Source organism: Diprion similis, chromosome 1 (genome assembly GCF_021155765.1).
Source record: "Diprion similis isolate iyDipSimi1 chromosome 1, iyDipSimi1.1, whole genome shotgun sequence".
Lineage (NCBI taxonomy): Eukaryota > Metazoa > Arthropoda > Insecta > Hymenoptera > Diprionidae > Diprion > Diprion similis.
Window position 1 is genome coordinate 3,498,588 of NC_060105.1, and position 68,522 is coordinate 3,567,109.

General features: G+C 45.8%; 1 protein-coding gene across 1 annotated transcript; it reads left to right on the forward strand.

Moving 5' to 3' along the window:
* Window positions 1-13,123: 13,123 nt before the first annotated feature.
* LOC124406396 (homeotic protein proboscipedia) lies at window positions 13,124-42,350 on the forward strand. Its single transcript, XM_046881807.1, has 3 exons — window positions 13,124-14,523; window positions 38,768-38,910; window positions 39,015-42,350. Exons 1-3 carry the CDS (start codon window positions 13,980-13,982, stop codon window positions 40,923-40,925), a joined length of 2,598 nt encoding a protein of 865 aa, XP_046737763.1. The 5' UTR covers window positions 13,124-13,979; the 3' UTR covers window positions 40,926-42,350.
* Window positions 42,351-68,522: the final 26,172 nt, after the last annotated feature.

Genomic DNA, 68,522 nt, shown 5'->3' on the forward strand with positions numbered 1-68,522 from the left:
GTGTGAAAAATAATCGTGACAACGCGAGGGAAGCCGAGTGACCGACTATCATGGCGCCCGGTACACGCGAGGACGTATTTAGCATCACGAATTGATATAAGGCCGGGGATCACGTGACCCCTCGAGACATCAAAGGCCCTGGAGTGCACGATACCAGGGCGGGCCCTCAGGTGCCCGTTGGCTACCACTTGCTACCTCCGATCGGCGGACTGTGTCACGAGGCACGCCTACGAGTCACGCGAGACATCTTCCACCCCGAAGTGTATCGGGCGTTGCAGGATTCCAAGGAATTTCCTGCAGCACCAAAATTTCGTTTTTCGCCAATCCATTTTGCCGAGCGTTTGTGCCGAGGCTTTCGAAAAGGGTGAAACAAAATCTTGGACATCGACAACAGGCGATTGACTTTCGTCGTAGCCAATTTAAGGGGCCGCAGATCGGGGTGGATTTTGTAAGCCGCTGTAGCGGTCGTCCTGAGTGACCAATACGCGCTTTGCTCGAGGTTGCGGGAGTGGTGGGGATATCGGGCTTACATCTCCATGGCACCGAACCGCTATCTTGTTGTAATCTCCAGCCTTCTCCAGGGGTAAATTACTCAAATAATATGCCAGAATTATTTCCGCAGGCTGCGCGATGTCCCGAAGATATGTATACACTGCAGGGCCGGTTTGCTCGCGTTATTGTGCCCCGGAGTCCACTGTAATGATATCCGTCATTATATCCGTCCGACTGTGAACGCTTTTTGTTTTTTGTTATTGTTTTTGGTATTTTTTTTCTTTTACCTTTCAGTCTTTCTCCTTGTCGAGATCGTACGAGATACACGAGCCGGACGAATTACACGGGGCCCTTCGCCGATTTTCGAGAGTTGATGAAGAATTTGGGCATATTTCGAGTGGAAACATGGCGGTATGGTACCTTCATGATTCGTTTCACCGCACTTCAGGCCCACTAATGCATTTTATAAAAGCGCGGCTTATCAGACGCGAGTCTTCGGCTTCTAATAGAGACCGTCGCGCGTCGTGTGTGGGTGTTCGGGTGATTTTTTTCTTCTCCTTCTTTGCAGTTCTACTCGGGGGTGGGCGAGGGTTTTTCGGCCGAGGGTAAAAGCGGCAGCAGCGGTACGACCAGCACACTCTCATCCGAGTCTCCAGCTCCCGCGTAGCGGCATTCGAATTGCAAATACCAGAATGTTTGCATGTTGTTGTCACCGCATCGGTGCCCGCTGGTGGGACGGGGGTTGGGGGTTGGGGTGAGGCGGTTACGGGAGGAGAACTCCTCGGGAGGAAATGGAGAGGAACCGACTCAAGTCTCAGATAAAGACGAATAAAAATAGGCGAGCGGACGAAGAGATAGGGGGTGCGCAAGAGAGACGGCGTTTCCTGCCCGGGGAACATTAGCGCCCTCGATACCCCCGCCCCACGCTCTTCTTATTCTTCCTCCCTTATTCTGCCTCTTCTTCTTCTTCTTCTTCGTCTTCTTTGCCCTCGTTCAACCCGCGCCGAGTTCGCGTCGCGACGCCGTGCTGGCATAGCAGCCGAAATCAGCCATCTCTCGTGTCCGATTCATCCCTTGGCTCGAAGCGACGCGTCGTACATCCGTTCACCCAACTTCTTTGTACACCGAGAAACGCGTTACGTTCAGGTGTATGATAACTCAAGCCACGCGATTTGAATGGATGCTCAGTCAAGGGTTCACGAAAATCGCGCGTTGATACCGAGATTACGTTTCCCGCATCCCGGAGTTGAAGCGGGTTGCAGCAGCGGGAGAGACGGAAAATTATTTTTGAAAAAGCGCGTCCTTATCTTCCCTACAACCGTGCATGCGTGCCGAAGTCTTCTGCACCTGTAGGTCTACGGGTTCTTATTATACATATACCTAAAGGAAGAACTTTTGCGAGCCCGATTACGATAATACTGGCTAATAATAGTGCGCTGGGGAGTCGCGCAGGGATTGGTTGCCTTGGGCCTGCGGCCCCGTAATTGCACCTGAGTGATGGTTATTGGCGGTGGATGGCCGATCACGATCGAGGAGTCGTCCCGGGGACCCCGAGGAGAACAAGAATAAGAAGAAGAAGAAGAACAAGCAGGCTCCAACCCTGAACGCACCAATTACGCTCGAAATGCGACTTTGATGATTGGGTGCAGGCCAAGGCGGCCATGGGGCCCATCGGACCGATGAGAGGGGGGGCCTACCGCGTTACCAGCTTTCTCAACATCTCGGTGTGCCGGATGAACGCGTCGAGCAAAGCCAGCTGCGGCCGCAATGCGAGACGCAATAATTATACGCGAATGCAGCCCGTCTGCGAGCGGAGAAAACGGCATTTGCCCTCTTCGTTTTTATCACCTTTTGCGCAACGATCGCGTAATGAGGTCTCGGAGCTATTGGCGGGTAATCAGAAGCGCACTTTTGCCTGAAATTCGAACAAGCCTGTCTGGAGTCCTGCAGGACAAGAAGGCCGAGGAATCGCGAGAATAAGCGTTGACGCAGGAGGGTTCGTCCCGGGATCTGCCCGTCAGGCATCGGGGCTCATCAATACGCCTCCGTCGACGTCTCGATGGGGTGACTGAGGACCCGGGAGGGAGAAGAAAGGATGCTGATGAGTGAGCCCCACACGCACCAATCCGTCTCCCTCTGGCTGGTGAGAATCGTCACGTGTTCAACAGCCCTCGAACCAGACGAACGCCGTTCGCTTATCGCTCGATGTTTCCGTATGCTTCAACGTCAAGTAGGTGTGGGTACCTACTTCACCAGGTGAAATCCACAAGTGTTAAGATTCGTCCTTCCTTCTTATTTCGTGGAGGACAGGTGCGGCAAGATAATTCCGTGCATCCGCCCGCCCGAAAAACCGCGTTCTTCTCGAAAATTATATTATTCGAAATAAACGCTTCGCGGCGTTTCAGGGAGCGAAAAATGCGCCTTATAAGAACCTTTCGCCCCGCACCGAGCTGCGGAGAACCACTTACATATGCCACGACCGTCTGCTCCTATTTCACCTCGGACTTTCCGCCTAGCACGTATGCTTGGTGCAGCGTCACCGGCGGACCCGGGGTGTAATTAATTTCAATTATAAAAATATCATTGTCCTTTATGGCCGCCGGCAGGTGTTGCGGGGTCAGAGTGCAACGGCATGCTCAGTTTCGATCCTCGTTCACGGTAATTCTACCCCCCCCCCCCCCTCACCCCAAGAAAAAAGAAAAATTAACGCAATTAGCTTATTCGAGACGTTCGAATTATATTATATTCTATCGTCGAGAAAATATCACTCAAAATTAACCCCGCGGTGAGGTGAAGGGGGGGAAGAGGAGAAAGCCGGAAGCGGTTCCCTTTCGCTCCGGCTCGGGATCATCTTCCCCCGGTGCCCTCCAGGCCGCCTTGACTCCGATCCGCGAACGCGGTGTGAAACGGTTTGCGCTCTCTTCGCGCCCGACAAAAGAGCGGTTAATTATGATTCTTTTATGAATTGATTTAGCCGATCTCCGTGGACCGGTAGCTCGCTGCGAACGTGAGCCTCTGTATAAATACGGGGCACATTGTGTGGGAATTAGCCGACTATTAGGCGTCGGACAATGGAATTCTCTTCTTTCTTTCAGGAGAACCGGCTCACGCCTCTCGCTTCCCTTCATCGCTGTCAGGGGGTTGCAGCGAACGAATAAGCGGTTGAAAGCGCCCTGCTTTCCGCTCAAAGTTCCGGAATTGGCCCCGATATGTATCGGCATTTGCTTTATTTTTCATTATCGAAATAAGTCAGCGGTACCCCGTTATCTCGCAACCCTTTTATAATTAAACGCGCTTCCCCTAAACGATCGTTTCTCCCGGGGGTGGGATAGACGCGGGGCTTCCCTTGAATCCATTGAACCGCGGGACGGGAGGAACGGTACACAAGCGGTTTTACTTTTAAATTTAGTACACGAACGGTCTTCTCCCCCCCCCCCCCCCCCCGACCACCTCCTTCGCCCTTTCGTCGCGGTTATTTACCTTGCCGTTTGCTAAGTAAAATAGAGATTTAGTTCTTTCGGGGTTTATTTTAAAGGCGTTCCTGCGCGGGGGCTTTCGATAAATCACCGTTCGGTTTCTGTTCCTGATTCCGATTTCCCGTACACCCTTATCCTAGAGCGCAACTTACAGCTTTGAGAGATATTCTGAAAAGCACATTGCATGGCTCTTTTCGAAATATTTTTTTTCTTTTCAAAAGTCAAAACAGACCTAAAAATCCATCAGCGACGAATGTTGCACGTGCCTATTCATCCCGAGGTTCAATATAAGCAGAGAGTGAAACAGGGAAAAACTAAAACTGAGGGCGACACTCCGCAGGACCCTCCTAGATTGCTCTGACACAAATTACCTCTTTAACGGGGGTTAGTTGGTCCAGTCGCCTCGTCGAGATCCAGTCCAGGGTGGAAAGATGTAGTGGTCCCTGGAGGACCGACCCGGAAAGAAAGAGTCTCTGGGCGTCCAACTGCCCGGCAGAGGCCAGCGTCAAGACGTCCAGTCGCGGCGTCCCGGTGACAAATAGACACGGAATTCCCTCCCCAGAATCGTCAGAACGAAATAGTGCTTCCGGAGCGAATCTCGAGGATTCAGTCACCAGCGATTCTGCGCTTCGACTCGATCGTTTTCAAATATTCCGATCGTTCTTTGATGGTCGGTCGATTTCAAACCGATCGATCGCGAGGCCGCGACGTGGAACGTGGAACTCTAATTAGCATGAGTGTTTTTAATTTTCGGAAGAAGGGCGGAGGGCCTGCCGTCTTCGACCTCGGTTTCAAAGCCTCCGTGGCCACCCCGTGATAAGTTTGAGACTCCGCCTGCACCCTCTTCGTCTCCGGCTTCCGGCACTCCTCATATCTTTCCCCGCGCCTCCCAAACCCACTCTCATTATCCCGAGGAAATTAAATATGTCATCTGATTCTTAAAGTTAATTGGAAGTTCGGCCCACTTTAAAAGCTCGCTCAATTTCTAATTCATTAGGATAATGTATTGATGAGCTCGTGCAGGGGACGTCCCCAAATTTAATCCCTCCGAACCGACGCTGACGATGAACCTTGCATTCGGTCAAGTTTTAGTTATTATCACTTACGGCGAGAATCGGAACACCGCGAAGAATTCGATGATTGTTCCCAGAAAAAACCGCTTCTGGCCAAGTTAGGGTTAATTCGCCTGGATCTGGTCAAGGGACGACTGTATAATTAATAATTTCATTTCATCGCGTGACCCTTGATCCGAAACGTCTTCCTCGTATGCACACAGACGGACAATTCGTGCAGGTACGTCAAGGCGATTCTCGTGTTAATATTTTCTCACAGAACCGTTCGAGCGCTCGTTCGAGGAAAGCTTTGATTAAACTATGGGGTTCGTGATTGCCGCAGCCGCGCTTTGTCTGTGTACCAGTGATGATGACTATAATTATTATAAATTTATCAATGCGGCGGTGTCTAGACTTAATCGAGGATATAATCGGATGCAGTGATGGAAGTTGTTCGCATAACTGACTCGACGAGCCCGAAAATGATCTTTGACACGATCCTGCGGCCTGGCGCCCCTTACATCTCCGCAATTGCGTAAGAATTTTGGCTCACACGATCGCTGAAGCCTTCTCGGTTCTATTATTGGGTTAATTTTTTTTATACACACCATGAGCTCGTTCATCATGATCACCGATCACTCGTCGCTTCGCTTTGTTCGACAGCGGGACGAGGGACGGACCGAGCATGTGCTTCACCGAAGTTTTTTTCTTCCACGGACAATCCGTAGCACCGAATTCGACTCTCGCAGTCAGGATGCTCGGAGAATTTTCCGAACGATGCGTGGACGACCTGCAGGATATCCACTACTCTCCACCCCAGCTCTGAGCTGCACGATTAGTTCGTCCGTAGACAGCGTCATCCTCGTAACTATTTAGCAGTGTCAGGGTGATCTCGTTTCAGGGACAGATAAATGGAAGCGCAGGAATAGGGAAGAGGGGGGGACATGTGGAGAGACGCTCTCCTCTCCCCGAACACGCGGAATATCCATCCGGATTGGCGGTCTGGTGGTTCGTGGCGGCCGACTGGCTAGTCACCGTTGCAAGTCATTCGCTTCCCGGAGTAGAGCCGAGCCGACCCGCGATGAGATGACTATACCCTGAAAACTACAGGCTCGTGCGGATAAGTTGATATAAACGTGATACGCAGGATGACTCGCGCTTCCAGGGATCAATAGCCGATCTATTGCTTTCGCTGCGGGTGTAAGCGGTAGGCGCGGCTTAAGACAGGTAATACCTGCAGGCAATGCATCGCATACATGACCGTTCAAAAGTTTAACACCTTCGATTGCTCGCGGTGTTACTATAACAGCGTCCGGAAAACGAGCGAACACACTTCTTCGCCGCTTCTGGTTCGAGCTTTGACGAATGTGGTCTTTTCGCCTGGGAAAGATGAGAACCTGAATTTTCCGAGGACAAGATAAACCACACGGTGTGCAGGTACGAAAGGAGACTGGATAACGGTTATCCTTGAGCATCGTGGCGTGCATGTAATCCTTAAATGTTTCATCTCCTCCGTTTGCAGGACGTAGAGAAGACGAGCGTCGTGTGGATGGAATGAGATCCGTTGCGCAACCCTCGGATATCTCGCGTTTATTAGAAGCCAGGGGAGGGGGGGGAGGGGGTAAGAGGATCGCGCGGTAATAAACATCCAGTAACTCATGCTGCCGGAGAAATACCAACCCGAGGAACATTCGATTAGCTAATATCAAAACCGCAGGCCGGGAATTCGCGCGGTTGTAAGTGTGTGTACAAACTTGTGCGCACACAAGTGCCTGGAATCGTTGCAGCGACTTGACAACCTACGAGGGCAATTATCAGATTACAGTTTCGTACCGCAGCTGCAGCGAGCTAATGTCACTCCCGTAAACCACACTTTGTGCATACCTGCAACAGTAAAATTTCACGTTTCACTGCAGCGTGTGAAACGGCCAAGAATCTTGACCGCTAACTGTCGGACGATTTGGAGACGGGGTAAAGCAAAGGGGTAATGAAGCTCGTACAACGAATAGCCACACGAGTAGTGCCCTTTGACAGATTAAGCGTACGTGTCTCAACATCCGCATTGCTTTGTCATAATCAATCACACGCTGTTTTCCTTCTATTATTCATTCAATTTGCAGACTGCAATTAGCAAAGGTCGAAGGTGGTTTCTCAGCGGGATGTATAATGAGTGCGCGCCTTTGTCGATTCACCTGCAAAAATCCGCGCGTCTTTTCTGCGGAGACAAGACTAGTACGCGTAAAATTTTCGCCAAATTTTACGAAACCTTACTCAAGGATTTGGAAAAAGTCGAGCCCCTCACGTGACACGCGTTGATATCCAGTTATTTTTCATTAAACGGGTGCAGCATGCCCACTTAATCGCTGGTAATCTATTTAATCAAACAAAGAAGGGAAAGTCCTTTGGATCTCGCATTCCAGAGTTGGCATGGTATTTGCATTACCAACCATCGTCGGCGAGGACTGCCCTTAGCTCTGTTCACAGAAGGTAGCCTATGTTGTACTCAAGCCATGTACACCCACATACACATCGTCGTATCTACAGCTCAACCAATACACAACCACTGGTTACGGTTACCGCGGGATGTTTGGTGTGTGGGAGAGCAAGGGATGCTGTGCCGGCACTGGGGGTGAGTCGGAGAAACGGGAGGAAGAACGAGAAACGCGGCCGCAACACACGCGGCGGCTGGGCCGAGGCAAACCAAACCAAAGATTAATGCACTACACTTACGAAGGTAATTTGCGCCAAGTGTCGGCTGGCCAGTGTCGCTCCTCGAGCCAGCGCTGCGTGGTGTCCAAACGATCCTGCAGGAGGTGCCGCTGGATTTGGTGAATAGTTTCAGAGACGCCAGAGTGCACCCCCTGAACCGAACACCTTGCAATTATTCTTCCTGGAGTGCCGCTTTTCGTGCTAAAATCGCGGTGGGAATGAATTTCGCACGTGGAACACGCTGGAAAGGGATCTTAGACTCTCTGACACCTCGCAGCGTGCAGTGGAATGAGATGCAGCAAATTAAACCTGCATAATTAAACCAAGATCGGCGCCCAGCCTTCCTCGTCTCTCCAGCTGGTCTAGGACTCGAGCGAAAGGAAATTGGCCGCAAGTCAAGCCGCGACGTATAGTCGGCATGTATATATCGCTAGCTAAACCAACAAGGATCAGGGTTTATTCCTGGCTGAGGCAGAGAGACGCTGCGGTAGCGCAGCAACATCTGGTCGCTATGAAGTATAAAGAGGCCCGCGATATCATCCACAGCGAATGCTTAATTAAAACCTCAGCCTCTATCCCCCGCCTCCCCCCCCCCCCCCCATCTCCCTACCTTGCACCCCCGCTCCCAACAGCCACGCCGTTCGAACGGCGCTTCGCAAGAAGCGACCGCCGCGCTTCACTTGTATACGTTTCGTTGAGCTGTTCTTAGGGGTCTACGGGGATCCGGAGATGCAAGGGATGGGGATGGGGATGGGGATGGAGAAAAGAGGAGGAAAGGCGCGCATCCTCAATACCATTCATTGTTGCTGGCTGACAAAGCAGGAAACCCCGACCAGCGGGGGATTACTGCGTAAAAATCGTTCGCTTGCGCAAAGTTTTATTCATTCATTCATTCATTCATTCATTCATTCATTCATTCATTCGTTAGTTCATTCGTTCATTCGTTCATTTATTTATTCGTTTACGATCGGGTTGACTTTATAGCTCTTCGCATGCTTAATGAAATATCGTTCGGATAACCTGCTCTGATTTTCTTTGATTCTCAACTAGGCCGTAATAACTCATTTACTATATATTTACATAAATGTAGCGATTATCGTAGAAAGTCTTGTCTGACGACTGGCACATTTTCTCAGCCTTTCGAACGTTGTTGACACCTTGCAATTTCCTGATTCACAATAATTAACTGTTGTACAGATGCAGTTTATTCGTCCCGTAGCCTCGATACGCTGTCACGCGGACTTTAAACAGAAAATTGCATGCAGCGAGTGCTAGAAAATGTGGAAATCTGCAGGTTTTTCGGTTTTAAAAGTGGAAACGGATCATTCTGCAACGTTGATGAAACAAGAGTGGAACGAATTTCGCGACTTTCATACCTATTGCATATTTATTCGGTAAAAAAAAAAAAGGAGAAAAAACGCGTAGAAAAAGTTTGGTGTTCACTCAAGTATTACGCAATGGAAAGAAAACGGAATTTTTGGTCCTGGGTTTGTAATGAGTTTTTCCCGGATGTCCCCGCACAGATGCGGCGGTCGGCGGTGAAAAAAGGGAAAGTTTCGAAGTCGGGAGTTGGAAGTAGGCTGAGTCCCCGAACCTCCCCCCCCCCCCTAAGTTTTCCGTCCCTCGGTTTCTCTACCGCACAGCAGCAGCACCGCACTTATATTTCCCCTTCGGAAACTAGACTCGGAGCTCGTACCCAGTGATCCGGTGATTGACAGTTGAGCCCCGCTCGACAACCGCCGCCTGCCAGGCTAAAATGGCTCCGAAAGATGGTTTAATTTTAATGGCGGAAGCATAACACCGACGCACCGTTCGGGTACCTGCCCTGAACACACTTTTTCCATTAATGTTTGCCCGCGATATTGATAACGCTAATCACGCAAGGTCTCATTGTAACCTTTGAATACCTCCACTGCCTTGACACTCAGTCCTACGTCCCGTAATTCTTGTGTCTAATCTTCAACATTCGAGAAAAAGTACTTATACACAAAAAAATGGTGGACCAAAAAACGATACTCGTTGTTTAATTCGTGCGAGGGGAGTTATTTTAATGGAATTTGATTTCAACTATTGCTTCATGACATATATATACATGGGAGACATGAATGACCAGTTACTGACAATTCTAGAAACATTTCATTGTTTTGTTACACAATCATTTATTAAAATTTATTTTTTGCTTTGTACAAATAAAATTTAAAAAATGCCATTTATAAAAACATTATTAGTTATGATAAGTAATGAACTGACTATGTGTTGGAACAAACTTGGTTTCAATTAGCAGTATAAGGGTTTAAGTGAAGGGTTGATACCGAGTAAAAGTCGCGAGGCGTATTAGGTAAAAAGTGTGATCTATTTGTACCAGGCGCGTATAGTTTTGACGATACATTATACAACCTTCTAAGAGAGCCGGCGATGTCAATATATATGCAAACGCCGACATAACGATCTATCGGCACATAAAATATATACAGGGTGAAAGGGGAGGAGGAGGATGGAGGGCGACGATGGTGGCCTGGGGAAACGATGGCAGCTAGGGGCTCCGTACTGCTGCGGGTTGGCGGGGGAGGCGGCTGAGAGAAAACTCCAAGCTTAATATAAAACTTCATTTCGCAATCGGTGGCAGGCACGAGCAGAAGAGAGGACTGCCTGCAGATAGAAATGCCAGTGACGTACAACGTCGGGGTGAGAGAGGAAGGGAGGAAGGGAGGGGGGGGGAGGACGACCCTCGATTAATTCGCGTCCACAGCTTCTAGCGCAAATTATTATCATCGCCATCATCCTCGGGTCTAATTTCACCCTCTCGTCGAGAAAACGTCGCAAAACTTCGCTCGTGATTTAAAAATGAGATTGGTGTATAAAAATTTTATGCCAGCAGACAAACGGAGTTCATTACTTGACGTTTGTTGCTATGCACATGTGGACGTTGCACGCTTTCCACGATTCCTAAGATTTTTTCTCATGCAGATCAGTTGAAATCGGCTCAGGAAAGTCTCGAGGGTGCAGGTTGCGAAAGTGCCGAAGCTTTTGGAGCTGGTGAAGCGCCAGCACCACCCTGGCACCACCCCCACACAGAACGGTGCGCGCCTGCCACATCTGCCGCCAGATTTAACTATACATTACAGACACACGATATGTCAAAGTCCTATACTTCATATCGACTCTGCCATTTATTAAAAGTTTCATCGCGCAACGCTACTGGCTGTGCCTCCGAAATCCATCCTTCTCCATTCCCTGATACTTCGACGAAGAATGCCGTATGGGGAAAGTATATTTTTTGTTTTTGAAACTGAAAAATTTGCTGCAAGCTTGATGAATTGATTTCTGAAAAACAGAAACAGAGGCAAATTTTTTATCCGTACCGTGGTGCTTGTTTAACTAACCGTCATACCGTCGAATGAAAATGCAGATGCACTGGAGTGAATTGTTAAAATTGCGGATGAAGAAATACGTCGGAAGAATGACATGATGGCATGACACTTGGAGACAATTGAGGATTTAGTCTTGTCAGAATTTTCGGGTCTGTCTCAATGAAGAATCACTCGTCTGGCTCATATTCAAAAAATTCGAAACACCGGTGGGCGATTAGTCGAAAATCGTGTGACAAGGCGCTGTCGATCAGCGTCAGCTTCGCGAACTTCAACGTCCACCCACAGGCCACAGTACACCTACTCACAATGCTTACCGTATTTCATATAGCTGACGTCTTAGTTAAGTTAAAAAGTTAATCGTTAATGAGTGACCATAGAAAAAATGCAAGAGGTTTGCGAACAGTGTGACCTTGTAGGTGGAACGAGACGCGTTATGATTGAATCGGAGAAATTGAATGCTCATCCGTGCAAGATGGTAGACTATGTCTGTCACCTTCACCTGACCCTGTCTGGGAGGTTGGTAACCATTTCTTACTTCACGCCAATCCAGCATCACGTTTATTTTCAATATGGATGACCGAATAACAGCTATGACCAAACTCTCATCGCGAGGTATGTAACGATTCCATTTTGGTTTGGCACAAACAACGGTTGACTCGATGTATTGAAGGAGCGTAAATAGTGTGTTGACTAATCTCACGGACTGCTTTTGTGTACTTTAACTTTTTTCAACGCGCAACATTCGTCCCCTCTCCATCAACCGATCGGATCATGCATCGTGTGAAAAAACGCGTCCCGTTCTAACGGCACAAGTAGACTTCTAGAGTCCAAGGGGTGTTCCTACCTACGTATAACGCTTTTTGTCGAATACAGTTTTTTAACACCGTTCAACTTCTCGATCAAACCGCCTGTCCAAATGAGAGCTTCTCCACAATGCGGATCGGGGTAATCTGTCATCGAGACTGACCCAATGTGTCTCGATGACGCCAGCCGGCACCCTGCACGGTGCAGTATGGGCAACTAGTCGAACCGTTGGAACCATCGTGGGTTAACCTTAACCCAATGCGCAACTATGTGTATAACCCCGTACAAGCCTCGGTTCCTGTGAACTCCACATCAAACCTATATATCTGCCAATGGACAGTCTCTTCCTGATTTGAAACATTGAATAATCATGACGCGTAATCATTATGATTGAAGCGATCACTTCCCGCATTACCCTAAATCTTGGAATCCAACTCACGATGAATTGTCGGGTTAAAAATTGCGCATCCGATGGTATCTTAAACAGAGTTGAGTCAAGGGTATCGAGCATAAGGCTAATGGAAGTGGTGGGGCTAATGGGACCACGGTGCTGAAGCGAGCTCAGCTGATCTCCTCAGTTCAGCTTGGGAAGTTGCACTGGCTGCATTTCTAAAAATTGTTGCACCCTCCACTCACGGAATTATTCAGTGCACGACTTACTTTCGCAATAAGATTTAGCAATTAGGTTGTTCGTAATAAAAATTTAGAAGAAAACAACCACTCTCAGAAAGTTCGATGATTGTTCAGGCCGTGATCAAAAGCGGTTATCAAATATTCACCAGAAAGGAAAGCGACGTTAGTGGATTAGAAAAAATTAAACTCGTGAAAGGGTTATACAACCTGGAGAATAATTGTTCAAAACTGACCGATGACTGGCCGACGGTGAAGTTTATACTTATTTTCACAACACTGCTTGAGGAACGGGACGTCGCCCGACCATTTTCCATTGACATGCGGTTGAACGAGTCACTATCGGAAGTGCAATTCAATGACCACACGGTGTTCCTCGAGGTAGAGGTGTAGCTGGAGGACCAGCGGACCGCGTGGTCGAGCACGTGACGACGCCCCCACCAAATTCCTGGCGTCCCGACGCCGCGCCAGCGCGGCCCGCCCACGCCGTGCGCCCGACGTCGCCGCCGCCCCAGCCGCCCTCGTGTACGACGACGACCTCTCCGGCGCACAGAGTCGCTCGCTCGCACTCACGCCGACCGCACCGAAGACTCAAGCCGGTCCTCCGAGGACCTCCGAAGCCTCGCGCGAAGGCCTCTCTCTACACAGCCCACCAGCCCGCCTACGAAGAGAGGGTTGAGCTCTCCGGGCACCGCGGCCGCCCCGCCATTGGTCCGCCGGTTAGCTCACGTGATCCTCACGGACGATTGCGGAGTGCGGAGAACGGCGAACGGAGTGCGGAGAGCGGTGAGCGGAGAGCGGCCTCGTAGGTTACCGAAGAAAAGAGACAGCAGTAACAACACCGACTCGTTACCAACAACATTCGTTGAGTGAAAAGGTACCAGCGCGGACTGGCTCACATCGCCGACCTCCATTTCGTGCGCGTTCCTGAGAGCAAGCCAGTCGGATTAGTAGGCTTGTGTCGCGGCTGTGTTTCCGTGCTATGAAATCCAACCGATTTCATACTCGACCTAGTGACAGTGTTTATTTTATTCTATTGTAGTTTTGAGAAACCATATATTTCTGGGTTTTTCATTCTCCGTCAATAGCCTCCAAAATTAGTTCCAATTCGTCTGGGTCAATACCTAGACGCATCTTCGCCAGGGTTATAATCATCCGTAAGGGGGCTAGTGAATGGGAATACACAGTGAGCGCGTTGCGCCGATCAGTTTCGTTCTACTCAAGTGATCTCAACATCCCAAATGTGATATCCGCCGATAGTACTCTCTCGACAATTTTCCCCCATTTCGTTAAAAAGATGCGCCACTCGGCGGTGAACGCCGTCGTTCGCGATCGGCAGGTTCCGCTAAGGTATGTGATATGATTTGGGGCGAAAGTTGAGGCCCAAGCGTTCAGTGAAACAGTGAATACGACCAGTGTGTTTGCGGTGGATCCGCGCTCCCTGCATGCGCGATAAGCAGGGGCCCGCCGTGCATCCTCAGGAGGCACACCGTCAGTCGCTGCACCATCAGCAGCAGGGCCTGCTTCAGGCCCACCTTCAGGGACTGACGGTCGACGACAAGGAGCTGGTAGCCGTGAAGACGCGGCCGTCAACCCCAGTCCTGGCGAACGACGGCTGCGGTGGTACCGCCGCCGGTGGAGGTGGTGGTTTCTGGTTGGCGTCGGTTGCGGCCGGGGCCGGGGCTGGCACCGGGCTGTCACCGCACGGGGCCCACCCGGCCATGGACCCAACCTGCGGCCCCGCCGAAACTGGCTTCATAAACAGCCAGCCGTCGATGGCGGAGTTCATGACCGCCCTGCCCCAGCTCGCCGGCGATGGACCGCTGCAGCACTCGCCCGTAGCCGGGGGGCCCCTCAGTCCGGGGGCCCACCACCCTGGCTATCACGCGATGATGGACCCCCACGGAGTGCCCGATCCCTCCGGCGTCAACGTGCCCGAGTACCCGTGGATGAAGGAGAAGAAGACGACGAGGAAAAACAATCAGCAAGGTAAGACGGTCGTAGGATTATCCTCGCCTGAGAGGCTTGCTGGCCCTGAACATGAGGGTACCTGTTTTGGATAATGAGTGGAAACAGTGGGAACCAGGGAACAAACGTGTCTGGAAATTATATCGCGAATCACGACGATCTGATGATAGGGTCCCACTAAGGAGAAACGAATACTCGGAGAGAAATCCTAATGATATAAAAATCGGTTTCAACGTGAAACGATTTTCGAGTTTTTGCCGGGTCACCCGACGGATTTCGGTCTTGTGCCGACGTGTCTGTATCTGCAGAAACACGTTAATAATTACCCCGTGTAAGCAGTACCGGGTACCGGACGATCCTAGTAACGTGTAATCAGCCTACGCGGAAGTCGCGATTTGGCGCCCTTGAAGAATGCGCCGTATAATGATTGGATCTGCGACTGTCTAAAGGACGTTTTGACCCAGGTATTAAATTCTAATTCTCTACCACGTACGCGGTATATTCCAATTTGCGTCTTGCTCAAGGGTACCTGACGTAACTTTTCGAGCGGTTGTTGTTCTTCACTCGAAACGCAAGAAATTAACTCCAGCTGCATCCAGCCCAGTAATTATCTTCCAATTTTCCAATCTTTCTTAGCCCAGACCAGCATTCAGTTAACTTTGTTTTCGAACCATGTGCGGGAATCTGCGACGGACTTCAAGACTCGTCTCTCTGAATTACCAACGCACAGGAGTGGTTAACGAGTAATCCTTCGTCCGTCTTGACTTCTATTATTGGCATACACTCATTGACAATATAACTTTGAAGTCTGCTCATTTCTCGGCTCAACACAACGGGGTGCCGAAGTACCGTCGGCTAATGACACTCGGAGATACTTCTTCTCGACCGCAGATCCTCTCGACATCTGGATAACATAACGCAGCTAAAACCACACGGTTTTCAACCATTTGCAAACATTTGCCACCAAATTACGGTGTATCATTACTTCTGCCTTGCTGTATTCCTATACTCAGGTATACCACCAGTCACGCGGTTACTCAGAATTATCCACGCTTTGGTGGTCACCATATGACCAACCGTGCGGAACCCTTTGACTTTGGTACATTTGGTCAGGGTGGCGAGTGAAGCGTGCGTTTCGAAATGAGAAAGCTTTGGCATGTAATTTTCCCAGCAAGAATGTAATATTCTTAGAAATCCCCAGCGTGCTCGCAATGTGTAGTTCTCCAAAAATTGAAACTCCTAGTGAGAAGTACCGTAATCTTGTACTAATTTTCTTGTACCAACGTAGTTGAGGATGACGTTAAGCATGGATCTCGTTGCGTAGCGATGAAATTAAACATTGCGTCAAGCGGTAATAACGATTTGCAAAACCAGTCAATTATTATTTAACGAGGACACTTTGGGTCAATTTGCAAAACGTGCGGTAAATTCTAAATCGCAAGAGTTAGAGATCCGAGAGCACGGAGGGAGGGAGTTTGATCGGGTCCCCGAGCACCCCTAAGGGACGCGGGTATCAGAGAGTCGTTTTCCGCTAACTTGTTGACTATTGTTGGCCCATCGAGGACCAATAAATCTGCGAAGCGGTCCAGGCCCGCGTCGGATGGAGTAGAGAAGGCGGAAAGGGCGAGACGCACGGTGTTTCGCGTTGAGAGCATATAGCGTCGGGGCGCGAGCCGTCGCCGTCGCAGTTTTGGAAGGGGTTTTATGGCCCCGTCGAGGACGGGAGAGGGTCGCCGTTTAACGACGAGCGGTTTCGCGTTGCGGTGACAATTTAACGACAGACGATGCTTCCGCGGGCTGCAGGGAAGATTAAGTATTTGGCAGGAAGGTTAACCGGGCGCCGGCCGGCGGTAACACGCGGAATCATCTGTAAATTGAGCGTCGCGTCGGGACGGCCATAACTCACCCGTGGGAGAGCCACAGAAACGGGGAAAACGAGAAGGGACCGCCGCTCGGCGTGTCCTTATCACCGTCATTCGCTGACCGGCAGGACCCGCTGGCTTCGCGAAAGGGTCGCCGGACGGCGTCGCGACGCCTTGCAGTTCCCCCGCGTGATTTGCGGCCTATCTCCTAACATTTCCCCACCTTATCACCCAGCAATTGATCTATTAAACCAAGCAGACGTCTCTTAACGCGTGCCATTTTACCACCGAGTTCTGATTTTTCAAGGGATATCGTACTTCAAGGATAATCTCTTTTCTCCAACTCTGCGTTATATTATTAAATACAGGTTGTGTAGTTGTACAGTGTTTTTCTTCGTTGCACATTGTGTGTACGAACAGTGGACAGTGATGGATTTCAAATGCCGTTATATTGCCGTGATAATGTATACCGTATACGCCGCGTCTCAAGTAGCCCGTAATGTTGGTGAAAAAAAATAAAAAAATCATTTTCATAGTTTTAATAACTCTTGTGGAATAGCGAGTGGTTTTCTTTTTTTTCTTTTTCTTTCTTTTTTTCTTTATTTTCACTCAAGTTTCGCTGCGGCATGGCACTGATAAACTGCTCTCGTAATAATTCAGTCTTGGATTTTAAACTACCGTTATGTACGTTTTTAATGCATTAGATTAAATTAACAGCGTCCTGTCGTTGATGAATACTCGTCGATTCCACGCTCTTGCACCCGGTTCGTATGTCGGTATCAGGTGCGGTGATTTTTTCGTTCTGCTGCCGGAAGGTGGTATTTCGAAATCTAGAAATTCAGGCATAATTGATCGTCTCACACTTACAGTGGAAAAGGCTCATCGACTATGCGATCGGTGAATATGTTGGAACTAGCAATTAGACAGCTGTAAATATGAAAAATGCAGGGAGCAATGGAAGTTTTATTCTTCTTTACTCCTAATTAACCGAACACATTGAGAAACGCCGCTAAGCCGCCTTGCCCCCACGGAATGACGCATTTTAAAAGTTTCTGTCTACTATCCCATTTGTCAAAACTTTATAATCTTTATAGATAACGGTAAAGCTTGCAGAAATTACACACCGCGGACTGTTCGCGAAATTGCAAGAAGAAAATTCAAGCGCGTTCCGCGCGGGGATAAGAATTATCCTCGTGACGCATATTGTGAAATGTAAATTACTGTATAATATCCGTAATTTTAAATCCTGCATTTGCAAATTTTTTCGAATTGCAAATTGAATATGCAATTTGTGCTCGTCTTGCGCGACAAAATTCAACGTATCGTTTATGTCTTGTGAAAATTATACACAACCGTTTCGGTAAGACCTTAAAATGATCTTCGAAAAATAATCTCTGGGGCTTGACGCGTAATTGTGACGCCACGAAACTTCTCGGCTAATTAGATACGGCATTGACGTTGTCTGGTTGTTATTGCGGAGGTATCATAACGCGGCGATAATCTGTTACATCGCATCATGTCCTCGTTCTCGATTGAGACCGAATAATTTTTCAATACCGTACTTGCGTGAGAAGATTTCCCAAAGGTGGCGACTAATGGAGTATTTTGCATCGGGTAGTTCGCAGGGTATCCAGATCCTCCTTTTTCTTATGCCAAAATTCTTGAGTCGAAGTATGGAGGCGGGCAGCAGCTGGAACAATGGCCGAAGATATAATATTCAAAGTCCGTGGGTTGAAACACACGCGATGTTTTACCGGGCGAAAACTTCTCGATTAATTAATTATGTCCTTGGTGTTGTCTGCCTGCGAGGTATCAAATTCCAATCTGTTATATCGAGCCTTGTCATCCTTGTTCTCGCGGCAGTCAGAGGACAGAGGTTTAGCGGATCTGAGCGGCCGTATAGAATGGGCTAGAGGGGAAGCAGCCCTGATTAGCCGAGTTATTTGCCAAGAGGCTTCGCAACTGATGTCTATACTTGACGGTAATTCTTGGCGTTAGCGACAAAAAGCTGATTCCTTGGGTGTTTTTGCGACGCCTTGTTCCGGGCGTCTCATCAGTCACCGCGGCAGCCGAGGCGTCGGCGTCGGCGTCGATCCAGCCTAGCCCTAGACTCCCTAAGACACCGATGTGTCAATTAATCCCCGCATCCCGAGGGATCAAGCCGGGCGAAGGCGGCCGCTGTCCTTCCTAGGCACCTCCTCCCCATCCGAATCGCAATTCGGTCCAGCAAGCAGGATCAGGATCTGTATCGCGGCCGCATCGACGTCTCCGAATTCCATTTCAGACGCCAATTTTTACGGTGATTCAAAATTTTTCCGCAGAGAGCGAAACGCGAGGTCGCCTGATTTCGACTGAGCTGATCCTCCTCGATAAGGGTGATCGAGATTTGCCGCGCTGCTGTCTGCAGCAGATAAAGAATAAAAAAGGAACTGTGATCAGCTCGGCTTGAATCCCGCAAGAGAGAGCATCTAATTTCAAGATTCATCGCCGAGTAAATCCTTGGCAAATTAGAGATCGCTCTGCCGAGATCAAATTCTTTCTGCGGCTGCGGCTTCGCGGTCCCGGGAAAATATCCTCCGAATCTGCCGTCGACCTGCCCGCAACCGTCTACTTCTACCCTGCATTCGACCGCGAACTGACTTTGCCACAGAGGAGAGAAGCGGAGAGGAGAGGATGGCGGACCGAGGGTCGGAGAAACCGGGCGACTATCTTGTTCCCCCGTTTCGCAAACGTCCGATAATTTAGGCAAGCCAAGCGACAGCGTGGCGGATCTCGGCCCAACCAACCAGGAACTTGATAGCTTGATTCTCTAACGTCGACCTACATAAACCTCCGTATCACCTCATCTCGAAATCCCCGCTAGGATGAACCTCGAAAGTTCTACCTCTCAAATTTGAATCCTCGACTCGCTGAGTGACAAGGATCTCATTCGGTTTTGGCACAATTTTCCACCCCAACTTGGGGTAGTTTTACGTTGACGTATATTTTTCTAGCTGAAAACGCATCGTCGTTTCGAGGAATTTTTCTTCCTTCCACATCGATGCAGATCGAAGGAAAGAAACGACCTCACATCCACCCTCCGCGAAGCGGCGACTCGTTCTTGAGCGAAGAAACCTGCGCGCAAACCCTGAACGGCATCATGCAAATAGAGCCCGCCTTCCCCGCCGCGAAATAATAAACATGGAATAACAAATTGATAATCCAGTCCCCCATAACCATACGCATATTTTCAACTAAATCTCTGGCTCGATGCTGAAAGAAGTTTCCTCGCCCGTTGTCGCGCCAAATGGGACGCTATAAAAGTGTAGGCTGCCCCTTTGCCGCCCGGTATTCACCCCCGTTCATTCCTCTCACCCTCTATCTCTCTCTCCCTCTCTCTAGCTTCTTGGAATCAGAAAGGGAGCGAAAGCTTCTTGTGCAGTCCTTTGCAGGCTTTGCGACGATTGGTCGAAAAAAATGTGCAACTTGTATCTTAACCCTGAAAGGCGTTTTTGCAAGCTCGACGAAATTCGAAAATGTAAAGTGAAAGAACGGAAAGGGAGAAGAACTCCTGGCGAGAGGGGGCGCACAACCACCCGCTGCTTTTCTCCTTGATGATAATAATTTTATGTAAATGTTTTCGGTGAACGGCCTGGTGTAAGCGGAAGATCAGCGGGTAGGAAGGAGTGCAGCTCAACGCCTCGCGCGGCTCCGGATTTTTCACCCGCGTTTGGCACCGGATGATGCTGTGTGTGTAGCGACGAGGGGGAGCGGTCCTGTTTTTGGATGGGTTCCTATATCTGTTACTTTAGTCACTCGTAAAAGGGAAGTAGGTGTAAAAATTTGCAGGGAGTCTGCTGAGTAATAGCATATGCAGGGGGATTTCGCGGCTGCGATATAACTGTATACAGGGTGGATCGTAACGGTTTGTTACTCGAATAAACTGAACCTAAAATTCGGTGAACCAGAAGGAGAGTCAGGAGGCTAGAAAATCTCCGCCAGTTGTACGAACGCTGCGATATATCAATAAGTGTTTTTTCATCCCTTCGTTTCTGCCTCACCATGCCTATACGGTGTGATTTTCCAAGTCGTGAAGTACTTGTTCGGTTTCTTCAAGATTCGGGGTGAAAAGTTTATTCAGAGAATATAATCCTCGGTGTAAATTTTATTGGATTAATACTACGCCCTCATTTGCACGTGTTTCACCTCAAGCTTGAGAACGCTCTGAGTGGTCTGAGTGATGATGATAGAATATTTAAAATCTCTAGTGTCACCTTCTCTCAATTACTGCAGTTAGATGTAACGTGATTTTCTACTTTCTCAGAGTTTCACCGGCTCGCTTACCGCTCGGAGATCCTATCTGGGCGTCCGTAAAATTTCTATTCTTCACCCAACGAGCAAGGACAATTCTGTAGATTCAAGAAGAGGTATCATGCGGTCTCACGTTTCATTCGTTTATTCCACGTCGCACATACACGACGGTATTTTATTGTCTCGGCATAAATTACTCATAATTTGCCCTCCCCCTATTGTACAACAATATACACGCTCTTGCGAAACTGTACAATTTCTCGTTTCAAGCGGGGACCGTGGCTGGTCGCCATTGTACAAGTAGGCAAGGTACATCTATTTTTGAGGAGACAGCTAAGCTAATGGCCAACTTCCATTCAATTATTCTTCCCGAACTCAATACGGTTCCTGTCTTTTAAATGTCTGTGTATCTATCTGCTCGTCAAACATCACGTGAAAACCATCAATTGTATAACTTCGTGAGTCGCGTTAAGTGTACACACACGAAACATTTCACCGAACTAATTGTGTGCCCAGTAAAAACACACGCTGCGGTTTGATACTGGAGTGAAAATTGTTAAACGACTGGACGTCGAGAAAAAATTACTCCTGGAAACGGTTATTCCAATAAAAATATTCATCCAACCACGCTCTATGTACACCCTAAAGCGAGGACAATTTTTCTTTCCCGTAAAATTGCTCAAAAGTATTAGTATGGTATTAATTTTCACTTTCATGTGTATTATACCTGTTACTCACTTAGCCGATAATAATTCGATGATAAATTTCTTCGCTATCAGCCTCGAGCGAACCTTGGTGTCAATGTCTACATGTGCTGAGTAACAGCAAAAGATACATAAAAACTAGGTTTAACAGGAGAGGAAATTTATCCTGACAATCATGTACGCCGGACGTTGGGCATTCCTTTGGTTTGCCGTCGTTTTCGTTATCCGTGAGTAATCTTGGTTGATGTCAAGTGTGATACAGACCAGGAAAAAAATCGAGAACAATATTTACTGTGATTCAGTTTTTTTATTTGCTTTTGCCGATTCGGAATCAGCTTATCTCCCAGAAAACGAAAAAGGAAAAAAAATCTCTGTAGTTGTTCCCGCATTCCTCTTACTTCGTTTTTCTGCGACACTTTCAACTTGTGGAAGTTGATTCGCAGGATTGGAAGAAACTCCGAATGACCCAGCTAATGAATTACCAGACTGGGACTGTTTATAAACCGTTTAAGCGTTGGCAGGAACGTGTTTCGAGGTGGTCTCTTGTGCGGCTCGAACTTGCGGAGGTGGAAGGCAATGTTTATGGCCTAGCGAAGCAAGGAGACCAGGGAGTGAAGGAGAGGAGAGGAGAGGAGAGGAGTGGGCAGGAGAGGGCTGGCCGAGGGAGGCAGTGATGGATGGAGTTGGACAGGTCGCGGAACTCTGCACCCTCGCAGACCAGACCTACAATTATATATTATTTATGAATATTATTAACATACATCAGGCAATGGGAAAAGTCGATCCACGTTTCTCATTCGTCGAGATTTCGTCGTGCAACCTTAGCTACGACACGTGTGTCGGTCGATTCGTCGAACTAATCTCATCACTGACTTGGAGACCAATAAAACCCGGAATACTAAAGTGATAAAGAAATTCTCCAGCTACGCTTTTCTCAAAGGGTGATTCTGTATCTCCTGTGCACGCTACACTGTTGGAGGTAACACGCGTGTAAACCTGTCCACAATAACGAGCCCAACGCCACCAGCTTTGGTTGCGGGATTACCGAGCCGCTGGTGACTCTGCAAGATCATTTCACAATCGTGGTTGGGGGGAATCGGTTGTTGGTACAGCGGCAAGAGCGCGAGATTGGAGGGACTACCAGAGTGTTGATTGCGGTCTTTGATAGTGGCTCAGGTTCTCCTCTTCTTGCAGCCAGTTCCGCGTACCGATCGTCGCCGATTTTTATTTTCAGTTCAAATCCAGAGGGTAGCCGAACCTCGCACAACGGCGATGATGAATTCACCTGGAACACCTGGTGACTAGGCATTTGGCAATAAAAAAACTTCTCACCACAACGCACAACGTACGTACATACAACGAAAGCTGATAAATTCTCCACAGAACGTATAATCACTGCACGTATATATATATATATATATATATATATATATATATATACGACGTGTTTGTTTTTTCGCGTAGCTAAAGCCACGGTTTTTCTCGCGGGTCTTCGTAAATCTCTTGACTTCAGCAACCGGCTAGTCGTATCGCCGTATTCTTTTTGCCTGAGTCCTGCAGCACCGACCCCGCCAACCCTCCCCTTTTATATTAAAAATGAACTGTCGCTTCCACTGACGACGTCGACGGGTATTTGACTGTACTACCGCTTTTATTTGATAAATCGCAGAACGACCTCCTCTTTTGGTCATCTGAATTTCTAATGCATTATTTTCCCCAGGTCGTACCATCCGCCCGGCAACGTCGAACGCCGAGGGTGAGGGTGCAGGCTTCCCGGAACGGGGGTGGGGCTTTCTGTCCCTCTTTCTCTTTCTCCCCCTTCCCGCCCCCCTCGCTCTCTCTCACTCTCTCTCTTATTTTCTCCCGTCCTCTTCGTCGTCGAGTTGCGGGCTCCTTCAACCTCAGGCTCATCTCCATAATTTGTCATTATGATATTATTACAGCGAGACGATGTTTGCTTCCTTGATGTCGTTGTCGTATGAGCCACTCAAGTTGTTAATATTAATACCGAACACGTCTACAGGAGTTAGTATTTATTATGTCTATCAAAAAATGCTACATGCAGCGGTGCAGTGGTCACAGCCTGATACTCCTCCCCCCCCCCCCCCCCTCGCCCCTTCCATCAACGTGCTCGTCGACGTAATTAAAGGAATAATTAACCAATTAACCATCCAGCATTCTCGACTCAATTTTTATCCCCTGCCGCCGCGGCCATGCTTTGAATACAACAAAACCCGTTGTCTACCATATACAACCTGACCATGGAGATTATAGTCTGCAACTAAAGGGCATTATTCGTGTGAGATGCAGCAACCGCAGCAGCCAAGGCACAAACCGATATTTCATCAACGCCAACTGTTTAAGCTTTGTAACACCCGAAGACGCCAGTCATTCTGTATCAAAGTGTACCGCGCGCGTCACGTTCTCTCCGATCCAATGTAAGACGTTTTCCGCGCTGCATTGCATATTCACTCGCATCTTTTGTGATTCGATTTTTTCCTCAGTCTTATTCCAGCTTGCTTCACACTCGTCGCTAAGAGTTTATTGCGCTATTAACAAAGGGAATTATCAGGGCTACGAAAAATCATCTTATTGTTAGAATCTTTCAAAGTCGCGTTACTACGTACCTTAGAAAACCTGAGGGTTGCGGACTTCGTAGCAAAAATTGAATGCCTTGTAATAAGCTCAGAAATAGAGTTACTAAGTCACTTTGAGCATTGTATGAAAACCAGTTACTTCCGAAGCAACTGAAAGTCGTTTTCTACGCCATGGTCTTGAATTTTTATTTAATTTTCAGTCATTTACTGAATAAGAATATGAAACAGCGATTCGGGTCTCTGTTTTTCAGGGAAGCTCGGAAGGGAGAATTGTCGACTAAAAAATAGCAAGAGTGAATATCGACTGATTAAAGTCAACCTTCACCCTCTCACTGACTTAAAGAATTTACCCAGTCCAGTAGCCCGGCATCCACATCCGGTCTTCACCGAGCATTTCACTTTTAAGGGACATTAGGTAGGGGTAATCCCCGCTAGCCCACTGTGGCATTCACTCCCTCCTTCCTCTTTCCTCCTCCCCCGATGATCCCCGGATCTTCTTTCTCCTTGGGAGCCCTCGTTCCCTCATCCTCGAATAAGGACTCGGTGGGGTTGTCCTGGGGGTAATTAGCCGGGAGCCAAGACCGTCTCGCGTTGAAAGATTTCCTGCCCGGCAAACCGTGCATACGGTGAGCTCGAGCTCAAACTCGAGGACCTGCGGAGGCAAAGACTTGCCGAGGCTCTGTTTAGAAAATGTCAGGCCGCCAATAAAAAGTCATGCAACATCAAACAGCAGCCGAGGAGCGACGGAACGAGAGGGACGAACGCCGAGGATGGGGTCGTGGCTCCAGCGAGTGCGAGAAGGAAGTGACGCCAGGGGGGGGGGGGGGGGGGGGCGAATTTCACAGCTTCATTATCAAGCCGTGCAATTACCTTTCTGCCGGGACGAAAGACGCCACCTCATCCCAGAGCCGAGTCCAATGACTCCGCTGCCCCATGTGACACTTTCAAAAAAGGTTACCTTCTTCCCGAAGGACGCATTAAGCCCGCGTATAATCGTACTTTCAGACAGTATATGAAGTATGCGTCTGCAGTCTGACAACGTGACGTGAGGCGTATATACGTATGACTGGAAGTACTCTGTCAAAAACTGGAACGCTTGAGGCGTGTTGCAATTTGCAGATAATTCTTTGAGGGAACCAAGAATCGTGTACAAATACCGAAGGATGAAACTATGCATTGGAAGGTCGAACTACCGGGGAACTACTAGAAACTGTCTCGATCTCGGGGCGCAGAGCAAAATCCGCGGTATGGGAGTGGAAGGGGGATCACCGTGACTCGGAGATCTGTACCGTCGGATACACGGACACCCGGGTCACTGTGCACGCTGGCCGACCCACGGCTGGACGGCTGACTGCCTTTCTGATTGATGACCGCTACCGGACTCCATGCCGCCATGCCATGCTATGCCATGCAAAGCGCCCATTCCCCCGAGTCCTGAGTCCTGAGTCCTGCTCCGGGCCGCCTGGGTTCGTTCGACCGTTCGTTGAACACAGCCGATTCATTCCAGACTTCGCACCTTCACCCCAATCCCTTCAGCACGATTCAAATAACACCTTGTTTTCATGCGACCCCATAAAAATTAATTATTGCTCCCAGATGATCGACGTTCAGAGGTCTGGATGCAGGTGGTGGTGTGATTGTCAAACTACAGAGGCTTTTTCAGTCTCTTTGCGTGCTTCTGCACGAGTCTATTCCACAGGACAGGTGCTTGAGGATCATGCGAGAGAAGGTCTAATGCTTATCGATTCGTCGTGTGCAGGCTGCAATCGTTATCTGATGGGCTCGATAACTGGGAGATAACCGGAAGACGGGATTGGAACAAGCCGATGGTGTTAGGCGATGAAGGAGGGTGATGCCGAGTGATGAAAAGTGACTTGGCAAAAGCGGCCCCTGCCCAGGACCCCCGCTAGGACGAACCTTGCTCCCGGAATCTTCACTCCCAGGCTCCCCACCATAGCACAGAAGCGATATTCTCCCCGCAGTTGTAACACCGGCGGTCCCTTGAAGTTCTTTCGTTCTTCGATCATGCGTGTTCTGAGACCAACGTTCGATTTTCGGAGCCGAAGAAAAACTGATCCTAGATAGTTTTATGCGCAACCATTTCAGGAACTTATTTGTCTTTCAGCGCGTAAGTTGCAGGTCTATGCTTGTAATCCAGACACTCAAGGTGAAGACAATCGTCGTCAGACTCAGACCAACGAGGTTGTTTGTCGAAGAAGTTTGAACTTTAAGAGAAAATATTTTACGAACAGCCATTGGCTGGAGCAAAACGACGTACAACGCTGTGTTTCCCGAGCTTGTTGCAGCAGGCTCTATATACCAAAAATCGTTCAATGCACAGACCGTCATTTCTCTCCGTCAAGTCTGATTGGTTCGTAGAATTTCGGCTGCCAGTTGCTTTCGTGAAGAATATCGTATTGGGAGAAATTTGACGACCAAACGAATGAAAGGAAACGGCCGGATTAATCCACATCCGAATAAGACAGAAGGACCTGGTTTTACCGCGGCTACTTAACCCTCGCTTAGGGGCAGATTTCCACGTGGACGACCCTGAGGACGCAGGGTGGCGTAAGCGAAGAAGCGGTTACAAGGGCGCCGCGAGGTTCCCGGCCGTTCCGGTGCTGCTCCCTTTCATTGGGGGCAATATTTCTTTCCGCGAGTCCCCCAAGTCTTTATCTAACAAGGAGCAAATCATTTCCCTATTATTTGCTCGCTATAAACCTCTCTCGCTCTCGCTCTCCACCTCCGTTTCCTTTCCTTCTCCGCTCTCTGCCGCATATTCAAACTCTAACTCACTACAATATTTTTCTGGAGATAGTCCAAACCGCTCTCCAGTTCCTCTTGGCCCCCTCGAGTTATGAAGCGACCGCTTTTCAACCATTCGGGAAACGATCTTTTAGTATTTACATCTATCTGAAACCCGTATTTCACCACCGAGATTCGTATTGAAATATGATCAACTGTGCCTACCGCGTTCTCACGGGGTGTTTATATGTATATTATAAATACGTACCGTAACGGTCACTCTTTACATCGGTCAAGATTCACGCAGTGACATCATTCTCGATTTAATTTTTCTGTAGCATCAGCATTAATGAAGAATAAAATGAACGGTACACAAAGCATTAAGTATTACTCCTCGTTAATCAAGAGGTCAAGTGAAGAATTTCGAGACGAAAAAACGACGAGATACCTGCAGTCGAGACGACGTCACGTCGGGGGCGATTCCATCGCAATTAGGCATTCGCGAGTCGAGTCCGGGTGCATGGATCGAGTAGGTACATTACGCTTGTACGCGAACAAACGGACTCGGCAGGGACTCGAGAGAGGCAGACAGGGGTAGGTGGTCAGTTTAAACAATTATCACGAGGGTTGGGAAGCATGCATTGAGTCGACAGGGGTGATAAGTAATGGCGGCCACGTTCCCCGCCGGGAAGCGTGAAGCGAGAGCAAAAGAGAGAGAGAGAGAGGGAGTTTCTGGTGGTCAAGAACCGCTTGGATTTACTCGCTGGGTTTCGAAACAGCGCCTGGGGATCTACCCGGCGCTTATTGTAGGGTCTGATTTTTACACCCTGGGTAATTAAACTCGACCGAGGACGATTAACACCCGAAATCCAGGAAGCATGCGGCGCAACAACGCCACTCGAACTTCTTTCTGCTCAAGCTTCAGACGCTGCTCAGGAAATAAGTTGGGAAATAATTTTCGCCGGATTGATCCGGGCGCCATGTCCGGCCTAGGAATCGAGGGTACTTTAAGGGGGTAGAACGCTGTCGTAAATCCGGTGCAGTACGACGCGATGAGAGTCGGAAGAGGGTCAGCGTGTGTTCTTTATAGCATTGTTAACAACTAATGTATGCAGCTTTGGTAGCCCTTCGCGATCCCTCCCACATTTAACATTCTTTAACATTATTGTACACATGGCGCCCGTCCCGTTTCCCTCCTTTCCCCTTAACCCAACCCAACCCAAACCAACCTCCACCCCGTTTTCCTCACCTAGAATCTTTTGGCTCCAGCACGCGGACTCACAGCTACACGTAGCATACATTACGAGGGGCATCTCTCCCCTAGGTGGTTAGAAAAAGATTCCTTGTCTCTCTCCGTCTCTCTCTATCTCTCGCTTTCTCTTTTATCACTTTTACCTTCCTCTTCCTCCGTTCCTTCTACCCGTTTTATTCCCGGGACCCGCACGGAACCCCTTTTCTTTTTCGCATTACGCTCCCGAGCGCTGCCTAAAACCGTTTGTATTTTAATACCGGCCTGGTATTAAATTAGCCCCGAGGATTTTTGTAGCCCGTTCGTTTGGGCGAAAATTTTTACCCACGTTTGGTGAATTTTACGTTAGTCTGATTTTTAACAATTTTTTTCGCCGTTTTTCTCACCGATTCAAATCAGCTGCGTTCAATCTTCCATATTCTAACAACAAGTATCGGGTGAGTATGAGTTTCTGTATGTACGTACATACCTTGTCAAACACACGCAAACTGCGGCCACCTTTACGCAATCGCATTTTACTCGTGCGTTTAGCATCCGTTTATTCTTCGCCAGCTGTCAAGTCTAACACCGCAAAGAATCATTAGTCATTTCTGTTAATAGATCTCCTATCAAGATAGTGCCTACGTATTAATTAACGTCTAGCTTCTCAAGTTAAATATAATTACTACATATCTACCCACTCGAAACCGAGTCGAAGAGAAAAGAAAGAAGAGAGAAAGAGATAGAGAAGAAATGAACAGCGAGCGGCTATTCCGTGCTATGAATTGTTACACAGAGGAATTGTGTGATATTGAACTCTCGGGAGGTTCGAAACTGGATGAAAAAAACGAAGCGAACCATGTTTTATCGGCGTGTCAGTAAGCCAAAGTGTAAGCTGATAATACGTGTAATTTTATTCACCTTATATCTTCATCCGTTGCAAGCCATTATATTTGCGGTGAGCATCAAGGCCTTCTCATCGCGGAGCATAACGTGGATCGCAAATATATTCCGTGCAACACTTAATTTCTCCATAGCAATAACTCAACGTTCCGGGGATTTATGGAACATGCAAGTGCATTACTTAGTACGCATACGTGGTACGTGCACCTATTAATTAACCGCGGACCGGCATCGAAGCTAATTACTTCTGGAATGATTACAAATCCCAGCGTACGACGGCGAAAGCAAACACGTGACCGGTGAAAAATGATTGAGAAGACACGAACTATTTTATTCATTCATTTTCTGTATATTTTTATTCTCCCATTTCGCTCAATTTTAAATTCTCTCATTTTTTTATTAATCACCATCACGGGTGGAACGAACTCGACCCCACGCACGAATGTATATATCCATCCATCCATCCTCATAGTACAGTTCCTCAATGATTTACGGCCCTTCACATTTTATTACCTTCCCATGATGTACGTATATATCGCATACGCTTAACTGTGTGCTTGCACAAATGCAAGTTACCTGTATCTGCCTACGTACGTATGGATAAATGCATGCAATCCGCAGGCAGAACTCTGCGGTAAGATACAGCACAGCTACGGTATTACCAACGGTAATGACGTCTGCTTTTTCTGGTCGGTTGAAGTGTTTTCGCAAGATTAACCCTGATGCCAGTAAATTATACGTTTGTATCGTACATGTATGTACTATGTATAGAAAATAGCAGTGCGCCAACCTACTAGGTACACTGAAATACACGTGGTCGACTAATTTCCGTTTTTCGTACCGTCTTCATTTTCTAAGCCTCGCACGGCCACGAAACAGGCGGATATGATACGAACGTAAATAATTGCTACTTATCGGCGGGGGGGGGGGGATAAAACGGAAGAAACGGGACGGGAAAGAAATAATAATACACGTTGAGAAGAAATGAATAAAAAATGAAAAATAAAACAAAAGTCGAAGGTAAACTTTTAGCAAGTGTACGAAGAGATACGAGATTTAGGCCGTCGCTGAGGGCTTACTTTATGCCGCTCGGTTTTCTAGTTACTTGCGGAAAGCTGTGCAGAGGATTTAAAATTTGTAAAGATTAAAATAAACTTTTTATCCCGTGGCTTGCGGGCTCGGTGTCTTCTCCGGGGCATAGGACACGGGGAGCGAGGCGAAGGGTGGGGGTGGGGGTGGAAAAAAGTGCCAGGGGGGAAGAAAAAGCAGCGTTGTGGTACGGCGGCAGGGGCGGAACTGTCGCGATACCCTGTAGCAATGAAACGCAAAGTCCAACTCGCGAGAACTCCGGCGTGGAGTAACGCTCGAGGAGAAGGAGAGGAAGAGAGAATGTTGATCCCGTCGCGAATTGGAAAGAGAAAGAGAGACGGAGAGATAAAGGAGCGGAGAGAGGCTCCCGAACGCAAATTATCAAGAAATTAGTTTGGAGTTCTTCTTTCTCGGTATAGGCGCGGATGTGTCCTCCGTCTCGGGAGAGAGAAGCCGGCTTCGTCCTTCGTCCTTCGTCCTTCGTCCTTCGTCCTTCTTCTTCACCGGAGAAGATTCGAGCCGTTCTCTGCAAACGCGGATAAAGTTGGGCTTCTGGGTGGCTGCGGGATGACGGAAGGGGTGGGGGAGGATACGGGGTGCGACAAAGACGGCTCCCTGAGGACGCCAGGCATCTCGCCGTTATACGGCAGATTGATTTCGCGCGAGCTCCTCTGATAATAGGACAGAGTTCCGGGACCCCGGTTCCCCGGCTCTCCAGCCGCCCTTCGCGCTAATGTGATTAAAATAATCCAAAGAGAAAAGTTGCGCCGATGCCGTGCGACACCGTAGCTTACCCCTAAAAATACACCCGTTAGGTCTTTCAACCCCGCACCTTATCCAGATAACAATGCCCCCTACGATTTTAGGTTACACATTTTCCAACCGATAACGTGCGGCGGAGAATCCGTAGTTCGGGATCTCATTCTTCTTATGTTATGAAAATTCTCCAGAGTCATAAAGTGATCCTTTAGTTTACCGATTCACCACCCCTCAAGATTTTCTCTCTCCAAGTTCCCTCACATGTGCTCGATTATTTATTAACCCGATGCAGAAGCAATCTCGAGTAGTAAAGAGAAGCGGGTTTTTGGAGGTCGGCCATACTTTTCTTGGCTCGGAAATTAGACAGTCACCTTCAGCCCAGCGAGCCCAGACCTGTAATCCGAGTTCCATGGTCTGTACGCTCCTCCATGGCGTGCCTCGATTTAATCGCTCCCTCGTGAATATCTTCGTCCGCGTTGTGTGCACAGTGCACGCGAGCCGGACCGACGAAGCATGTCGTCGTGATCTGTGTGTGAATCGGCCCTGGTGTGCTTCGAGCATCGCACGGAACCTGCAGGGAGCATGCAGAGGAATCAGATATACTCGTAGGTACCAGAGGTAGAGATGTAGGTAGGTACCTACCGCAATGGGCACGCACACCGTTGGACTCTGGAAGTGCAGCCCGCTGTGTTCCCCGAGGAACCTGAAGTCGAGCGCAAAGCAAAACGCTGCACAAGTTGGATGGGAACGCAGGGCTTGTTGGAGCGCAATCGCCCCACCCAGATGATTGCTGGTTGCATCGGCACGCCTCTGCAGACTCGTCCATGTGCTCGACGCTCGTTCGCTCGCCATATCCATACGCGTACCCTGTACACCTATATCCAATTTTCTAGACCCGGAATGCCCGCCGCTCTGGCTGGCCACCATAATCACAGGTTAGCGGGCTCCGCACCGTTCCTGCAACGGTGGTCAGACCGCAGTCCAAGCATGGCTGCCACCATCCACGACGACGGTAGGTGAGACCGCGGTCAGCACGTAGAAGCTTCGCCAGAGTGAGTAGTGGTAGTACTCGTTTTGATGCCGAGGTTTCTTCGTCTTCTTCCCTTTTTCCTTGGGGCTTTTTTCTTTTCACTACCGCCATCCGGTCGAGCGAGCCTTCCTCGAGCTTGCACTGTTATTATCCACCGCGGCGAAATAGCTATGTAAAACGTTATGCTAATGTATATGAACTCTCATCGGTACTTGACAAGATATGCGAGTGGTGAAAAATAAAGGCGAGTCTCCGAGGGGTTCGCCACCCCCTTATGTTCCTACATTCGACTTACTTGGAGTGGGAGTATAATGATACGGTACGTCGTACGTCCCCGAGATAGAGAAGCGGAGAGAAGAGAGAGAGAGAGAGAGAGAGAGAGACAGCTTTTTGCATAAAATCGATGCAGGATTATGGTTTGACTGCTGCAGGGGGGCAGGGATGATACGCAGGAAGCCAAAACCGCGTCGAGGGGTCGCATCGAGATCGGGTCTAGTCTCTTACCGACGACAACGAAGAATTCGACGGGTTTGCCGGCTTTCCCTAAAACTCTCCCTAAAGCGTAACTCCTCTATCCACTATGGAGTATGGAGATTGGTTCTTCCCGATACCGCACATTCTGAACACCCAATATTCCCGGGTCTACTTGCAGTTTAGATGCGGTGCGGTCCACAGATTGACTTTTCACAATGTTGAGGACGCTCCGGATACATCGTGACCTTCTTCAGCCTAGTTTTACCCCGCAAAACATCTTGGTCCGATCAATTTACTCGTTCTCGAAAAAAGCAGGAAGCTTTTTCGGCACTTTTTTTTCAATCTACCTCCGGTAAGGTATATGGGTAACTATCGATGCGAGGGTATGTAGCAAAAAATGTTTTCGGTTGGGAAGAGGGATGGCAGAGAGAGAGAGAGAGAGGGTGAGAGAGAGAAACGCCAATATGGCGAGACTAGGCGCATCGAGGTGTGGAATATTTTGGGGCAGTGGCCACTACTGGTCAGCCGCCGAGTTCTTGTCTTGCTCTGTTAATTGATTATAGGTCGAACCCAGGCCGAACCTCGAACCCCGAACTTCGCATCGTCGTGGCTGGATATACACCCATCGTGGCTAAAACCTCCCATGCACACAGTTTTGTTTTCGGTTTACTCCCTTCCATTTCGTGATCACGTTTCGCATAAATCTATAATAAACTCTGTTCGCCACCGATTCCGGTACATGATACCCACAACTACCAACCCTCGAAATTACTTACCTTACCACAGGGTGTTATCTACTCCGATACCCGTGGCTTCCACACGTTTCACCCCCTACTTGCTCGTAAATTCGTTTCTGGTACCCAAAATGCAAATCGTGATTACTCGGCCACTCTTTCCTTGGACATGTCAATCAAATATTTTTCAAAACGAATATTTCCGACGATTCGATCCTCCTGACTATCCTTCTGTGTCACCTGTCTCTAGGTACAATTAGAACATTCTTTCAATCAGAGTTCAGACAGTGGAGGGAATGAATTCAACTTAAATTACACCCGCTGCAGCTGCGATCGTGCCAAATATTTTAAGACAGGAACATGGTACTGTAACCTCAAGAATAACAGCTGTAAGTATGCGGCATACCTGCTTCTCCCTGTAGTGGAAGAAGCGGATGAACAGTTAGATCATGGCTGAGTGTCGTGCAGGTCGCGTTAGAAACGGATGTTGAAACGAGATTAAGTATTATTTGGCTAATGATGGAACGTCGGTGAGTTTCCTATTATAGGTGATCTTGTCCCAGCTCTTTTTTCTTTTGCCGTTTTTTTCACCAACGTTTGGTCCGTCCGCCGCGTCAAGAGAGCCGGTCGGCGATGAGGAGGAGGAGGAGGAGGTGGAGGATGGCAGCGCCTGTCCCGTCATTTATTTCAAACTCCCGTCACTCATTTTTCATACGTTTACCCCAGACATCCACCGCGTAGCCAAACCGAAGCCCGCTCTCTCGGACGGAGTATCTCTCCTTCGTTTGTCCGTCAGTGTTGGTACCGGGTCTTTCCGCCCTTTGTTCTTTCACAAGTTTTCTTCTTTCCTACGCAGGCACACAAACAAGCCAGTGCCCAGGGGGAAAACAAAAGACAAATTACAGAGACGGCCATCATGTGACCCTTCCCACCTGTCTATAGACGCCTTGCCGGAGGAACCTTCGGGCGCTCGCCGAGAGAAAGAGAAAGAGAGGGTGAGAGAGACGCTCAAGGCGAACGAAACGCTGGAGAGAAGGAGACCCAAAGCCGCGGCGCCTCTTCCAAGGGCCACTCGATTCGGTCGCGTGTGCTCTCATTCTCCACGGAGTACCGCGTGCAGTACGCCGTTTTCCCCCTTCACCTTCCTGCCGAGATCCTTCCTTCACGGAGGCTGGGCAATGACACGAAATAGGCACCCCTGGTCCTTTGTTGCTCGCCACGCTTTCCTCAAGTTCATGCAGCTACCATCACGCATGCATTTATCGTTGGACCAAAGAAGTTTAGTCGGAGGGACTAAATTCGTTTGTTGGAAATTTTGCATGTGAGATAGAATTGGTAATATTGTTCGACTCGTTGTTCAATTGATTCATTTACTAGATGTGACGAAGTCTTCCGGTCGTCAGCGCGAAAAGCTTGTATCAGGGTACCTACGAAGGACCAATATTGCATCTGGTTGTCAGACAAGAACTTGTAATTTATTAGAAAACGTGCAGCGATGAAACGTATTTCATTGGGAAAAAAGGTAGAAAGTGGTTTTATTTGTATTCCAAATCGGTAACAAAAAAAATGTGTTTCTACTAGACGTCATGCAATTACTATGCATAGCAAATTATTCTTTTATACGGATTGAGTACTGTGTACTAAATAAATGAGTTACGTACACCAGATAATTCGAATAAATTATTTGGACGGACCCTCATTTGACATAACTCACTTGGTTACGTAAATTTTTGCTTTTGTGAAGTAAACTTTTATGAGAACATAAGAAAATTTGCAAAACAGTGCAGGATTGCATGCGTCACCAAGCATTTCAAATGATGATATTAATAAAAATCAACAATTTCTAGGCTAGATGAAAATGTTTTCTTCTACACTTTTGTGAATAATGGCCAAAGCTAGTGTTGACGCTTAAAAATGATGCGCCATATCCGTTGAGTTTGCTTGTGTGTGTGCGTATGACACATACATTATTGATGCTGGTACGTAAGGTACAATGAACAACGATCTTCCCGTTGATACAATTATCTCGAAATTAGATCTACGTAGACCGTCTTGCTGTTGACCTGTCGAGTCGTGGTGGAGAGTGCAAAATACCGTGTTTCGAAATGAACCCCTTCGTCCTTTGACAAGATAACGGCGTATGTAGTTTGAAACGGAAAATTTGAAATGTTTGGTTCTTCGAAAGCTCGTTATTTCCGGAACAGAATTACAATTATTGGAAGAATGTGTAATAATAATAAATTATAGAACAATGCCTACCTGTGAATGCTCGATATCAGTAAATCGAATCATTCTGCCATTTAAAATTGACTCGAAGAGTCGCAGCGACTTACCTTTTCAAAGATGCATACTTGTAACTTAATCATGAATGCAGAAAACGATCACAGGAATATTTATCATCGCAATTACGCTGTTAACCCACTTAAGAGACTCAATAGTGAACTGCCACGGTATAACCAGTTCGTTGCAATAACTATTAGCTACCTGCCAATCACACAAAGGCGTCTTAGTATCGATAGAAAGGGAAATGAAAGGAAAAGTGAGTGCACATATGTATCAGAGGTTTGTTCATAGATCGTTTATTCACTTCTAATTGTACATTTCGCAATTTCTAAAATTAAACTGATTTTGATTCAAACATTCAATATTTCCTTAGAGATAAGTTTAGTTGCAAGGTTTTCAATTTTTCTGCATAAATTTAAAGCCTTATTGCGAGTTTCTGACTGTGCTAGAATATTGGAAAGCACCCGAGAACCAAAGCTCGTACTAGCCAAGGATTATTCTTCACCTCGTATCGTAACAAATAGATGTGAATGTTGGCACTGCTTAAATAAGACCGTTAAGAAAACAATGGGACGCATCACTCAGCCGGTCGTCCGGTTTCGAGAGGCGGGAATCGGCGTCCGGAGGCGAGCCAGGCGTTCAACGACGACGTCTTAGCCAGGCGTACGTCGGCGACAAGTGCGAAGCGACGGCCGTCGGACGCGGCAACATCATTCGCTCGAGTTTTCTACGCCCGACGAGTGACACCCGTCCAGAAATAATTCAGCATCCGGTCACAACTATTTACTCATATGTATATACATCTTCCTACGAGCAGCTGACAATGAGCCGCTTTACACTCGCCCTCCATTGTGTCTCGACGTTTCCCGTTATTTCCGCACTCGCGACAGCTTTATCCGTTTCCAGTTCTTATTTCCTCCGTACGATTATACCCTAGGAGTCACCGACGAAAGACGGTTTCGCTTCGTGTACCTTGGAAACCAAATCCCTCGATGCTCGTCGAGAAATTAATAAAATTTTTATCAAAATCAATCACGATATTGAATCATCAGGGCAGAAGGAAAAATTTTCAACGCGGACTTTAAAATTACTAAGATTGAAAACGCGACCTCCTTGCACAATAGAAGGTGCATACGCGCATGGTCAGAAATGAAGACTGCAATTCCTGCACAGCTATTGATCCGATCGACTTAAAAGTTTCGGTGTTAAATGAGTTCGATGGTGGTTCGAATTTTGTAGGGGCAATTTTCTGATCAGTAACGTGAGTGAAAAGTTTCATCAAATTTTCTGAAAAACAGTTTACCTGTTTGTTGAAACCGAATGTTGGCGTATAAAGTCGGTCTGTGAAAACTTGATGAAAGATGATGCGCAGTTTGTGTATAAAAATCTCAATTCCATCAGATTCCCAGACACGAAGGAATTGTGGTCAGCGTTTTCACCGTTGCTCCATGACATCGATTTTCATCGCATATAAAATTTATTCTCAGGCTGAAGACTCTCGATAAAGGATGAGAAAGCCTTTGAAAGTGCGAATATAACAATTCCGGACAATTCTGATGAGGCCTTCTCGCAGCCTGACCCACTTTTCGTGACGAGAACGTTGCGAATTTAGGTAGGTACAGCCGTGAGCCCGAACTCGTCAGAAAATCGCAAGACCTTTCAGTTCTGGTTTTATAAATGCGGAGGTTATATTTCAAATTTAGCGTGGCCAATCTTAGCGCAGCTCGCTTCGCCTCCCCGCGTCTTGCTCGCTACGAAGCTGACTGTCACTCTTCGGTAGGATGCCGTGAGACTTTGTCTGGCAGTCCATCAACCGGTCTCCTCTCACGACAGTCAAAGATGAAGATACACTGCGTTGATATTTTTATTCCCTTGGTTATACCTCGAGTACAGAATCTTAAAGAATATTTATTTGCAACAAAAACCATCCGAAGAACGTCATCGTCCATATTTAGACCTCTTTAATCAGACAAGATCCTGTTTGACTTCTGACTAGTAAGATTTCATTAATTACCTACACGGTGCCGTGCGATGTCTATGGTGGAGGCAGAACTAGGATACCTACCTCTATACCTTTTCTGTCTTCGCGAAATGTATGCAAATTATCTTTCTTATCCATCCGCCGTCTGTAGAAGCTGTATATTGTTGAATTTCAAACTCTGGAAGAGCTTGGCTTTTATCTCCCCGCGATTTCAATCAGCCGCTGAATAACGAAGAGCTTAAAAATCGGTTGCCATAGGGCTCGGACTCGTGTCACGCAGAGAGAATTCGTGCAGCGGGTCGGTTGGACGGTACTTGCAATAGGCGTGGATACTTTTGATTGACAGGTTCGTCTAGCCAATCACGAGGCCGGAATGCTGATGAGGCCCACGTCAATCACGCGATACTTTCATCTCACCCCCGCGCTCCGCAGCCATCTCCACCCCGTCGGCCCTCAGCCCACGTCAACCCCTTCCACCTCGAAACACCCCAGCGATATCCCCGCAACACCCAGACGCCCCTGCCACCCTTACATCCGCTTGCACGCCATGGGGTAGTTTGGCCATTCGCCCTCGTTTTTCCGCAGCTACACAACACTACATCGCATCCTTATAACCGACGAGCAAAAATACAACGAAAGCGGATGAAACGGGGCCGACCGACGGCAGCATGTAGTTATAATAATTACTCGGTCAATCTGTGTGCCAAGTGCTTCATTCTCATTTGACTATAGCTGAGGGTCGTTGAAACTGTTACAACGGGATGATATGATTTGGCGCAATTAAAATCAGGCTTGAATACGCTCTGGCAGGTGAAATTATAATAAGAGAGTAGATTTAGTTGCTCCGGGAAAAACATTAAAGAAAAAACAATGAAACCTACGAATAAACATCTTTATGTTAAAATCAACGTAGTACGAAGTAATAGCGATTACAGTGTTCTTGAAATATCATCTATTGAAATGAATGCAACCCAGCTAGGTGATCAGTTATCGTTATAAGAATTGGCGTTGCACGTATCGAATGGACTCTAGACTTTGTGCAACAATATCTTGACAATAGATCGAGGAAGATGAAGACGAACAACAAGATTGTTTATAGTTGGGTAAACATGGTGAGGAATAATGACATCTAGGTATAGGTGTATATGAATACTCTTACAATTAGCGCGAGGCACGAAGGAATTTTCTAATAATCCCCCGGCATCAGTTTCTTGTCTCGTAACAATTAGCTGACGTTTGAATTGATATACGAAATACTTGTAGTGGGAAACTTGATGGAAACTTTGTAAGTAGTTAGCTTAAGGTCGTTACTGCTCGGCTCCATACACCCTGATAATACCTCGTCTACGTACACTTACCGGCGAAAGCATATCTGACGTTGTCGAAATATTCGCTGAAACTTGCCTCGATCAAACAACGAAACTTCCCCGACAACGCAGCTACTGTCATGGAACAACAATTCAAGCACCCATTCACTTGTAACCATCAAGTAGAGAAGAGAGAGCTAGGTGGAGAGTCGCTGCTGGAAACGAAGATACTTGATTTGCCTACATTCGAAACCAATCTCGCAATCCTGTATGTTTCAGAAAACGGTCTTCCCAGGAGATTACGAACCGCGTACACGAACACTCAGCTTCTGGAACTGGAGAAGGAGTTTCACTTCAACAAATACCTATGCAGACCACGGAGAATCGAGATTGCAGCATCGCTGGATCTTTCCGAGAGACAGGTGAGTTGTTTCTGGAGCTATCCACTACAAATAGGAACGTTAATCGTACCAGTAGACGGAAAGAGTTGTAAAAAGATGACTAACTCCTTCATTGACGTTCGCAGGTCAAAGTGTGGTTTCAGAACCGACGAATGAAGCACAAACGTCAAACTCTGAGCAAGGAGGATGGGGACGATAAGGATGGGACGTCGCAGGATGGTATCGAGAAGTCCAAGAGCGATAAGATGATGCTGATGGATGAGGACGAGAAGAAGAGCTGTCACAACTGCGACATTTCCGGTGTCGGAGACGTGGGTAGCTCGTTGGGTGAGGTGCCGGAGCTACGCGCCTCGGACCGAGGTGCAGGCAGCAACAACAACAACACACCAAGTGCAACGAACAACAACACGGGCTTCAGCACAAACAGCAACGGAGCGAGCAGCGTCGGCAGTACGAACAGCGTCTCAAGTTCATTCGAGAAGATGATAGCCGACGACGATTCTCGGTCTCAAGATGGCAGCGAGGTCACGTCGCCCAGCGTCGCGGTGAAGAAGGTGTCCGGCGAGGTGCGGGTGAAGGTCGAGGGTGGGCACAAGAGTCCAAACCCCGCGAAACAGATATCCGTGAGCAAAAAATCGCCGCCGGCAACCTCCAAGGACATGCAATGCTCGATGAACAGCAACGGCGTCCTCCTCGCGATGCCCGACTCCACGGTTAGCACGCCGGCACTGCCCGGAGGCCAGGGGTCGACGCGGAGTCTGACGCCGTCCTCGACGCCGGGGACGCCGGCGTCGGTCCAGCTGCAACAGGGAAGTCCCCTGGGGATCCAGGCCGTCCACGTCGCCTACATGCAGAGACCCAGGAGCTCGCCGTCATCGGCAAGCTCAGTGCCTACGAGTGTTCTCCACGGGCCGTCAAACCCCAGTGGAATCTCGCCCCATACCGGCAGGCCGATTCCCAACCCCCAAGGCCACTTTCAGCAGGGTTCTTACCAGCCTGCGGGCGTCGATTACAGAAACGGAATTGCCTCGAACCGGCAGTCCGCTCCGGCGGTGACGCAGCACACGCAGCAGCCACAGAACACCTACTGTCCCCGAGAACCTTACCAGCAGCGAATCGCCTACCCTGGTGAAATCCACCCCATTTACGCACGGCAAAATCAGGGCATGGCGCGGGGTCACCATGGTCGGAACCCGGCCGCAACACGACCGGTTTACAACTCGGGTATGCAGTTTCACCAGCAGCAGACCCAGCAGTACGCTGCCGCCGGTGACTACAACGGCTATGCGATTTCCGCCCAGGGCGGGAACGCTGCTGGATACCATGCCGGCTACCACAGGAACGTCCAGGGCTCCGCTTACGCCACGAGTCAAGGCTACGCCGCCGCCCAGGCAGATCAGAGCGCCGAGTCTTACGGGGCCGCTGGTGCCTACGGCTACCCGGGGACCGGGACCACCGGATACCACGCGAATACCGACACCCTCGGCACCCTGGGTGCTCACGGACACACCGGCGTCGTGACTCAGGCCTCGCAAGCCTCGCAGCACGCGTATTACGGCGAAATGCAACAGCCACAGCAGCAGCAGCAGCAGCAGCAGCAGCAGCATGGTGCCGAAGGGTACGTGGCTCACCAGGGAGCCGTTCATTCGAACTCCGGTGACTACAGGACGGGCAACAAGTGCCACCAGAATGCCTACTACGAGCAGGCTAGCCAGCCCCACGTTCACCAGGGTGGCGAAGCCTCCAGCATACCCAGCAGCTACGTTTCTTCGCCGGATCCGTTTCCGGCACCCGGTATGACCACGACGGCGACCGCGATCGCCGCCGCCACGGCCGCGGTCATGACGCCCCCGGGAAGCGCCGGGCAGTCGGATGCCAACAGCGAAAGCTATGGAAATTTTGGCAACTTTTACGGGGAACCCATCCACGCCGCTGCACCACCACCATCAGCCGACAACAGCAATAGCTCCTCGGATTTCAACTTCTTGAGCAATCTGGCCAACGATTTTGCACCCGAGTATTATCAGCTCAGCTGAGCCCCGGAAAATGATCAATTGTTATGGCAAATCGATTGGGCTGATGGACAATACTTACACGAATAGTTGTAAAAGGTTGGGTTTCAAATTTTATGACGTGCAATGCTGAAGAGTTGATTGTATATATTGTAGAGGACAGTGCGGAATTATTTAATCGGATGATTCTAAGGATCAAGGATCTCTTTTTCTCTCTGGTCCAATCTGCCCCTCGCATCAGGTTCGCGGTGAAAACAAGTGCAATCAAGACGAATAAATTTATTTGTTTAATCGGTGAATCGCGTCGGTTTATTCTCGAGCGATGAAACCTGAAAAATGTGTTATCTTTGTCCGACAGTAAAGCAATTGTTGATGACTCTTGATGAATGAAATGAAGCAGTCAGTGACAGAACAGACACTTCTTCATAGGATCAATTCCTTAGGCTCACATTTTCCATCACTAAACACAAAAGGTGATGTGAGCCTATTCTACAGAGAAAAAAAATTGTGAACAAAAAAAAACAACAGTGTACGATAAACAGTTGAAAAATAAATATGTGTATTATACAATGCAAGATGAGAATCCAGTTGATGTAGTACCTCATCGAACAACTAAATATAGATGTTAAGTACGAGAATCGCATCTATACACAATCACGCCTAGAATAAAATTATGCTAATTATTTATAAATAAACAATAATGAGTAATAAAAAATTTCAAAAAACGAATAGTAGCCGTAATATAAGCTTTAAATAAACTGAACAAATACTTGGGCAGCCTATACTGTAGTCTCGACCATTCTAAACTCTTGGTTTTCTTCAACTCTATTAAAGAAATCAAAAATCAATAATAACCCATCAAAAAATAAAATTTTCTGCTATCATATGATGTATCGAAGTGAATTCCAGGTGATAGCCTTTTTAGGAACATTAAGAAAAAATAATGCAGGTAATGAATTTGTATACTCTCTGCACTAATTTACCAGTGAAATCAGTTCATTCGCTGAACATCGCGATCGCGATCACAAAGATCTTCACGAGATAGAATATACACGAGAGCAAAATAAATGATCGCATCCTAGAGCAGCTCAACGCACGTCCAAGTTCGCGTAGAAACGAAATTGTAATTATACAATATTAATTCGATATTGAAACAGATGTAGGTATCTAAGATGCTGTCTTTTTGTATAAAATATTGCATATATATATACGTATGTATATATATATATATATATATATATACATGTAAATCATTGTTGTTTGTATAAATATTTCCTGTAAATATTACAACGATACGGTAATCTCATATATTATGTTTATTCATTCAGAATGAAGTGGATAGTGAGAGCGTGTATAGAGTACGCTGTATACGAGCTACGCCGCCATGATGAATCTACCGCACTTGTACATTCGTTCCACTTAATACACTTGTCAAATACAGGTTATAGCAAAACATGAATTTTTTTACTGCTCATTACGCCATGATCCCCAGTAGAACAAATACCTACCTGCCACTGTATGCAGATGCGCGAGTACCAATGCGTAAGTATCGTAAGAATACACATTATAAGAAGTGCGTGCCAGGCGATAGATCGAGCCTAGATATATCGGCATGCAGTCGAGCTGTCGTTTTTATTCCAGGTCCGCGCAAATCGGTGAAAATGTTCTAAAAAATTTGATCGCACGGTTGGAGTGACATCCCGGGAATAGATATCAGAAGTTGACAAGCCGGGAACAACCGTACACACGTGCGTTTCGGCGACGTAGGTATACATATAACCCGCGGTACGACGTACACTGGACACGCACCGGACTGGCGGCGCTAAGAGGGTGACAATGATGGATGAGGGTTAGCGATCCGACGACGATGAGTCCGTGAGTCAGGGGCCTGCCATGCCGGCTGCTGCCTCTGCGGTCTGCACCCCAACGCATCCCCGTGCTTGGCGAAACCCTGCACTCGCGAGTGTTCAATTTCGGTAACGAACCACCGCGGAATAAAGCGAATCCTGCAGGCTGCGACGTCGGAGCCTGAGAACCAGAGGCTTTGAATCTTGGATCAAAGCCTCGCATGCTCGCGACTCAGGTGAAGGCGTTGATGGAGGAGAGGAGGACTGACGAAAGTTGGAAGTTACCAACTTCCAAGTGCGTTGCCGACGAGATGAAAGTGTATTATTGCTTTTGTTGGACATTGTGACGTTTCCAGCGGGGACGATGGGGTGTTGAGGTCAACACTGGGGTCCTTAGCGTCCGCGAGAAGTCAAGGGTTAGTCGACCCGGCCGGCGTGTCGCTCCATAAATCTCACAGCTCCCAAGGACCCGAACCATTCACGACCTCCACCGTCTTCCGTTATATTATGTCCGAAGGCTGTGAGATCCGCGGTCCTCGCAAGACGCGGATACGAATATAATCATGTAACCACAGAGTGTTTAGCAATGAATTGGCGAATGATTTAACCTTTTCAATTCTTGACCCCTGATTCACATGTGGATGCGAATTATGGGCGCGGATCAGCTGACGTGACAAATGATACACAGCTCATCCGGTTTCAGGTATTTGCATACAACAGGTGTAGCTAATTGTCCTCGAGGCAGAAACTGCGGTCCGAGTAATTATAAAAGAGGCTGGAAGACCTCTCGAGTCAAGGCCGCTCGTTCAACGGTCCGTCAGTCGAGCTCTACGTGTCTGCAGACCGCGAGAGAAATCTTGTGAACGCTTAAATGGTAACAAATGTCGGCGGAGAATATAGAGGGTCCTCTCGAGGTTCAGGTCTCAGGAGAAAGACAGGTAATACCGTACTCGTTGGTTATGGTGGTGGTGGTGGTGGTGGTGATGTTGATGGTGTTCGTAGAGCCTGGTAGCCAGGCTGCCTGAACGAGTCGGAAGACTGAAGCGCACCTTTGCAATAGTGAGCAGTGTGAAGGCGGCTGCTTTTGAGGCTGGTTTGTCATGGTTCGTATGATAAATGAAGGAAACGGTGGAAGGACCGAAGGACTCTCTGATGCAGGCTTGCCCCCTCCAGTCCAACACGCGATACCATTTCCATAGAGCGAAGAGAATCTCAAGCAGGCGTCATGCCTCCCGTCGTTCGTACTTCGCGGAATTATATAGGATCGCGAAAAAGTACCAACACAATCAGACTTTTTCTCCTTGACCGTAGAATTTTCAGGATGGCGATCGTCGCACGTCTCCTCTGCATAACGATCCCACAAACTCACCGACACGGTCTTACTCTCCGTGCAGTCCTTGATCTATCCGACTATCCGACCACTTGGTACATATTTTGCAGCCTGACTAAGAAGTCAAGGGTTATCCCCCGATTGGGCACGCGTCATAAATCTCCCGGAGGCCACGAGGGTGCAGGGCAGGGTGCCGCGGGTGATAGGGGATTAAGGAGTGGAGGCGGAATAGCGGAGCTTGGGACCTCTTCGAGGATCGCAGCTGGGCCGAATGTAGGCGCCCGAAACCGACGAACGGATGGACAAGCAGTCAGCCAGTCACGGACACGAACTCTCCTTGTGGTACAATCATTCCTATGATTAGTGACTCCGTGTCACGACAGTGTTCGAGTACCAGTCGGAGCCGAGCAGCTCGAGTCCGTTTTCCTCCCAAGGCACTCCCTGTAATTTATTAATTTATCTTTTCACTCCTACATTTGTTTTCGCTGAATCTACGGGCAACAGTTTATAACAGTACTCGTTCTCCCAGGTAAGTTTATTATATACATATATACAATGTATATGTATCCAGAATTTCAGCCAAGAGTCCTGACGTATCACGTGACCAGTGTAGGTAGAAGGCGAATTGATTGCCCATTGATTTGTTACCACCTAAAGTGCGGAATCCTAGTTCGGTGCTGGGGGATCACCAGTCATGCTGAGGTTTTAACTCCCAGCTCAGTGAACCTCGGCGATCTGCACCTCGGCCAGTCAACGCAGCTCACCGTCCCAGCCGGAGCGTGGATGATAAACGATTCGGTATCCAGCAGGGGTTGTTTTCGGATGTACGGGGTCTCATTGACACGATATATCTCTCTCCTGATCTCCCGCGCTCCTAATCTGTCTGCAAGATTATCAAGATGACTCAATACTTTGATTCAATCTCTTATTCGCTTCTTCACGCTATACGCAGCGAATCGTTGTTGCAAGGGTTTAATTGAAAAGGAAGACATAGTATTGTCGGTACAGTACTTAATATGTATGATGAAATTTTATACTTGTCAGACTGAAAGCCAATTAGTGTAGAGAATTTCTTTGTATAGTCGCGACCGAATATCTGGGGAGGAAACTGTTTGGGATCCATTTAATGACACGCGACTATCATGATAAAAATGAAACGGTTAGAAACGGGACAATTTGTCCAATGGGCTGATACATCTTGACAACTAACGAGTAACCCGGATAGTACCTGGAAACTTGAAGGCTATCACGTATAATGGTGAAGGGGCTGAAGAGGTAGGTTAGTCATATTTTCGTGAGCCGCCGGCTGGTGCCAGGAGGTAGGGAGAGACGTCCTCCCCGACGGCCCTGGCTCGGCCTGCAAAGGCTCCCCAAACATTAATCATTATCCGTAAAACAATATAGATAATTAATACGTGGTTTAACATAATTGGATACATGGATTCGCTGTAATGGGATGGAAATCTAGAACTGAGGTACGTCGATCGATCAACTCACGAAATAATACCTGCCTTATAAATAGATATTCTCGACTCCACCGCGGTTCTGTATATTCTTCGCAAATTAGACGGACTTCAATCTGCAGATGACCAGATATTGTTTCGTGTTATTAAGCACGGAGGAGAGGCTAAACAGGTCAAGAAAAATAATATGCGGGCTATAAAATCTCAAAAATGTCGAACTATATCCAAATATAAAATTTTACATCAATGAACAGCAGAAGTGATACGAAACACCCATGCATCCTTGGTGTCAATGCCGCAACCTTCTATGCCTTGTATCATAACGGCCAGATGATGACGTGTGACCAAGGTTGTAAAATATTTAACGATTACAGTAGCTTTGATCTTACATCTATTTGAATTCTTCATCATCAACTCACAAGTACGGTTGGAATTGGCCATTATAAAATGAATCATCAGGAATTATGCGAGAGGTTTACAATCTCAAAGGTGTTTGAAATTCTACACCAAGAAACGGAATATTTGCTCATCGTACAGATCATTTTCATTTTATTGGATGTATACTCAAATAGTGATACTTGAATAAGTACTTCAGGTTACAAGTGTATGTAATAAAACACATAGACAAGGGGAATGGGTAACACAAACGAAGTATATTTGGGACAAATGGAAGATAAATTTTTATATCATACATATTTTTTATATAATTACATATTTGCTCTTGAAGATTTGTGACGATATATAATAGGAACAAAATGATCATTAGAATAAATAAAGTCCCACTTCTTTTGCATAGAAATATTCCTGCATCTTCAAAGAATTATTCACCGTGAGGCTTATTTTCTGCATCTAGAGGTAAGTTCATTGAGCGTTTAGATTTTAATGCAATGGCATGCTTTAAGTGAGCATGTACGATTTTTCCGTAAAAATTAACTGATCGGCTTATCATTGAATAGAATCAGGAAATTGATAGGTACTTAATTAAGATTACAAACAATCAATCGAGATTTCATTAAATACTGATAACAATGGAGGAAGATCGATAACAACATTTTGTTTACAACAGTGCAGGATATCCAACAGTCGGATCCACCCTCCAAGAATTTGAATGAGGATGACATGGGAGATTGCAACTGCTGGAACGGTGTAACCGACAGGTCGATTGCGGCGGCATCCAGCTGTTGAGCATGGAACAGAGGCGAGAGCCTCGGTTCGATCGGATGGCTGTTCTCAGCACAAACTAGAAGGCAAGTCCCATCCTTGCCGACTCCAGGTATTATTACGGGCGCAAATGTCTACAGTAACCGTCAGGCGAGAAATCTGAACCTGCATTAGCTGCGGATATAAAAGAATGGTGTTTTACCGACAATATGAGAGATACCAACGGTCCACAAATGGTCTACGAAACTTTCCCGAATACCATTCGTCAAGGAATTGCATTTTAAACTGTCCATTGAATGCGTTTCAGAGTATAAAACTTTTTATCTGGTAAAAAATTTCAGTAATGCTCTCTATTACTAATTGGATCCTTACGAATGCAGAATACGGATAGCTGATTAATAGTTATTTTTCGGGTGTAACTCTTGATCCGTTGCTCGCAGCGAATTCGCACGGCGTCCAATCAATTCCTCTTGCATTATTACGGCGACATAGTATGTACATGAAAGATCTGATTTCAGCATTTTTTAGAATGAGAAAAATCTTCAACGAAAATTCGTAGAGGTTGGCCTGCCTTTTTTTTGTGTCAAAAATCTTTTGTCTCGGAATGAATTTGTGCAATCCCTTTTATACTAATAAGACCCTCAGAGGTGCGGAAAAGAGATCTCGAACCGCGAAAAACCTAGAGTAGAGGAAATACCAATCAAATATGATGAAAATTGATTTCTATTTGATTTGATTACAGGTTAAAAGAGATAAAGACAGTACAATATGATACATCATACCTATATCACATCCTGCGGTGACGTGTTGCACATGAACACAGGCCAGAACTCGAGCTATATTTAAGTACTACATTATTAACTCTATGATATAGTATGCTTGATATTCTACTGAAGACATTGTATATTGCAAATCAATTTCCACGTGAAAAGATTTGCTTTCTAGTGGAATATTGAATGAATGTTTGCAGTACTCTTTGATTTTCGGTTACATTCTATTTCCGAATTTGTTGAATTTCGAACACTAACACTTGAACACTTGTACCATTATTGGATCAGTTGAATTAAAATGAAACTTGAGACCATGAATGTGTGTGTTTAATTCCTCGTCTGATCTGGAAACCACTTTGAATTTTTTCTAATTGGGTCGTAACATATACTAACTGGATATGTGAAACAGCAGAGGGACGACAGCCGAAAAAGAACTCAGGGATTTCCTCGTTTTTGGGGGTATCTTCTTCATCTGTTACTCGCAGCATATTGGAACTGCCTTCAATCGATTTCTCTCGAAAGATGACGTCGGAATAGTGCCTCATCGAAAATATTCCAGCACTTCCCGTGTTCAGAAATAATTTCACCAAAAATCCGAAGGGGTTAGCTGTACTTTTTTTGCGATTTTTGAAGGCGAAAATTTCTGGTCTCCGAATTGATTTGTATGACCGTTTCTTGGCTAATTGGAACCCTAGGAACTCGAAAAAAAATTGAAAGGAGCGTAGGACCAACGGCAGAGCAGTGACGATGAAAATCTGCAGTTTTTTGGCTGTAACTGTTGATCCGTTGCTCGCAGCGTATTGGGACTGCGCTCATTCGATTTCTCTCGCAAAATTAGGTCGGAATAGTGCCATAAAGAAATAATTGCAGCACTTTTTGAAGTTGTCGAAATTTTCGCCGAAAACCCAAAGGGGTGAGCCTTACTTTTTTTGCGATTCTTGGAGCCGAAAATTTCTATTCTCCGAACTGATTTGTATGACCGTTTCTAGGCTAATTGGAACCCCAGGAACTCAAAACACAAATGGAAAAAAGCGTAGGACCAACAGCAAAGAAATGACGATGAAAATCTGCAGTTTTTTGGCTGTAACTTTTGATCCGTTGCTCGCAGCGTATTGGGACTGCGCTCGATCGATTTCTCTCGCAAAATTACGTCGAAAAAGTGCCCTAAAGAATTAATTGCAGCACTTTTCAAAGTCGTCGAAATTTTCGCCAAAAATCCAAAGGGGTTAGCCTTACTTTTTTTGCGATTTTTGGAGCCGAAAATTTCTGGTCTCCGAATTGATTTGTATGACCCTTTCTTGGCTAATTGGAACCCCAGGAACTCAAAAACCACATTAAAAAGAGCGTAGGATCAACAGCAAAGAAATGACGATGAAAATCTGCAGTTTTTTGGCTGTAACTTTTGATCCGTTGCTCGCAGCGTATTGGGACTGCGCTCGATCGATTTCTCTCGCAAAATTACGTCGGAATAGTGCCCTAAAGAATTAATTGCAGCACTTTTCAAAGTCGTCGAAATTTTCGCCAAAAATCCAAAGGGGTTAGCCTTACTTTTTTTTGCGATTTTTGGAGCCGAAAATTTCTGGTCTCCGAATTGATTTGTATGACCGTTTCTTGGCTAATTGGAACCCCAGGAACTCAAAAACCACATTAAAAAGAGCGTAGGACCAACAGCAAAGAAATGACGATGAAAATCTGCAGTTTTTGGGCTGTAACTTTTGATCCGTTGCTCGCAGCGTATTGGGACTGCGCTCGATCGATTTCTCTCGCAAAATTACGTCGGAATAGTGCCCTAAAGAATTATTTGCAGCATTTTTCGGAGTCGTCGAAATTTTCGCCAAAAATCCAAAGGGGTTAGCCTTACTTTTTTTGCGATTTTTGGAGCCGAAAATTTCTGGTCTCCGAATTAATTTGTATGACCCTTTCTTGGCTAATTGGAACCCCAGGAACTCAAAAACCACATTAAAAAGAGCGTAGGATCAACAGCAAAGGAATAACGATGAGAATCTGCAGTTTTTTGGCTGTAACTTTTGATCCGTTGCTCGCAGCGTATTGGGACTGCGCTCGATCGATTTCTCTCGCAAAATTACGTCGGAATAGTGCCCTAAAGAATTAAATGCAGCACTTTTCAAAGTCGTCGAAATTTTCGCCAAAAATCCAAAGAAGTTAGCCTTACTTTTTTTGCGATTTTTGAAGCCGAAAATTTCTGGTCCCCGAATTGATTTGTATGACCGTTTCTTGGCTAATTGGAACCCCAGGAACTCAAAAACCACATGCAAAAGAGCGTAGGACCAACAGCAAAGGAATGACGATGAAAATCTGCAGTTTTTTGGCTGTAACTTTTGATCCGTTGCTCGCAGCGTATTGGGACTGCGCTCGATCGATTTCTCTCGCAAAATTACATCGGAATAGGGGCCTAAAGAATTGATTGCAGCACTTCTCAAAGTCGTCGAAATTTTCGCCAAAAATCCAAAGGGGTAAGCCTTACTTTTTTCGCGATTTTTGGAGCCGAAAATTTCTGGTCTCCGAATTGATTTGTATGACCGTTTCTTGGCTAATTGGAACCCCAGGAACTCAAAAACCACATTAAAAAGAGCGTAGGACCAACAGCAAAGAAATGACGATGAAAATCTGCAGTTTTTTGGCTGTAACTTTTGATCCGTTGCTCGCAGCGTATTGGGACTGCGCTCGATCGATTTCTCTCGCAAAATTACGTCGGAATAGTGCCCTCAAGAATTGATTGCAGCACTTTTCAAAGTCGTCCGAATTTCGCCAAAAATCCAAAGGGGTTAGCCTTACTTTTTTCGCGATTTTTGGAGCTGAAAATTTCTGGTCTCCGAATTGATTTGTATAACCGTTTCTTGGCTAATTGGAACCACAGGAACTCAAAAACCACATTAAAAAGAGCGTAGGACCAACAGCAAAGAAATGACGATGAAAATCTGCAGTTTTTTGGCTGTAACTTTTAATTCGTTGCTCGCAGCGTATTGGGACTGCGCTCGATCGATTTCTCTCGCAAAATTACGTCGGAATAGGGCCCTAAAGAATTGATTGCAGCACTTTTCAAAGTCGTCGAAATTTTCGCCAAAAATCCAAAGGGGTTGGCCTTACTTTTTTTGCGATTTTTGGAGCCGAAAATTTCTGGTCTCCGAATTGAGTTGTATGACTGTTTCTTGGCTGAATGGAACCCCAGGAACTCAAAAACCACATTAAAAAGAGCGTAGGACCAACAGCAAAGAAATGACGATGAAAATCTGCAGTTTTTTGGCTGTAACTTTTGATCCGTTGCTCGCAGCGTATTAGGACTGCGCTCGATCGATTTCGCTCGCAAAATTACGTCGGAATAGTGCCCTAAAGAATTAATTGCAGCACTTTTTAAAGTCGTCGAAATTTTCGCCAAAAATCCAAAGGGGTTAGCCTTACTTTTTTTGCGATTTTTGGAGCCGAAAATTTCTGGTCTCTGAATTGATTTGTATGACTGTTTCTTGGCTAAATGGAACCCCAGGAACTCAAAAACCACATTAAAAAGAGCGTAGGACCAACAGCAAAGAAATGACGATGGAAATCTGCAGTTTTTTGGCTGTAACTTTTGATCCGTTGCTCGCAGCGTATTAGGACTGCGCTCGATCGATTTCTCTGCAAAATTACGTCGGAATAGGGCCCTAAAGAATTGATTGCAGCACTTCTCAAAGTCGTCGAAATTTTCGCCAAAAATCCAAAGGGGTTAGCCTTACTTTTTTCGCGATTTTTGGAGCCGAAAATTTCTGGTCTCCAAATTGATTTGTATGACCGTTTCTTGGCTAATTGGAACCCCAGGAACTCAAAAACCACATTGAAAAGAGCGTAGGACGAACAGCAAAGAAATGACGATGAAAATCTGCAGTTTTTTGGCTGTAACTTTTGATCCGTTGCTCGCAGCGTATTGGGACTGCGCTCGATCGATTTCTCTCGCAAAATTACGTCGGAATAGTGCCCTCAAGAATTGATTGCAGCACTTTTCGAAGTCGTCCGAATTTTCGCCAAAAATCCAAAGGGGTTAGCCTTACTTTTTTCGCGATTTTTGGAGCTGAAAATTTCTGGTCTCCGAATTGATTTGTATGACCGTTTCTTGGCTAATTGGAACCACAGGAACTCAAAAACCACATTAAAAAGAGCGTAGGACCAACAGCAAAGAAATGACGATGAAAATCTGCAGTTTTTTGGCTGTAACTTTTAATTCGTTGCTCGCAGCGTATTGGGACTGCGCTCGATCGATTTCTCTCGCAAAATTACGTCGGAATAGGGCCCTAAAGAATTAATTGCAGCACTTTTCAAAGTCGTCGAAATTTTCGCCAAAAATCCAAAGGGGTTAGCCTTACTTTTTTTGCGATTTTTGGAGCCGAAAATTTCTGGTCTCCGAATTGAGTTGTATGACTGTTTCTTGGCTAAATGGAACCCCAGGAACTCAAAAACCACATTGAAAAGAGCGTAGGACCAACAGCAAAGAAATGACGATGAAAATCTGCAGTTTTTTGGCTGTAACTTTTGATCCGTTGCTCGCAGCGTATTAGGACTGCGCTCGATCGATTTCTCTCGCAAAATTACGTCGTAATAGGGCCCTAAAGAATTGATTGCAGCACTTCTCAAAGTCGTCGAAATTTTCGCCAAAAATCCAAAGGGGTTAGCCTTACTTTTTTCGCGATTTTTGGAGCCGAAAATTTCTGGTCTCCGAATTGATTTGTATGACCGTTTCTTGGCTAATTGGAACCCCAGGAACTCAAAAACCACATTAAAAAGAGCGTAGGACCAACAGCAAAGAAATGACGATGAAAATCTGCAGTTTTTTGGCTGTAACTTTCGATCCGTTGCTCGCAGCGTATTGGGACTGCGCTCGATCGATTTCTCTCGCAAAATTACGTCGGAATAGGTCCCTAAAGAATTGATTGCAGCACTTCTCAAAGTCGTCGAAATTTTCGCCAAAAATCCAAAGGGGTTAGCCTTACTTTTTTCGCGATTTTTGGAGCCGAAAATTTCTGGTCTCCGAATTGATTTGTATGACCGTTTCTTGGCTAATTGGAACCCGAGGAACTCAAAAACCACATTAAAAAGAGCGTAGGACCAACAGCAAAGAAATGACGATGAAAATCTGCAGTTTTTTGGCTGTAACTTTCGATCCGTTGCTCGCAGCGTATTGGGACTGCGCTCGATCGATTTCTCTCGCAAAATTACGTCGGAATAGGGCCCCAAAGAATTAATTGCAGCACTTTTCAAAGTCGTCGAAATTTCCGCCAAAAATCCAAAGGGGTTAGCCTTACTTTTTTTGCGATTTTTTGAGCCGAAAATTTCTGGTCTCCGAATTGATTTGTATGACCGTTTCTTGGCTAATTGGAACCCCAGGAACTCAAAAACCACATTGAAAAGAGCGTAGGACCAACAGCAAAGGAATGACGATGAAAATCTGCAGTTTTTTGGCTGTAACTTTTGATCCGTTACTCGCAGCGTATTGGGACTGCGCTCGATCGATTTCTCTTGCAAAATTACGTCGGAAAAGTGCCCTCAAGAATTGATTGCAGCACTTTTCAAAGTCGTCCGAATTTTCGCCAAAAATCCAAAGGGGTTAGCCTTACTTTTTTCGCGATTTTTGGAGCCGAAAATTTCTGGTCTTCGAATTGATTTGTATGACCGTTTCTTGGCTAATTGGAACCCCAGGAACTCAAAAACCACATTGAAAAGAGCGTAGGATCAACAGCAAAGAAATGACGATGGAAATCTGCAGTTTTTTGGCTGTAACTTTTGATCCGTTGCTCGCAGCGTATTGGGACTGCGCTCGATCGATTTCTCTCGCAAAATTACGTCGGAATAGTGCCCTAAAGAATTAATTGCAGCACTTTTCAAAGTCGTCGAAATTTTCGCCAAAAATCCAAAGGGGTTAGCCTTACTTTTCTTGCGATTTTTGGAGCCGAAAATTTCTGGTCTCCGAATTGATTTGTATGACCGTTTCTTGGCTAAATGGAACCCCAGAAACTCAAAAACCACATTAAAAAGAGCGTAGGACCAACAGCAAAGAAATGACGATAAAAATCTGCGGTTTTTTGGCTGTAACTTTTGATCCGTTGCTCGCAGCGTATTGGGACCGCGCTCGATCGATTTCTCTCGCAAAATTACGTCGGAATAGTGCCCTAAAGAATTAATTGCAGCACTTCTCAAAGTCGTCGAAATTTTCGCCAAAAATCCAAAGGGGTTAGCCTTACTTTTTTCGCGATTTTTGGAGCCAAAAATTTCTGGTCTCCGAATTAATTTGTATGACCCTTTCTTGGCTAATTGGAACCCCAGAAACTCAAAAACCACATTAAAAAGAGCGTAGGATCAACAGCAAAGGAATAACGATGAGAATCTGCAGTTTTTGGCTGTAACTTTCGATCCGTTGCTCGCAGCGTATTGGGACTGCGCTCGATCGATTTCTCTCGCAAAATTACGTCGGAATAGTGCCCTAAAGAATTAAATGCAGCACTTTTCAAAGTCGTCGAAATTTTCGCCAAAAATCCAAAGGGGTTAGCCTTACTTTTTTTGCGATTTTTGAAGCCGAAAATTTCTGGTCCCCGAATTGATTTGTATGACCGTTTCTTGGCTAATTGGAACCCCAGGAACTCAAAAACCACATGCAAAAGAGCGTAGGACCAACAGCAAAGGAATGACGATGAAAATCTGCAGTTTTTTGGCTGTAACTTTTGATCCGTTGCTCGCAGCGTATTGGGACTGCGCTCGATCGATTTCTCTCGCAAAATTACATCGGAATAGGGCCCTAAAGGATTGATTGCAGCACTTCTCAAAGTCGTCGAAATTTTCGCCAAAAATCCAAAGGGGTAAGCCTTACTTTTTTCGCGATTTTTGGAGCCGAAAATTTCTGGTCTCCGAATTGATTTGTATGACCGTTTCTTGGCTAATTGGAACCCCAGGAACTCAAAAACCACATTAAAAAGAGCGTAGGACCAACAGCAAAGAAATGACGATGAAAATCTGCAGTTTTTTGGCTGTAACTTTTGATCCGTTGCTCGCAGCGTTTCGGGACTGCGCTCGATCGATTTCTCTCGCAAAATTACGTCGGAATAGGGCCCTAAAGAATTGATTGCAGCACTTTTCAAAGTCGTCGAAATTTTCGCCAAAAATCCAAAGGGGTTAGCCTTACTTTTTTTGCGATTTTTGGAGCCGAAAATTTCTGGTCTCCGAATTGAGTTGTATGACTGTTTCTTGGCTGAATGGAACCCCAGGAACTCAAAAACCACATTAAAAAGAGCGTAGGACCAACAGCAAAGAAATGACGATGAAAATCTGCAGTTTTTTGGCTGTAACTTTCGATCCGTTGCTCGCAGCGTATTGGGACTGCGCTCGATCGATTTCTCTCGCAAAATTACGTCGGAATAGGGCCCCAAAAAATTAATTGCAGCACTTTTCAAAGTCGTCGAAATTTCCGCCAAAAATCCAAAGGGGTTAGCCTTACTTTTTTTGCGATTTTTTGAGCCGAAAATTTCTGGTCTCCGAATTGAGTTGTATGACTGTTTCTTGGCTGAATGGAACCCCAGGAACTCAAAAACCACATTAAAAAGAGCGTAGGACCAACAGCAAAGAAATGACGATGAAAATCTGCAGTTTTTTGGCTGTAACTTTCGATCCGTTGCTCGCAGCGTATTGGGACTGCGCTCGATCGATTTCTCTCGCAAAATTACGTCGGAATAGGGCCCCAAAAAATTAATTGCAGCACTTTTCAAAGTCGTCGAAATTTCCGCCAAAAATCCAAAGGGGTTAGCCTTACTTTTTTTGCGATTTTTTGAGCCGAAAATTTCTGGTCTCCGAATTGATTTGTATGACCGTTTCTTGGCTAATTGGAACCCCAGGAACTCAAAAACCACATTGAAAAGAGCGTAGGACCAACAGCAAAGGAATGACGATGAAAATCTGCAGTTTTTTGGCTGTAACTTTTGATCCGTTGCTCGCAGCGTATTGGGACTGCGCTCGATCGATTTCTCTTGCAAAATTACGTCGGAAAAGTGCCCTCAAGAATTGATTGCAGCACTTTTCAAAGTCGTCCGAATTTTCGCCAAAAATCCAAAGGGGTTAGCCTTACTTTTTTCGCGATTTTTGGAGCCGAAAATTTCTGGTCTTCGAATTGATTTGTATGACCGTTTCTTGGCTAATTGGAACCCCAGGAACTCAAAAACCACATTGAAAAGAGCGTAGGATCAACAGCAAAGAAATGACGATGGAAATCTGCAGTTTTTTGGCTGTAACTTTTGATCCGTTGCTCGCAGCGTATTGGGACTGCGCTCAATCGATTTCTCTCGCAAAATTACGTCGGAATAGGGCCCTAAAGAATTGATTGCAGCACTTTTCAAAGTCGTCGAAATTTTCGCCAAAAATCCAAAGGGGTTAGCCTTACTTTTCTTGCGATTTTTGGAGCCGAAAATTTCTGGTCTCCGAATTGATTTGTATGACCGTTTCTTGGCTAAATGGAACCCCAGGAACTCAAAAACCACATTAAAAAGAGCGTAGGACCAACGGCAAAGAAATGACGATAAAAATCTGCAGTTTTTTGGCTGTAACTTTTGATCCGTTGCTCGCAGCGTATTGGGACTGCGCTCGATCGATTTCTCTCGCAAAATTACGTCGGAATAGTGCCCTAAAGAATTAATTGCAGCACTTTTCAAAGTCGTCGAAATTTTCGCCAAAAATCCAAAGGGGTTAGCGTTACTTTTCTTGCGATTTTTGGAGCCGAAAATTTCTGGTCTCCGAATTGATTTGTATGACCGTTTCTTGGCTAAATGGAACCCCAGAAACTCAAAAACCACATTAAAAAGAGCGTAGGACCAACAGCAAAGAAATGACGATAAAAATCTGCAGTTTTTTGGCTGTAACTTTTGATCCGTTGCTCGCAGCGTATTGGGACTGCGCTCGATCGATTTCTCTCGCAAAATTACGTCGGAATAGTGCCCTAAAGAATTAATTGCAGCACTTCTTAAAGTCGTCGAAATTTTCGCCAAAAATCCAAAGGGGTTAGCCTTACTTTTTTTTGCGATTTTTGGAGCCGAAAATTTCTGGTCTCCGAATTGATTTGTATGACCGTTTCTTGGCTAATTGGAACCCCAGGAACTCAAAAACCACATTAAAAAGAGCGTAGGATCAACAGCAAAGAAATGACGATGAAAATCTGCAGTTTTTTGGCTGTAACTTTTGATCCGTTGCTCGCAGCGTATTGGGACTGCGCTCAATCGATTTCTCTCGCAAAATTACGTCGGAATAGGGCCCTAAAGAATTGATTGCAGCACTTCTCAAAGTCGTCGAAATTTTCGCCGAAAATCCAAAGGGGTTAGCCTTACTTTTTTTTGCGATTTTTGGAGCCGAAAATTTCTGGTCTCCGAATTGATTTGTATGACCGTTTCTTGGCTAATTGGAACCCCAGGAACTCAAAAACCACATTAAAAAGAGCGTAGGACCAACAGCAAAGAAATGACGATGGAAATCTGCAGTTTTTTGGCTGTAACTTTTGATCCGTTGCTCGCAGCGTATTGGGACTGCGCTCAATCGATTTCTCTCGCAAAATTACGTCGGAATAGGTCCCTAAAGAATCAATTGCAGCACTTCTCAAAGTCGTCGAAATTTTCGCCAAAAATCCAAAGGGGTTAGCCTTACTTTTTTCGCGATTTTTGGAGCCGAAAATTTCCGGTCTCCGAATTGATTTGTATGACCGTTTCTTGGCTAATTGGAACCCCAGGAACTCAAAAATCACATTAAAAAGAGCGTAGGACCAACAGCAAAGAAATGACGATGAAAATCTGCAGTTTTTTGGCTGTAACTTTTGATCCGTTGCTCGCAGCGTATTGGGACTGCGCTCGATCGATTTCGCTCGCAAAATTACGTCGGAATAGTGCCCTAAAGAATTAATTGCAGCACTTTTCAAAGTCGTCGAAATTTTCGCCAAAAATCCAAAGGGGTTAGCCTTACTTTTTTTGCGATTTTTGGAGCCGAAAATTTCTGGTCTCTGAATTGATTTGTATGACTGTTTCTTGGCTCAATGGAACCCCAGAAACTCAAAAACCACATTAAAAAGAGCGTAGGACCAACAGCAAAGAAATGACGATGAAAATCTGCAGTTTTTTGGCTGTAACTTTTGATCCGTTGCTCGCAGCGTATTAGGACTGCGCTCGATCGATTTCTCTCGCAAAATTACGTCGTAATAGGGCCCTAAAGAATTGATTGCAGCACTTCTCAAAGTCGTCGAAATTTTCGCCAAAAATCCAAAGGGGTTAGCCTTACTTTTTTCGCGATTTTTGGAGCCGAAAATTTCTGGTCTCCGAATTGATTTGTATGACCGTTTCTTGGCTAATTGGAACCCCAGGAACTCAAAAACCACATTAAAAAGAGCGTAGGACCAACAGCAAAGAAATGACGATAAAAATCTGCAGTTTTTTGGCTGTAACTTTTGATCCGTTGCTCGCAGCGTATTGGGACTGCGCTCGATCGATTTCTCTCGCAAAATTACGTCGGAATAGTGCCCTAAAGAAATAATTGCAGCACTTTTCAAAGTCGTCGAAATTTTCACCAAAAATCCAAAGGGGTTAGCCTTACTTTTCTTGCGATTTTTGGAGCCGAAAATTTCTGGTCTCCGAATTGATTTGTATGACCGTTTCTTGGCTAATTGGAACCCCAGGAACTCAAAAACCACATTAAAAAGAGCGTAGGACCAACAGCAAAGAAATGACGATGAAAATCTGCAGTTTTTTGGCTGTCACTTTTGATCCGTTGCTCGCAGCGTATTGGGACTGCGCTCGATCGATTTCTCTCGCAAAATTACGTCGGAATAGTGCCCTCAAGAATTAATTGCAGCACTTTTCAAAGTCGTCGAAATTTTTGCCAAAAATCCAAAGGGGTTAGCCTTACTTTTTTTTGCGATTTTTGGAGCCGAAAATTTCTGGTCTCCGAATTGATTTGTATGACCGTTTCTTGGCTAAATGGAACCCCAGGAACTCAAAAACCACATTAAAAAGAGCGTAGGACCAACGGCAAAGAAATGACGATAAAAATCTGCAGTTTTTTGGCTGTAACTTTTGATCCGTTGCTCGCAGCGTATTGGGACTGCGCTCGATCGATTTCTCTCGCAAAATTACGTCGGAATAGTGCCCTAAAGAATTAATTGCAGCACTTTTCAAAGTCGTCGAAATTTTCGCCAAAAATCCAAAGGGGTTAGCCTTACTTTTCTTGCGATTTTTGGAGCCGAAAATTTCTGGTCTCCGAATTGATTTGTATGACCGTTTCTTGGCTAATTGGAACCCCAGGAACTCAAGAACCACATTAAAAAGAGCGTAGGACCAACAGCAAAGAAATGACGATGGAAATCCGCAGTTTTTTGGCTGTAACTTTTGATCCGTTGCTCGCAGCGTATTGGGACTGCGCTCGATCGATTTCTCTCGCAAAATTACGTCGGAATAGTGCCCTAAAGAATTAATTGCAGCACTTTTCAAAGTCGTCGAAATTTTCGCCAAAAATCCAAAGGGGTTAGCCTTACTTTTTTTTGCGATTTTTGGAGCCGAAAATTTCTGGTCTCCGAATTGATTTGTATGACCGTTTCTTGGCTAATTGGAACCCCAGAAACTCAAAAACCACATTAAAAAGAGCGTAGGACCAACAGCAAAGAAATGACGATGGAAATCCGCAGTTTTTTGGCTGTAACTTTTGATCCGTTGCTCGCAGCGTATTGGGACTGCGCTCGATCGATTTCTCTCGCAAAATTACGTCGGAATAGTGCCCTAAAGAAATAATTGCAGCACTTTTCAAAGTCGTCGAAATTTTCGCCAAAAATCCAAAGGGGTTAGCCTTACTTTTCTTGCGATTTTTGGAGCCGAAAATTTCTGGTCTCCGAATTGATTTGTATGACCGTTTCTTGGCTAAATGGAACCCCAGGAACTCAAAAACCACATTAAAAAGAGCGTAGGACCAACAGCAAACAAATGACGATAAAAATCTGCAGTTTTTTGGCTGTAACTTTTGATCCGTTGCTCGCAGCGTATTGGGACTGCGCTCGATCGATTTCTCTCGCAAAATTACGTCAGAATAGTGCCCTAAAGAATTAATTGCAGCACTTTTCAAAGTCGTCGAAATTTTTGCCAAAAATCCAAAGGGGTTAGCCTTACTTTTTTTTGCGATTTTTGGAGCCGAAAATTTCTGGTCTCCGAATTGATTTGTATGACCGTTTCTTGGCTAATTGGAACCCCAGGAACTCAAAAACCACATTAAAAAGAGCGTAGGACCAACAGCAAAGAAATGACGATGAAAATCTGCAGTTTTTTGGCTGTCACTTTTGATCCGTTGCTCGCAGCGTATTGGGACTGCGCTCGATCGATTTCTCTCGCAAAATTTCGTCGGAATAGTGCCCTAAAGAATTAATTGCAGCACTTTTCAAAGTCGTCGAAATTTTCGCCAAAAATCCAAAGGGGTTAGCCTTACTTTTCTTGCGATTTTTGGAGCCGAAAATTTCTGGTCTCCGAATTGATTTGTATGACCGTTTCTTGGCTAAATGGAACCCCAGAAACTCAAAAATCACATTAAAAAGAGCGTAGGACCAACAGCAAAGAAATGACGATAAAAATCTGCAGTTTTTTGGCTGTAACTTTTGATCCGTTGCTCGCAGCGTATTGGGACTGCGCTCGATCGATTTCTCTCGCAAAATTACGTCGGAATAGTGCCCTAAAGAATTAATTGCAGCACTTTTCAAAGTCGTCGAAATTTTTGCCAAAAATCCAAAGGGGTTAGCCTTACTTTTTTTTGCGATTTTTGGAGCCGAAAATTTCTGGTCTCCGAATTGATTTGTATGACCGTTTCTTGGCTAAATGGAACCCCAGGAACTCAAAAACCACATTAAAAAGAGCGTAGGACCAACAGCAAAGAAATGACGATAAAAGTCTGCAGTTTTTTGGCTGTAACTTTTGATCCGTTGCTCGCAGCGTATTGGGACTGCGCTCGATCGATTTCTCTCGCAAAATTACGTCGGAATAGTGCCCTAAAAAAATAATTGCAGCGCTTTTCAAAGTCGTCGAAATTTTCACCAAAAATCCAAAGGGGTTAGCCTTACTTTTCTTGCGATTTTTGGAGCCGAAAATTTCTGGTCTCCGAATTGATTTGTATGACCGTTTCTTGGCTAATTGGAACCCCAGGAACTCAAAAACCACATTAAAAAGAGCGTAGGACCAACAGCAAAGAAATGACGATGAAAATCTGCAGTTTTTTGGCTGTCACTTTTGATCCGTTGCTCGCAGCGTATTGGGACTGCGCTCGATCGATTTCTCTCGCAAAATTACGTCGGAATAGTGCCCTAAAGAATTAATTGCAGCACTTTTCAAAGTCGTCGAAATTTTTGCCAAAAATCCAAAGGGGTTAGCCTTACTTTTTTTTGCGATTTTTGGAGCCGAAAATTTCTGGTCTCCGAATTGATTTGTATGACCGTTTCTTGGCTAAATGGAACCCCAGGAACTCAAAAACCACATTAAAAAGAGCGTAGGACCAACAGCAAAGAAATGACGATAAAAATCTGCAGTTTTTTGGCTGTAACTTTTGATCCGTTGCTCGCAGCGTATTGGGACTGCGCTCGATCGATTTCTCTCGCAAAATTACGTCGGAATAGTGCCCTAAAGAAATAATTGCAGCACTTTTTAAAGTCGTCGAAATTTTCGCCAAAAATCCAAAGGGGTTAGCCTTACTTTTTTTTGCGATTTTTGGAGCCGAAAATTTCTGGTCTCCGAATTGATTTGTATGACCGTTTCTTGGCTAATTGGAACCCCAGGAACTCAAAAACCACATTGAAAAGAGCGTAGGATCAACAGCAAAGAAATGACGATGGAAATCTGCAGTTTTTTGGCTGTAACTTTTGATCCGTTGCTCGCAGCGTATTGGGACTGCGCTCAATCGATTTCTCTCGCAAAATTACGTCGGAATAGGGCCCTAAAGAATTGATTGCAGCACTTTTCAAAGTTGTCGAAATTTTCGCCAAAAATCCAAAGGGGTTAGCCTTACTTTTCTTGCGATTTTTGGAGCCGAAAATTTCTGGTCTCCGAATTGATTTGTATGACCGTTTCTTGGCTAATTGGAACCCCAGGAACTCAAAAACCACATTAAAAAGAGCGTAGGACCAACAGCAAAGAAATGACGATGAAAATCTGCAGTTTTTTGGCTGTCACTTTTGATCCGTTGCTCGCAGCGTATTGGGACTGCGCTCGATCGATTTCTCTCGCAAAATTACGTCGGAATAGTGCCCTAAAGAATTAATTGCAGCACTTTTCAAAGTCGTCGAAATTTTTGCCAAAAATCCAAAGGGGTTAGCCTTACTTTTTTTTGCGATTTTTGGAGCCGAAAATTTCTGGTCTCCGAATTGATTTGTATGACCGTTTCTTGGCTAAATGGAACCCCAGGAACTCAAAAACCACATTAGAAAGAGCGTAGGACCAACAGCAAAGAAATGACGATAAAAATCTGCAGTTTTTTGGCTGTAACTTTTGATCCGTTGCTCGCAGCGTATTGGGACTGCGCTCGATCGATTTCTCTCGCAAAATTACGTCGGAATAGTGCCCTAAAGAAATAATTGCAGCACTTTTCAAAGTCGTCGAAATTTTCGCCAAAAATCCAAAGGGGTTAGCCTTACTTTTCTTGCGATTTTTGGAGCCGAAAATTTCTGGTCTCCGAATTGATTTGTATGACCGTTTCTTGGCTAATTGGAACCCCAGGAACTCAAAAACCACATTAAAAAGAGCGTAGGACCAACAGCAAAGAAATGACGATGAAAATCTGCAGTTTTTCGGCTGTCACTTTTGATCCGTTGCCCGCAGCGTATTGGGACTGCGCTCGATCGATTTCTCTCGCAAAATTACGTCGGAATAGTGCCCTAAAGAATTAATTGCAGCACTTTTCAAAGTCGTCGAAATTTTTGCCAAAAATCCAAAGGGGTTAGCCTTACTTTTTTTTGCGATTTTTGGAGCCGAAAATTTCTGGTCTCCGAATTGATTTGTATGACCGTTTCTTGGCTAATTGGAACCCCAGGAACTCAAAAACCACATTGAAAATAGCGTAGGACCAACAGCAAAGAAATGACGATGAAAATCTGCAGTTTTTTGGCTGTAACTCTTGATCCGTTGCTCGCAGCGTATTGGGACTGCGCTCGATCGATTTCTCTCGCAAAATTACGTCGGAATAGTGCCCTAAAGAATTAATTGCAGCACTTTTCAAAGTCGTCGAAATTTTTGCTAAAAATCCAAAGGGGTTAGCCTTACTTTTTTTTGCGATTTTTGGAGCCGAAAATTTCTGGTCTCCGAATTGATTTGTATGACCGTTTCTTGGCTAATTGGAACCCCAGGAACTCAAAAACCACATTAAAAAGAGCGTAGGACCAACAGCAAAGAAATGACGATGGAAATCCGCAGTTTTTTGGCTGTAACTTTTGATCCGTTGCTCGCAGCGTATTGGGACTGCGCTCGATCGATTTCTCTCGCAAAATTACGTCGGAATAGTGCCCTAAAGAAATAATTGCAGCACTTTTCAAAGTCGTCGAAATTTTCGCCAAAAATCCAAAGGGGTTAGCCTTACTTTTCTTGCGATTTTTGGAGCCGAAAATTTCTGGTCTCCGAATTGATTTGTATGACCGTTTCTTGGCTAAATGGAACCCCAGGAACTCAAAAACCACATTAAAAAGAGCGTAGGACCAACAGCAAACAAATGACGATAAAAATCTGCAGTTTTTTGGCTGTAACTTTTGATCCGTTGCTCGCAGCGTATTGGGACTGCGCTCGATCGATTTCTCTCGCAAAATTACGTCAGAATAGTGCCCTAAAGAATTAATTGCAGCACTTTTCAAAGTCGTCGAAATTTTTGCCAAAAATCCAAAGGGGTTAGCCTTACTTTTTTTTGCGATTTTTGGAGCCGAAAATTTCTGGTCTCCGAATTGATTTGTATGACCGTTTCTTGGCTAATTGGAACCCCAGGAACTCAAAAACCACATTAAAAAGAGCGTAGGACCAACAGCAAAGAAATGACGATGAAAATCTGCAGTTTTTTGGCTGTCACTTTTGATCCGTTGCTCGCAGCGTATTGGGACTGCGCTCGATCGATTTCTCTCGCAAAATTTCGTCGGAATAGTGCCCTAAAGAATTAATTGCAGCACTTTTCAAAGTCGTCGAAATTTTCGCCAAAAATCCAAAGGGGTTAGCCTTACTTTTCTTGCGATTTTTGGAGCCGAAAATTTCTGGTCTCCGAATTGATTTGTATGACCGTTTCTTGGCTAAATGGAACCCCAGAAACTCAAAAATCACATTAAAAAGAGCGTAGGACCAACGGCAAAGAAATGACGATAAAAATCTGCAGTTTTTTGGCTGTAACTTTTGATCCGTTGCTCGCAGCGTATTGGGACTGCGCTCGATCGATTTCCCTCGCAAAATTACGTCGGAATAGTGCCCTAAAGAATTAATTGCAGCACTTTTCAAAGTCGTCGAAATTTTCGCCAAAAATCCAAAGGGGTTAGCCTTACTTTTCTTGCGATTTTTGGAGCCGAAAATTTCTGGTCTCCGAATTGATTTGTATGACCGTTTCTTGGCTAAATGGAACCCCAGAAACTCAAAAACCACATTAAAAAGAGCGTAGGACCAACAGCAAAGAAATGACGATAAAAATCTGCAGTTTTTTGGCTGTAACTTTTGATCCGTTGCTCGCAGCGTATTGGGACTGCGCTCGATCGATTTCTCTCGCAAAATTACGTCGGAATAGTGCCCTAAAGAATTAATTGCAGCACTTCTTAAAGTCGTCGAAATTTTCGCCAAAAATCCAAAGGGGTTAGCCTTACTTTTTTTTGCGATTTTTGGAGCCGAAAATTTCTGGTCTCCGAATTGATTTGTATGACCGTTTCTTGGCTAATTGGAACCCCAGGAACTCAAAAACCACATTAAAAAGAGCGTAGGATCAACAGCAAAGAAATGACGATGAAAATCTGCAGTTTTTTGGCTGTAACTTTTGATCCGTTGCTCGCAGCGTATTGGGACTGCGCTCAATCGATTTCTCTCGCAAAATTACGTCGGAATAGGGCCCTAAAGAATTGATTGCAGCACTTCTCAAAGTCGTCGAAATTTTCGCCGAAAATCCAAAGGGGTTAGCCTTACTTTTTTTTGCGATTTTTGGAGCCGAAAATTTCTGGTCTCCGAATTGATTTGTATGACCGTTTCTTGGCTAATTGGAACCCCAGGAACTCAAAAACCACATTAAAAAGAGCGTAGGACCAACAGCAAAGAAATGACGATGGAAATCTGCAGTTTTTTGGCTGTAACTTTTGATCCGTTGCTCGCAGCGTATTGGGACTGCGCTCAATCGATTTCTCTCGCAAAATTACGTCGGAATAGGGCCCTAAAGAATTGATTGCAGCACTTCTCAAAGTCGTCGAAATTTTCGCCAAAAATCCAAAGGGGTGAGCCTTACTTTTTTTTGCGATTTTTGGAGCCGAAAATTTCTGGTCTCCGAATTGATTTGTATGACCGTTTCTTGGCTAATTGGAACCCCAGGAACTCAAAAACCACATTAAAAAGAGCGTAGGACCAACAGCAAAGAAATGACGATGAAAAACTGCAGTTTTTTGGCTGTAACTTTCGATCCGTTGCTCGCAGCGTATTGGGACTGCGCTCGATCGATTTCTCCCGCAAAATTACGTCGGAATAGGGCCCCAAAGAATTAATTGCAGCACTTTTCAAAGTCGTCGAAATTTCCGCCAAAAATCCAAAGGGGTTAGCCTTACTTTTTTTGCGATTTTTTGAGCCGAAAATTTCTGGTCTCCGAATTGATTTGTATGACCGTTTCTTGGCTAATTGGAACCCCAGGAACTCAAAAACCACATTGAAAAGAGCGTAGGACCAACAGCAAAGGAATGACGATGAAAATCTGCAGTTTTTTGGCTGTAACTTTTGATCCGTTGCTCGCAGCGTATTGGGACTGCGCTCGATCGATTTCTCTTGCAAAATTACGTCGGAAAAGTGCCCTCAAGAATTGATTGCAGCACTTTTCAAAGTCGTCCGAATTTTCGCCAAAAATCCAAAGGGGTTAGCCTTACTTTTTTCGCGATTTTTGGAGCCGAAAATTTCTGGTCTTCGAATTGATTTGTATGACCGTTTCTTGGCTAATTGGAACCCCAGGAACTCAAAAACCACATTGAAAAGAGCGTAGGATCAACAGCAAAGAAATGACGATGAAAATCTGCAGTTTTTTGGCTGTAACTTTTGATCCGTTGCTCGCAGCGTATTGGGACTGCGCTCAATCGATTTCTCTCGCAAAATTACGTCGGAATAGGTCCCTAAAGAATTGATTGCAGCACGTCTCAAAGTCGTCGAAATTTTCGCCAAAAATCCAAAGGGGTTAGCCTTACTTTTTTCGCGATTTTTGGAGCCGAAAATTTCCGGTCTCCGAATTGATTTGTATGACCGTTTCTTGGCTGATTGGAACCCCAGGAACTCAAAAACCACATTAAAAAGAGCGTAGGACCAACAGCAAAGAAATGACGATGAAAATCTGCAGTTTTTTGGCTGTAACTTTCGATCCGTTGCTCGCAGCGTATTGGGACTGCGCTCGATCGATTTCTCTCGCAAAATTACGTCGGAATAGGGCCCCAAAGAATTAATTGCAGCACTTTTCAAAGTCGTCGAAATTTCCGCCAAAAATCCAAAGGGGTTAGCCTTACTTTTTTTGCGATTTTTTGAGCCGAAAATTTCTGGTCTCCGAATTGATTTGTATGACCGTTTCTTGGCTAATTGGAACCCCAGGAACTCAAAAACCACATTAAAAAGAGCGTAGGACCAACAGCAAAGGAATGACGATGAAAATCTGCAGTTTTTTGGCTGTAACTTTTGATCCGTTGCTCGCAGCGTATTGGGACTGCGCTCGATCGATTTCTCTTGCAAAATTACGTCGGAAAAGTGCCCTCAAGAATTGATTGCAGCACTTTTCAAAGTCGTCCGAATTTTCGCCAAAAATCCAAAGGGGTTAGCCTTACTTTTTTCGCGATTTTTGGAGCCGAAAATTTCTGGTCTTCGAATTGATTTGTATGACCGTTTCTTGGCTAATTGGAACCCCAGGAACTCAAAAACCACATTGAAAAGAGCGTAGGATCAACAGCAAAGAAATGACGATGGAAATCTGCAGTTTTTTGGCTGTAACTTTTGATCCGTTGCTCGCAGCGTATTGGGACTGCGCTCAATCGATTTCTCTCGCAAAATTACGTCGGAATAGGGCCCTAAAGAATTGATTGCAGCACTTTTCAAAGTCGTCGAAATTTTCGCCAAAAATCCAAAGGGGTTAGCCTTACTTTTCTTGCGATTTTTGGAGCCGAAAATTTCTGGTCTCCGAATTGATTTGTATGACCGTTTCTTGGCTAAATGGAACCCCAGGAACTCAAAAACCACATTAAAAAGAGCGTAGGACCAACGGCAACGAAATGACGATAAAAATCTGCAGTTTTTTGGCTGTAACTTTTGATCCGTTGCTCGCAGCGTATTGGGACTGCGCTCGATCGATTTCTCTCGCAAAATTACGTCGGAATAGTGCCCTAAAGAATTAATTGCAGCACTTTTCAAAGTCGTCGAAATTTTCGCCAAAAATCCAAAGGGGTTAGCCTTACTTTTCTTGCGATTTTCGGAGCCGAAAATTTCTGGTCTCCGAATTGATTTGTATGACCGTTTCTTGGCTAATTGGAACCCCAGGAACTCAAAAACCACATTAAAAAGAGCGTAGGACCAACAGCAAAGAAATGACGATGGAAATCCGCAGTTTTTTGGCTGTAACTTTTGATCCGTTGCTCGCAGCGTATTGGGACTGCGCTCGATCGATTTCTCTCGCAAAATTACGTCGGAATAGTGCCCTAAAGAATTAATTGCAGCACTTTTCAAAGTCGTCGAAATTTTCGCCAAAAATCCAAAGGGGTTAGCCTTACTTTTTTTTGCGATTTTTGGAGCCGAAAATTTCTGGTCTCCGAATTGATTTGTATGACCGTTTCATGGCTAATTGGAACCCCAGGAACTCAAAAACCACATTAAAAAGAGCGTAGGACCAACAGCAAAGAAATGACGATGGAAATCCGCAGTTTTTTGGCTGTAACTTTTGATCCGTTGCTCGCAGCGTATTGGGACTGCGCTCGATCGATTTCTCTCGCAAAATTACGTCGGAATAGTGCCCTAAAGAAATAATTGCAGCACTTTTCAAAGTCGTCGAAATTTTCGCCAAAAATCCAAAGGGGTTAGCCTTACTTTTCTTGCGATTTTTAGAGCCGAAAATTTCTGGTCTCCGAATCGATTTGTATGACCGTTTCTTGGCTAAATGGAACCCCAGGAACTCAAAAACCACATTAAAAAGAGCGTAGGACCAACAGCAAAGAAATGACGATAAAAATCTGCAGTTTTTTGGCTGTAACTTTTGATCCGTTGCTCGCAGCGTATTGGGACTGCGCTCGATCGATTTCTCTCGCAAAATTACGTCGGAATAGTGCCCTAAAGAATTAATTGCAGCATTTTTCAAAGTCGTCGAAATTTTTGCCAAAAATCCAAAGGGGTTAGCCTTACTTTTTTTTGCGATTTCTGGAGCCGAAAATTTCTGGTCTCCGAATTGATTTGTATGACCGTTTCTTGGCTAAATGGAACCCCAGGAACTCAAAAACCACATTAAAAAGAGCGTAGGACCAACAGCAAAGAAATGACGATAAAAATCTGCAGTTTTTTGGCTGTAACTTTTGATCCGTTGCTCGCAGCGTATTGGGACTGCGCTCGATCGATTTCTCTCGCAAAATTACGTCGGAATAGTGCCCTAAAGAAATAATTGCAGCACTTTTCAAAGTCGTCGAAATTTTCACCAAAAATCCAAAGGGGTTAGCCTTACTTTTCTTGCGATTTTTGGAGCTGAAAATTTCTGGTCTCCGAATTGATTTGTATGACCGTTTCTTGGCTAATTGGAACCCCAGGAACTCAAAAACCACATTAAAAAGAGCGTAGGACCAACAGCAAAGAAATGACGATGAAAAT

Coding starts and splice junctions, on each gene's coding strand:
- LOC124406396 (XM_046881807.1), top strand. CDS start 13,980: ATGCGCGATAAGCAGGGGCCCGCCGTGCATCCTCAGGAGGCACACCGT. Junction 14,524..38,767: donor GAGGAAAAACAATCAGCAAG/GTAAGACGGTCG, acceptor TGTATGTTTCAG/AAAACGGTCTTCCCAGGAGA. Junction 38,911..39,014: donor TGGATCTTTCCGAGAGACAG/GTGAGTTGTTTC, acceptor TGACGTTCGCAG/GTCAAAGTGTGGTTTCAGAA.